This window comes from Triplophysa dalaica, chromosome 25, assembly GCF_015846415.1.
Source record: "Triplophysa dalaica isolate WHDGS20190420 chromosome 25, ASM1584641v1, whole genome shotgun sequence".
Taxonomy (NCBI): Eukaryota; Metazoa; Chordata; class Actinopteri; order Cypriniformes; family Nemacheilidae; genus Triplophysa; species Triplophysa dalaica.
Window position 1 is genome coordinate 5,910,121 of NC_079566.1, and position 60,118 is coordinate 5,970,238.

At 38.4% G+C, this 60,118-nt stretch overlaps 5 protein-coding genes across 10 annotated transcripts; 3 read left to right on the forward strand and 2 right to left on the reverse strand.

Moving 5' to 3' along the window:
- Window positions 1-7,386: 7,386 nt before the first annotated feature.
- Window positions 7,387-23,898, forward strand: LOC130416114 (zinc finger MYM-type protein 4-like). Of its 5 annotated transcripts, none has more exons than XM_056742225.1 (28): window positions 7,387-7,725; window positions 12,536-12,803; window positions 15,074-15,308; window positions 15,760-15,821; window positions 15,911-16,069; window positions 16,176-16,242; window positions 16,367-16,607; window positions 16,696-16,822; window positions 17,022-17,237; window positions 17,315-17,465; window positions 17,896-18,011; window positions 18,111-18,326; window positions 18,442-18,592; window positions 18,680-18,855; window positions 19,039-19,207; window positions 19,285-19,440; window positions 19,870-19,907; window positions 19,997-20,144; window positions 20,225-20,331; window positions 20,465-20,636; window positions 21,300-21,503; window positions 21,619-21,731; window positions 21,858-22,017; window positions 22,279-22,430; window positions 22,557-22,671; window positions 22,776-23,015; window positions 23,096-23,222; window positions 23,365-23,898. In XM_056742225.1, exons 2-28 carry the CDS (start codon window positions 12,597-12,599, stop codon window positions 23,570-23,572), a joined length of 4,233 nt encoding a protein of 1,410 aa, XP_056598203.1. In that variant the 5' UTR covers window positions 7,387-7,725; window positions 12,536-12,596; the 3' UTR covers window positions 23,573-23,898. The 5 variants fall into 5 exon arrangements, with proteins under 5 accessions (XP_056598203.1, XP_056598200.1, XP_056598202.1 ...); XM_056742224.1 differs by lacking the exon at window positions 7,387-7,725 and adding an exon at window positions 7,929-8,094; XM_056742223.1 differs by lacking the exon at window positions 7,387-7,725 and adding an exon at window positions 8,113-11,830.
- Window positions 23,899-24,529: 631 nt separating this feature from the next.
- Window positions 24,530-41,544, forward strand: LOC130416113 (zinc finger MYM-type protein 4-like). Of its 2 annotated transcripts, none has more exons than XM_056742220.1 (28): window positions 24,530-24,928; window positions 29,226-29,346; window positions 29,478-29,888; window positions 29,967-30,010; window positions 31,963-32,106; window positions 32,192-32,258; window positions 32,431-32,662; window positions 32,753-32,882; window positions 32,960-33,175; window positions 33,250-33,400; window positions 34,119-34,234; window positions 34,323-34,538; window positions 35,052-35,202; window positions 35,305-35,480; window positions 35,628-35,796; window positions 35,954-36,082; window positions 36,399-36,457; window positions 36,591-36,726; window positions 36,851-36,960; window positions 37,090-37,261; window positions 37,343-38,185; window positions 38,296-38,408; window positions 38,481-38,622; window positions 38,782-38,933; window positions 39,051-39,165; window positions 39,246-39,485; window positions 39,569-39,692; window positions 39,809-41,544. In XM_056742220.1, exons 1-28 carry the CDS (start codon window positions 24,626-24,628, stop codon window positions 40,014-40,016), a joined length of 5,190 nt encoding a protein of 1,729 aa, XP_056598198.1. In that variant the 5' UTR covers window positions 24,530-24,625; the 3' UTR covers window positions 40,017-41,544. The 2 variants fall into 2 exon arrangements, with proteins under 2 accessions (XP_056598198.1, XP_056598199.1); XM_056742221.1 differs by lacking the exon at window positions 24,530-24,928 and adding an exon at window positions 27,785-28,376.
- Window positions 41,545-42,650: 1,106 nt separating this feature from the next.
- rbm48 (RNA binding motif protein 48) lies at window positions 42,651-44,764 on the forward strand. Its single transcript, XM_056741399.1, has 6 exons — window positions 42,651-42,784; window positions 43,019-43,245; window positions 43,403-43,593; window positions 43,680-43,825; window positions 43,984-44,522; window positions 44,627-44,764. Exons 2-6 carry the CDS (start codon window positions 43,120-43,122, stop codon window positions 44,696-44,698), a joined length of 1,074 nt encoding a protein of 357 aa, XP_056597377.1. The 5' UTR covers window positions 42,651-42,784; window positions 43,019-43,119; the 3' UTR covers window positions 44,699-44,764.
- On the reverse strand, window positions 44,688-47,005 carry clxn (calaxin). The gene is made up of 6 exons (XM_056741400.1): window positions 46,893-47,005; window positions 46,178-46,333; window positions 45,316-45,420; window positions 45,090-45,241; window positions 44,903-45,007; window positions 44,688-44,814 (listed from the first exon to the last, which is right to left on the reverse strand). The coding sequence occupies exons 1-6, from the start codon at window positions 46,957-46,959 to the stop codon at window positions 44,761-44,763; spliced, it is 639 nt and encodes a 212-aa protein (XP_056597378.1). The 5' UTR covers window positions 46,960-47,005; the 3' UTR covers window positions 44,688-44,760.
- Window positions 47,006-47,242: 237 nt separating this feature from the next.
- grna.1 (granulin a, tandem duplicate 1) lies at window positions 47,243-48,950 on the reverse strand. Its single transcript, XM_056741582.1, has 5 exons — window positions 48,795-48,950; window positions 48,508-48,696; window positions 48,291-48,428; window positions 47,500-47,629; window positions 47,243-47,375 (listed from the first exon to the last, which is right to left on the reverse strand). Exons 1-5 carry the CDS (start codon window positions 48,879-48,881, stop codon window positions 47,362-47,364), a joined length of 558 nt encoding a protein of 185 aa, XP_056597560.1. The 5' UTR covers window positions 48,882-48,950; the 3' UTR covers window positions 47,243-47,361.
- Window positions 48,951-60,118: the final 11,168 nt, after the last annotated feature.

Here is a 60,118-nt window from a genome sequence, read left to right on the forward strand (position 1 = left end):
GACATATTGTGTGCTATCTAGTGTCTCCAACAGCTGTAAGCTGACAACCTAATGTGGGAAAGGGACACGGAGGGAGAATTTGGTGGTGTGCGACCGATGAGCTTGCCTCATGTATGTTTAATGCACATGCATTATTCATCACTGTATGTGGACAAATGCACCCCTGAAGTCTGCATTCAGTCAGTCTGGGCTGTCGAGACAGGCATGAGTCCCGCATTAGACATGAAACCTGTAGAGTATCAATGTAGAGAGCAAACTCTACAAACTCTGGGTCATACATACACCCTGTCCAGGTCCATGCTCCCACTTTCTTCCTCCAGTGGCTTTCGGCATAGGGAAGATTTCGGGCTCCCGTCACTACCCACATCAACACATGGTCGGAACACCACGGTGCCTCTCAGGTAAGCTGATACCTGGGGCTCAGCATGGGCACTGGATCTCTTTGTTGGGCATTGTTTATCTGTGACTAAGGAACGGAGTGGTATTCATTTTGGAAAAGTGCTAAAAGGAATAGTTCACCCAATTACAAATATTTTTATACCCTCAGGCTGTCCCAGATGTAACTATTTCTAATTCCTCACAAAGTGAATAGGCACATTTTAGGCCTGACTGATGTTATTAAACATGAGAAGGTGGCAGTTACTTTTATGCAACCATTTGTTTTCAGATCTGCTTCTTTACATTTTCTCGTGTTATCACGATTACTTTAATGATGAACGTCAGTGCTTCTTGAATCTTTGCAATTATGAATATCATATAAAAAGATAACACAATGGCTTTTTAATATACAATGGTTCGTGTTCAACTGAGGAAGAATATCATGGGATGGCATTGCTTCATTTTTGGGTGTACAAGCCTATTTCTTCAATGTTAAGTCTGTTCAGCTAATCATTTCATTCTGGGATATTTAAAGTAAGAGTTAACTTGTTAATGTAAGTAATTTGGGGGGTTGTTCAAAGTGACTGCAAACATCTCAACATACTAATACATGAACCAAACATTGGAGACGTCTCTAGAAAACAAAAAACAAAAACTGCAGCAGCCATATATAACGAACATTTAAATAACAGATTTATTTCCTAAACATTTGCATTTTCAATAATAATCTTTTCGGTAATATTTCTGTTACACACTCAATTATTTAAAGGGATACCCCTCCCAATAATGGAAATTTTGTCATGATTTATTCACCCTCAAGTTGTTCTAATACTGTATAAATGTATTTGTTCTGCTGAACACAAAGAAAGATATTAGCATGTTAACAACAGGTTTCAATAGTTGTCACTTAAAAAATTGAACAAATTTTTATTTTGCATTTATTTATTAACGTTAAGAGAAAACAAAGTTGAAAAAAAACAAGATTAAAATATATATATTATATTTATTTATTTAGACACATGTCGGCCGGCAGCTCAACCAATAGGATTAAACTGGCGTAAATTAGGACCTATTAGGATACACGCCTCTACTTGTTTGAATTTAAAATAAATGTTTTTTTCTGTTATATTTTGAAATGATGAAGTCAACCTCTTGGTTTTCGCAGTATCAGTGAGCCTTCCTTGTTTAGACCGAGACACTGGGCATGTCTTGGAGGTTTGTCCAGCAACTACGCTCCTCCGTTACTAGGTCGTGGTGCATCTCATCCATCTTGCAAGACCGCGGAAAACGCAAAGATGCCACAGCAGAGCTTCCATCAAGTCTACATGCATTTCTCTCAACCTATGAGACTGATATCAAAGGTTGGCAAGAAGACCGTTACTCGCGGTGGACAGAAACAGACAACAGAGCGCAGAAGCCAACAGCCATCAGCGAGGCATAGTAGGCAGCCTCCCAACCACGAAACTTTATCAGTCAAAGGAAAAACTTGTCCCCCTTCCCAACCGTTGTCCTCTGGAGCATCCCGTAAGGAATTGCATATCTTCTTGCCTGCAGAGGGCGCTGAAGAGGAAGAAACTGGGGAGAGTGAGTCAGTTGATGAAGGTTTTATAGATGAGATGGATTACAAAGTCAGCACCCTCGCGCTTCAACATGATCCAAAGATCCCTAAAAAGTCTTACGTAGAAGAACCACTACTAGGTGATGTGGTCCAAGTAACATTCTAGTGTCATGCAATTGTATTCTTGAATAAATTGGCTTGAAAAAAAATGATGTATGATTTGGTAATTCATACTATTGAACTTTTGTGACAATTTGTGATTATAAATGAATAATTCGTCAATGTGTGTATATGCCATATATGACAACAATATTGTGATAAATATGTGGATACTATGAGTCATATAGAAAATGAAGTGTCTGCATAAATTGCAATTCTCTCTGTGGTGATTAGTAGGCTACAAAGTGACGTTTCATGCAGTCTGTTATGTTGCGGTGTTTGAAAGTAAGCTGTCTGCCAAGTTGTAAGTCCGAAGGTGAATAAATAACGAAGTTATTTGCTTGTAAAAATGGGAGTCGACTCTGAATCACACAAACGAGTCGTGGAATAATATCTACGTCACTATACATAAACGTGTTGCTGAGACTGCCGGTGAAACTTACGTCTCCTCCCACAAACACTGTCGCATGTTCGTGATGCATGTTTATCATATCTATAGAGTCTGTGTTCTACGGTGTGACACTAAGTCCGTCTTATTTCAGCTACCTAAGCAAGAACGTCTGAGGGAAAAATGGTTACAATTCATTTTTCAAAGAATACCGAATAAGTATAACCCCAGAGTTGTACTGTGTGCGCATCATTTCACCGATGATTGCTTTGATAATCTTGGCGCGTTCACTGCAGGATATGTGAAACGACTATCCTTGAAGAGGGGGAATACAAACTTTATTTGGACCTTTTAGCTCCACCGAGTCCCAACCTGTAAGTGTGACTTTTGATATTTGTCTGAACTTCAAGAAATATTTTCGTACCTTATGTCTGTGTTTAGCTAATGCATATAACGCTAACATTATCATGTACTGTTACTTCTGGTGTGTTACAGTTTGTTTATCTTGCTATTTACTCGGCTGATTTAATTGTTCAATCCATGAATTCTCAAAGTATTTGTTTCAAGTATTAAGTGGAGTACTATCTGTATTGTAATAACATCTGAAGATATGAACATGGTACACTGTATGCTGTGTCAACTAGTCCATGTATAATACTGTTACAAGAGAATTGTAAATGTCCTTTTTCTTACTGGGATCTGCAGAAGGATGAATTAATTATCTAAATACTTTAAACGTTTATGAACTTAATAGAATGTTTTATGAAATAATTTTGGATTGGAATTAAATGATTTATATAATTCTTCTTTTAGAGTACATATCAGCAGACCATTGGGTCACAACAAATTTCAAGTCTTGGCTAACGTATTTTAAGAGAATAATAATTTACTTCATTGATAAGCAAAACACAACATGCATGTTGTCACACTGGGAGTTTTTATCACAAGAGTTGTCACTTGTCACTGACAAACATCCTGCTGCAGTCGTGGTGGAGTTTGTTGTGCATTAGCGTCTTCTTCAACGTCAGACTCGCCATCTCTATCTACACATATATATATAAAGAGATCCAACCACATGTAAACCGTAATCCTGTAATGATGGTAGGCGTTACATTTGCGACAAATGATGAACGCGTTTGACCAATCACAACAGACTACACCATCTGACCAATCACATTGACACAAGGTTAACGGGTAGGAGGGGCCTAGACGGGTGAATCGCGGAACGAATCATTTGAGAGTCAGTCAAGAAGTAAGGTACGAATAACTGCATATAGTTACGAGATTAAAGTGTTTTTACACATTGTATGTAGATAAACTTGTTGTTGGACACTCCATAAACCAAAGTAGGGCCTAAAAACACATGTTACCTACTCTTTAACATAATTATACAATATAAACAAAGAAATATATCAAATAAGCGAAACATAAATAGCAATATACCAATTAAATAATAATACAAAATATATAAAAATTAAATATACAAAAAAGGGCATTCAATTACTAATATTGGAAAAGATTGTTCAAGTTTCTTCTTCTGTGTTTTTGTATTCAAAATTGTTTAAAATAAAAATCAAGATCAGTATGGCAGAAAGTAATATGGAATGTTTATAATGTTATTTCGGTTTTATGGATTTAAAACTTGGCAAAAATTATAAAAAAAAGGTTAAGAACATAACATTGTTTATCAGACAAATAAGTGTTCTGTATGCCAAGTAAGGTATCACATGGCTCCAAGCTTAAAGGGATAGTTCACCCAAAAACTCCAATTTGCCCACCCCCGGGTTATACGAGATTTAGGTGACATTTTTTCTTGAGTAGAACCATAAAAAAGATTGTTTGGTTCATCCGCTGCCCACTATGCTTCACATAATATACCCTAATCAGAAGCCATGGATGAACAAGGAAGTGCGCCTTCTGTTGAAAGCACGCAACACCGCCTTCAGATCAGGTGATGCACAGGCCTATAGTACTTCCAGGGCAAATCTGAAGAGGGGCATCAAAAAGGCCAAGCACTGCTACAAGTTGAAGCTAGAGGAGCATTTTACCAATTCTGACCCTCGACGCATGTGGCAGGGCATCCAGGCCATTAGTGACTATAAACCCAACCACTCCATCCCCATAACCACAGATGCTGCCTTTCTGAACGAGCTTAATGACTTTTATGCACGCTTTGAGAGAGACAATAAGGAACCCGCCACCAGGCTCACACCTTCCACCGACCACCCAATCATCACAGTAAATTCCACAGATGTTTTCACTGAACTAAGCCGGATAAATGCGCGCAAGGCTGCTGGCCCTGACGGCATCCCTGGTCGCGTACTCCGGGCATGTGCGGAGCAGCTCGCTGGGGTCTTCACGGACATCTTCAACCTGTCCCTCGCCCAAGCAGTGGTTCCAGCATGTTTCAAATCCACCTCCATTGTGCCCATTCCAAAACATTCCAGCCCGACATGCCTGAACGACTACCGCCCTGTAGCACTCACACCCATTGTTATGAAGTGCTTTGAGCGGCTGGTCCTGTCACACCTAAAAGACTCTTTACCATCCACACTGGACCCATACCAATTTGCCTACCGTAGCAATAGGAGCACAGATGATGCAGTGTCCATGGCGCTGCACTCCGTGCTCACACACCTGGACAATAAGGACACTTATGCACGCATGCTGTTTGTAGACTTCAGCTCTGCATTCAATACCGTAATCCCTTCCAAGCTAATCATCAAACTTGGAAACCTAGGCATTAACAATACAACCTGCAACTGGATTATGGATTTCCTGACGAACAGGCCTCAGCTTGTTAGGCTAGGCAACATCTGCTCCACCACAACCACCCTCAACACTGGTGTACCACAGGGCTGCGTACTGAGCCCCTTTCTCTACTCCCTTTTCACACTCGACTGCAGGCCTGTGAATGGATCTAACTCCCTCATCAAGTTTGCAGACGATACAACAGTGATTGGTCTCATCAGCAACAACGATGAGACTGCTTACAGGGAGGAGGTACGGCACCTGGCCACATGGTGCTCAAACAACAACCTGCTCCTTAACACTTCAAAGACAAAGGAGATCATCGTGGACTTCAGGAAGGCGAAAGGAGGCACACACGACCCCATCCACATTAACGGGACGGCTGTTGAACGTGTTTCCAGTTTTAAGTTCCTGGGGACCCACATTTCGGAGGACCTGTCCTGGACCACCAACACCTCATGCCTGGTCAAGAAGGCTCACCAGCGTCTCTTCTTTCTGAGGACACTGAAGAAGAACCAACTGTCTTCAACTATCCTGGTGAACTTCTATCGCTGCACGATAGAGAGCATCCTGACCAACTGTGTCACAGTCTGGTACGGGAACTGTTCTGTTGCTGAGCGCAAGGCACTGCAGCGGGTGGTGAAAACAGCCCAGCGCATCACAGGAACTACACTCCCTTCCATTGAGGACATCCAGAAGAAACGCTGTCTGCGTCGAGCTCGCAGAATTCTCAAGGACTCCTCTCACCCCGCTCATAGACTGTTTACTCTCCTGCCTTCCGGTAGGCGCTTCAGGTGCCTCCGGGCAAGAACCAGCAGACTAGGAAACAGCTTTTTTCCCAGAGCTGTTTCATTATTGAACTCTGCTCCCCACTGATTTCACTACCTCTCATAACTTTAACTTAATGCTGCTATTATAATGTTTACATTGCACTACAGGGCTGCCATGCATGACGGAACTGTACACACCAGTACTTCATGTATCTGCTCTACCGGACTGTTTACACGCATCATTTGCACTCTATACTGCTCACTTCCACACCAGGAACATTACACTGAATGCTCATTTGCACTAATGGACTACTCTCATAACTGCATTAACTCATCTACTGCACTGTAACTTTCATAACTGCATTAACTCATCTACTTCACTGTAACCTTAATAACTGCATTAACTCATCTACTGCACTGTAACTTTAATAACTGCACTAACTCACCTACTGCACTGTAACTCATCTATTGCATTATTGCATCTATCGCATAACAAACTGCATCTACTCATCTATTGCACTATAACTTCAATAACTGCATTAACTCATCTACTGCACTGTGACTGTATATCTGCATCTACTCATGTATTGCACCGTACCTTTAATAACCACATTAACTCATCTACTGCACTGTAACTTTAATAACTGCATTAACTCATCTACTGCACTGTAACTGTATATCTGCATCTACTCATGTATTGCACCGTACCTTTAATAACCACATTAACTCATCTACTGCACTGTAACTTTAATAGCTAATGTCTGTAACTAATGCACACTCAAGTCACTTGCACTATTGTATAGTCTATATTGTTATCTGTTCATAACCTCCTGTACATTAATGTTCACAGTATATAGCCTTCTGTATATATTGTTCATAGTACATACCGATTGTCATATTTTCATAGTACATGCCCAACGTAAATTATTTTCCTAATATTGTATTCTGTATTTATTCACACTGTATATCTGCACTTGCTAATTGCACTTCTGGTTAGACCTAAACTACATTTCGTTACACTGTACCTGTATATGTGTAATGACAATAAAGTTGAATCTAATCATCTAATCTAAAAATAATGGGAGTCTATGGGGTCCACCTCTCTAAGAGTTCCTATAGCACATTATTCCAAAAAACGGCTCTTAGCGACATGATGACGTTTCGTGAAGCAAATAGTTTGATATTTTCATAAAACTGAACGTCATTTTTAATAATATTAGCCATACCGTTGAGACTCAGTACACATCCCGATCGCGATCTTCTTCTAGCATTTGGTGGCGGATGGCATACCAGCGTCTGGTGTGTTTAGCGCCACCTGCAGAAACGGAGTGTCGAGAAATCACGAATGCGCGGTATCACATGGAAATAAACACTCATAATGTTTACAACGTGGCGTGAGGACGCGCTTTGTGCAGAAAATGGTGCGTACTTGTTATTATCCCGGATGCATCAACATATGTAAAAAGACAACATTGCGCAAAGGATCTCAAACAAAGGGAAAACTGACTTTCCACAGATTCCCCACGCATGATGGGGATCGACTGAAGTTATGGCTGATTGCTCTTAATCTGAATATTAACACTCAGAAGAGAGTAATAAAACGATGGAGGATCTGCAGTAATCATTTTTTTGTCCCTGATGATTTCCACATCACCCAGAATGGTAGAGAACTTCTGAAAACATCTGCTGTGCCTCATATGGTTGCAGTACAACGACGTGAGGTATGTTGGATTTATCGTTATGTATATTGTTGGCATTACACAGATTATATTTGTCAAGGTGGGTTTTTAACGTGAACACTATTTAAACTACAAAATGGAGTAGTGCGCGATTTGGGACGCACACATTGAGAATATCGCGCATGCGTAGTGGCACACTCATGGTGTTCGTCTCCCACAATGCATTGCTGTAGGCGGAGAGGGGAAGTGCTTTCGCGGGAGTTCTAGCTTAGCGAGCCCCTCTCGGTTTTCCACGTATTCATGCTTTTTAATTGTTTTTACACTTTACTTCTATATTGCACATGCGATATCAGTTGTATTTAGGCTATCCTCTGCAAGGGATCGTTGAAAGAAGACGATAAGCTCCCTGAAGTGAGTATTTAAACTGTCATAAAGAGTGGCCCGCGTGTTGTTTATCATTTGTGCGGCGGGTCGATGTGAAGCTAACGTTATGCGTCAATTGCAGTATTTTACAGTTATGTTATGTGGGTGCTTTTCAATATACGTTTCTCTATAACTTCAAAGCACATGATGTTGTATTTTAATGGTCCAGAATTGGCGCGAGACAATAGAGCATCAAGCAACAGGCAAACGGCTTGTTTTGAGGGTATTTGTATATGTATATCAAAAAGATATAGAGCTATATAATATGTATGTTCGTTCTAACACATTACTGTTTAGAAATGTAGGTTTATTATGTCTACGTTGCATTCCCAGGTGCAAGTGCATTTGCAGCAGATGTACATTTAAGACTGGTGTTAAAGGCATAGTTCGGAGGAAAACGAATTACCCCACGTTTTGTTCACCCTCAAGGCATCCTAGGTGTATATGACTTTATTACATCATACGCTAGCTGTGCAATACATCGATCATAAACCGCACGTGATATGGCTACTGTCTGCGATTTATTGTGCACAGCTTGTTAGTGAAGTACGATTAAATGATCCAGTGTTGCAAATATTTTCAATGGAAAGTAGCTAAAGCCTGCCGGAAAAGTCGCCATATGACGTCACTAATTTGCATGTAAGTGGCGTCATCACGTAGGATCAGCTACACGCTTTAGGTCTGCTTCAACTCTCTACATTCAGAAATGTATTTTACCATATTATATTAAAGGGGTCATAGGGCACGGATAAGTGTTTTCCTGTTTCTTTGGTGTGTTTTAAATTGCCCATGCATGTATTAGACACGTAAAATAAAAAAAAAATAAAGTGTCGGAACAAAAGACACATTTTATCTAAAAAGGAATGCTCAACCGGACCTGCCTGAAACGCCTTGTGTAACCACATCCCAGCGAATCTACGTCGCTTCGTATCATGATTTGACTTAGACGACCCAAATCTAAACGCAAGGAAGATGGGCGTACTTGTAAATCTCCTTGTATCGTCACCGCCGCAGACATGTCGCGGAGACGCTGTGTGTTTCGTTACAAAAAGAAAGACTCTTTGTTTGCTATGTCAAAAGACAACTAAAAAGGAATGGTGTGATCTGCAAATGCAGACATGCGCGCAACGTGAAAAAAGACAAAATAATCAGTAATAATGTTCCAACAAGAGGCAACAAATGTTTGGTTTATAATGGGGTTTATTGTCTTTTTTGAGTTGCGACGAGACGTGGTGTAACACTGGTTGATCAAGAAGGTCCAAGATGCGAGCTTGTTTCTGTCTCACACAAACTCTGTGTGATGTATATGGTTATTTGTTTATAGTCTTTATACGTCGTATATAAAGGTAAAGCAGTTAGCTATAGTTTTTAACTATTTAACATAATTTTTTGTAAAACCTTACCAATCCTTTACACCGTGCTCAAGTCGCGCTTGCAAAGTTGATGTATCGGCTTGATCATCTTCATTTCCCTTATCAGATTCGGGCTTGAATTGATATAAGTACCATGACATTTTATCAGCTGTCAGTAAAATTGCTTTGGAACCTGATGTTCCGAATATAGTAAGAGGCATTACATTTCCGTCATACGCTTGCAGTATTCAACCAATCACTACGCACTAGTTAACTGGCCAATCATAGCACACCTCGCTTTTCAGAGCGATGAGCTTTTTTAAAAATCAGTGCGTTTCAGAGAGGCGGCGCAAAGAGGAGAAACATGCACGATGTGTGGAAAATACAGCATTTTTGAACCTTAAATTGTGTATACACATTACATTAAATCTAAAACTTACAACGATAATATCCGTTTTATAGATGTCATATGACCCCTTTAAAACAAAACACCCAAATGCACGATAAATGGTTCTGAATTTAGGGTTAGTCTTTAACTCGCACCAGAGAGAGTTTAGAATGTAGGCTTTGAGTTTTAAGCACACGAAAGAGCTTGTGTTGCGCACGGCTCCGGCTTTTCCTTGCACCAGAGATAGTTTATAATGTGTGGGGTTTGAGTTTTCAGCGCACGAGAGAGCTAGTGATGCACCAGACAGAGTTTTATCTTGGGCTTTGCCTCAAGCCAGAGAGTTTATAATGTTGAGTTTTCATTGTAAGAAAGAGCTTTTGATACTCACGGCTTGAGATTAGCATTGTATGCATTAGCTAAACACAGATATAAGATTTCTTGAAGTTAAGACAAAAATAAATGGTCACACCTCTGATTCGGTGGAGCTAACAGGTCCAAATAAAGTTGGTATTCAAGGATAGTCGTTTATATATCCTGCAGTGAACGCGCCAAGATTATTGAAGAAATCTTCGTTGAAATGACGCGCACACCGTAAAACCCTTGGGTTTTACTCCTCTGGTGTCGTTTAAAAATGAATTGTAACCATTGTTTCCTCAGAAGCTCTTCCTTTGGTAGTTTGAGTAAGACCGACTTAGTTTCACAATGTAGAACACAGGTTCTCTGTTGGGAAAGCATTGAACCAGAATGTTTCGCCAAGGCTTTTTCAGAATGTAGCTAGATTTTTTGCTCGTCGCTTATTTAAAAAAAAGTCGCTTAAATCGTTAAATCTATTTAACTTCAGAAGTAGAAATACGAGGACACACGACTGCTGAAGAACGCATATTGAGAAACGGGCTACGTGTGTCCTCGTATTCTAGATCTTCACCATCAAAAAACCGTCAAAGTCGGGCTCCAATTCTCAAGAACAGAGAACACATGAATGTACTTGGATGTATTTTCAATATAATGGATGCATCGAATGCAGTTAAGTCCCGCTTGAAGTCCCAGATGTCACTGTGGCGCATCCGTTCTTTCGAGGCTGCCTCGCAAGACCGGCCTCCACGAGAACATAAGTCAGTTCTTGGAATTGAGAAACGGCCGTAGTTCCAAGGAAAGTGCCCTATGAGCATAATTCCTTCACGTGTCAGGTGTTTTCACGATAATAAAGTATATTTATAATGCTAATCTTTGACGGGTGGTACTTTTTAATTTGCAAGTTATAAGCGGCTCAAATTCGCAGTTCTTTTCAATTAAGCAGCATTTCCTACCAATCAAAGAGCTGTGCTTCACAAACAAACTGCATTAAACAATCGCATTTTGCATAATCGCAGCGATTTAATAATCGCACTAACCAGCTCGATTTATGCATGCTGATTTATCGTGCACATCTCTAATTTTATGACATTTATCCGGGCTTTACCAAACTTTGTAAGGGGAGTGAATGGGGCAGGAGATTTTGAAGCTCCAAAAGTACATCCCTCTATCAAAATACAGCTCCACGCAGCTCCATGGGGTTAATAAAGGCCTTCTGAAGTGAATCGATGTGTTTGTTTATGAGAAATATCCATATTTATATACGGTTATAACATTATCTGTTGGCTGCACGTGCACAAGAGGGAAACGCTCAGTCAAATGACGCAGGTGTGTTGTAAGTTATGTTGATGAACACGGCTGCACAGAGGAGAAAGTAAATCAAAATCTTAATAAAATTAAAGATCATTAAATCTATAAGATTACGTCCGCCGTCGTCACGGGAAGATGCGCCATTAGCATTTCACACATTCCCTTTAAGTGATCCTTAGCGATTGAAGCTATGACTGATCGCTATTCGTTGGGATGTAAATACGCTCTTGGAAAAACTCAACATATCTTGCTGTGGAGTGAACATTTCGTCTCCGATGATTGTGAGCCAGCTGTGCCTGTTCCTGCGCATCTGCTAAACCAGGTATATGTTCACCTATAATGTAAAATGATAATGTGAGTTTTAGGGGTGAAGCCCCAAGGGGATATCCGTTTCCTTATTATTATGCCATTGCGTCTATGGCAACCCGATTATGGTAAAAAGTTTTTAGCAAAATTTAGAGTATACAGTTTGTCCGATTTGCACCAAATTTGTTATGTAGCATCTAGAGGCAGTGTTGACAAAGTTATTAGTTTTTTGTATTGGCCCACCCGTTCTCGGCTAGTACGCCAACGAATTTGACTATTAGCACGCCAAAATGGTTTTAAGGCATTTATTGATACGAAACTTTGTATTTTGCAGAATGCAGTATTTTAAGAACGCAATGCCGTACTACTTCAAAATTTGGGATGGTCATGACCATATTCTTAAAGAACCTGTAAAGTTTTAAGTCAGCACCCCTAGTGGTAAAAGACATAATTAAATTAGTTTGTTGTATCAATTTCATCAGTTCTCATGAACCTAGTTAATAATTATGTTCAGTAAAAACTATTCGGCCATTACACATATTTTCTCTCTCTCACTCTCTCTCTCACTCACTCTTTCTCACGCTTATCTCATATCATGAAACAAAAAAAAAAATGCTGTCATTAAAGTGATAAGACGTGAGCATGTGTATTTCCCTTTGTGCCCTTGTCTATAATTGATGCTAGCAGTCTATATGCAACTTATTATCTAACTTTGTTGTAGGACTCAACGTGCGATCCTGTTCCAGCTCCACCAAGTCTGTATTGCCCAGCAACAGGCGAAGATGAGGAAACAGATGTCGGATGCATCAACATTTTTTGAGAGCGTTTCACAATCAACTCCAGTCAAACAACGCCACATTGAACAAAATGAGAGAACTGACACAGGACTCCGTTTGACGCTAGCTAGTCCAGAAGCAGATTCCAGACAGACAAGTTCATCTACAACTGGAACATGCATTGCCTTCCCCCCAATACGTTCAAACCAATCAGTACGTACTCTAAATTGTATATTGTCATTAGAGCGGTGATGATTAATCGTACGATTCTCAGTTTCTCAATGAATTACAATGAACTGCCACCACATCTGAAAGCCAGAGGCCGTAAACTCAAAATAAGCGCTGCAGGTCCACTAAAGAAGTGAGATTCACACACGTAGCTCCAGGTTATGCCAAATGGCATATTTTATCACTGTACTTCACAACTTTTAGGTATTTTTATGATAATAAAGTATATTTATAATGATGATGTTTGACGAGTGTTGCTTTTACAAATGCATGTTGTAAACGACTCGATCTTCTAATTATTTTCGATTGAGCAGTACTCAGTACTTATCAAAGAATTGTAAACCACGTAAGAGCTGTGGATAAAACTAGCCTTTGCGATTTCTGAATTGTCTTAGACGAGTAATATTAATGTCAATCGTGATGCATCGTCCCCAGCCCAAATTTTTATTCATTGAAAAAGTATGAACAATTTAATACATCAGTGCTTTAAACTCCTTTTTTATTATTAAAACGCCTTGCGGCGATTGTCATCCAGCGCTTTGTATGTCGTGATGGATGTTTTGTTTTGCTGTGCGCAACCAGAATTTATGACACGTCTGCGTCATTTGCCAGAAGTCCACCCTTTCGTTCACACGCGGTCGATGGATAATGAAAGTAAGACATTACAGTTTATAAATAAGTAAATATGGATATTTCTCTCAATAAATTCCCTAACACACAGGCTTTCTGCCAATCTCGTATTAATCTTGAGTACCTATAGAGTAGTATTGCATATAATCGCTGGGGGAGTGTATTGAGCACAGAAGTACTATGTAATACGCCCAACTTGTTTTTTGACAAGTTTACCATGTTAAGCATGAGAAGACGGCACGTTAAACATTGTGAAGAGTTAAGAATGCATGACATATCATTGCAGAACCCCTTGAAATGCATAGATTCACTTAAGAAGGCCCATGGAGCCCACTATAAAGCTTGTAATAGCCAGGATAGATGCTCTCATAACTCTTGACTGTATTCACCCAGAAGGAAGAAAGTCATATACATCTAGGATGCCTTGAGGGTGAGTAAAATTACCTTCAAGGTAATTTTGTTTTTCCCCTGAACTATCCCTTTAAGGCTAAGGATTTGATGCATGTTATGAATAGTACAACCTATGGCAACCCCTATGTTAAATGCTGGCCTATGACTTTTATTCCTAATAAAATCTTACAACATCTTATTCTTTATTCTTGAATTATTTGATGCTTGGGTAAGCTTTATGCTGAAATACCCTTGTTTGTACAGAGAAGGTCAATGCCGGGAATTGTTTCCCGGAAATGCATTATAAATGTTAGAAATGTATTTAACAGGGTTAGACCTTAAAACAGTTTTTCTCACCATTTTTGTGTTCAGGATTTATTGGGCGGTCCTGAAATTATGTCTCAATGACACACTGGAGCCGCTGAGCATGGCCTCTCCCCAAACACTATATTGACGATAGCGCAGTAGCATCAGTGGTTAGTAGAGCTGACAGTTTGCTATCTAGCTATGCATTTGTCACGCAAATGCCTGTTTGGCTGGGATCATTTACGAAACAGTTTATTTAAATTCCTAAAAACGATGATATGAAAAAGCGTTGGGTTCATTTTGTGAAGAGCCACCTTAAGGTAGAGCTGAGGATGACCACCAATGCCTATGCAGTGAACATTTTACTCCGGATAGTTTTATAAACTTTCATCGAAGACCACTGGCATTTACTGATAATCCGCTGTTACTGGGGAATGTGGCTGTACCGACTATCTATCGCCCGGCCTTCAGCCTCCCGTCACACCAAGATCTGGTGCCATCGTCGGCAGTACGAGCTAACCAATGAGTGTAAGTTGCCTTGTGTGCAGCTTTCTCATGAGTTATTGTGGTTGCAGTGCTTCCAGCGTTTGAGAGCAGTGAATACTGCTTATTTTATCATTTAATTTTAACTTATTTTATTTTATTTACTTGCCGTTTTTAGTCATTTCAGTTTTTATCTGTACACAGACAGCTATCCAAAACATTTTTCTCTGTCCAGTGACTTTCGCCAAATATAACCGAGGCCATTTACTTAAAAAGGAGATGCGGCACCATAAATGAGCGTTTTTAGACAGTGGATCGAAATGAGAATAAAATAAATGTTGCAATATGTGATAGTTTTGCTTTTGTAGTTTTACTTACATTAGTATAGAAATGAGTGTGTAAATTAAATCGTAGAGATGTAAGCTTTTAATTGTCTTTATTTGCAGAACATCGCTGAGGTAAGCGTGAACGACTGTCAAGGGAGCCTAATGGAAGAAGGTCCCAAGAAAGTTCAGGAGGAGGAGGAGGAGGAGGCGGAGGAAATGAACACGGAAGATACAGCACAGTCTTCAGAAGAGCTTGTGATTGCTAAAGTTGAGGACCTAAAAGATGAATTGTCAATGGATGTGGACCAGACTAAAGATCACAATGGGAAGGAGGTGGATAAACCAGAAGACGCAGGTAGGTTCATTGTTAGATGTCATTTATTTACCTTCGAGTTGTTCCAAATCCGTATAGTTTCTTTCTGATGAACACGGAATCAAACACAACGCAACAGTTTTTGGACCCCATTGACTACCGTAGTAGGAAAAAGTATTTGATCATTTTTGTTCTGTTGAACATTTAAGAAGACATTTTGAAGAATGTTCAACAGCAAACAGTTCTGGCACACTTTTGACTACCATTGCCGTTTTTCCTAATATGGCAGTCAATGGGGTCCCTTTTGTTACAAGCATTTGTACAAATATCTTTCTCTGTGTTCAACCAAACAAAGACATTTATACAGATTTGGAACAATTAGAGAGAGAGAGTAATTCATAACAGAATCATCATTTTTGAAACTATCCCTTTAACAAACATATTGACGTGGCATGGTTACAGCTAGTGAAAAATTATGGTCTGTTCGTTACAGTGACAGAAAAAATGCCAGCCAAAGAAATAAAATACGAAGTGCCGGAGATGTCCGCTGCTACGGTGAGCGCAATAAAAAAAATTCATCAACCTATGTATTGAAAAGTTTGTGTTAGTTTATGGATTAACTAACTCGAATAACTGATATTCAGGACACACAACCAGTGTTAAAAAGTAACACAAAAGCATCCCTGTCCTCTGATGTGGTACCTGTGAAAATCAAGGATGAACCAATGGATGAAGAGTATGAGACAGCATCAACACAACATCGACCAATAGGAAACATTAAGGATGAGCCTGAAACCTCAGCCGTAAGTTTCCATAGTGAATTTTGCCTTTAAATAATTTGGGTAATAGAAATAGATTACAAACGGAGAAACCTGTCATTTATTTGTTTGTCATTTTTCACACTTTCAGGACTTTAAGCAGACACCGGAAGAATTTAAAATCAGTGCGGTGTTCTCTGTGGGAGAAAAGAGTGTTGGTATGATCTTATTTTTGAACACAATTTACTACTCTGGTAGATAGACCTGCTAGTGAATAGTTTATTAAGGCTCTCAAGTCAGTGTAAATGTATAAGTGTTTACAATGTCCTCTTTATGCTACAGGAGCTCCAATAGCCACCACAGCAAATACAGCAGCCGTCCCTTTGCTTACACCTCCTCCACTGGCCCCTATTATCCCAGTTGGTGTAGTCTGCACAGGCTGTAAGAAAGTTCTGCTAAAGGGTCAGACGGCTTTCCAGCGCAAAGGTTGTTCCAAACTCTACTGCTCGCCTCAGTGTCTCTGTAACACTTCTAATCTGGTGGTCAAGTTACCCGATAAGAAAACCTGTCACTGGTGCAACAAGTAAGGCAGACTTTATGTTTTGACTCATAGTGTTTCTTCCCCCTTTCCTCCACTGAAATCTGTTTCTGTTAAACCTTCTTCACTACAGAGATATTGTTGACCTAAAGGAAATGGTCAATGCCCCAGACACATCAGGGGCTATGAAGGACCTCTGCAGCCAAAAATGCCTCCATGCTTCTACATTCAGGTGCAGCAGGTGTCAAAAGAAAGCTGTGGTAGGTGACCACCATCAGTGCTGTCAGAAGAGATCAGAATGGAAAGGAATAGTTCACCACAAAGGCTTTGTTTTGCGTTGATGGCCTGAAGATGAGATTTTTTGGTGAACTATCCATTTAAGTGCGAATAACAAATAAAGTGCTTTAATATATTAATACAGGACTGTTAATATTTCTGAAATGCTGTCATTTCTCATAGTGTTACACTCACCAAGTGAACCTCATGAACTCAGTCCATAAGCTGTGCAGCGAAGTCTGTTTCAACCTGTTCCGCACCTCCAATAATATGACCATCAACTCCTGTATGAACTGTGGTGCGTTCTGCAACAGCGCCGACAGTTCGTGTCCCACTTTACAGATAGATGGCAACTCTGACAAGTTCTGCAAACAAATCTGCCTCGCAGCCTACCTAAAGGTAACATCCTTGCAAAATAAATTCAATAAGAATAGAAATTCAAAGTAACTAATAAATGAATTGGTCTTTGCTTCTAGAAAACTAAAAAACCTGTTGCTTGTAAAATATGCCGTGCCATCCGCCCGACTGCCGAAATGGTGGACAGTCCAAACTCAGAGGGCATCACAGAGCTCTTCTGCTCCACTTCCTGTGTCACAGCAAATAAAGTCCAGACTGTCAGTTCTTCAGGTAACATACAACAAGACACAACATAAAAACAGTTTTAGTCTAATCTACTGTACATTTGAAGGGAAAGATCAGCCCAAAATAAAAAATCTGGCATGATTTACTCATTATAACCAAACAGTTCTGGGACCCCATTGACTCCCATAGAAGAAAAATAACTAATACATTTTTTTGTTCTTTTGAAGAACCTAGGACAGCAAACAGTTCTTGGGCACTTTACTACCATTTTTTTTTTACATTTTTTTTCTACTATGGTCGCAAGTGGGGTCCAAGAACTGTTTCGTTGAAAGCATTCTTCCAAATATATTTCTCAGTCTTAAACCAAACAAAGACATATATACAGGGCTGGAACATCAGAGAGTGAGTAATTCATGACAGAAGTTTCATTTTTGGGTGAAAAAGTTTCATAGTCTTTTCTTTGCATGTAAACAAGGTGCTGCCGTGGAATGCACGAGCTGCAACAAGAAAGTACCACCTCAGTATCATCTAGCCATGTCTGATGGAACCATTCAGAACTTCTGCTCATTTTCCTGTGTGGTGTCATTTCAGGTAGAGTTCATCTACGGATCCTTCGGTTTAAAAATACATTGATTGAGCTTTTTGGAAATAATTTGTTCTCATGGATTTTTGCGTTTCACTTTGTTTTAGGAGTCTTTAAGTAAGAAACCATCTCAAAACCAAGTTAATACAATTACCTCTACAAGCAACATCATACATACACCGGCTGCTGCTGCATCCAAACCTGCCCCAGCGGAGTCCAGCTCATCAACAAAGACCAATGTACCGTTGCAAACAGTCACCAAAATCCCTTGCGCTCAATGTCTGCTATCATTCTTCCACAAGCCGGATCTGCTGGAGTTCAGGGTACTGTTTGCTCAGTAATAATAAATGAAACATTTCTGCCCTGTCATAATGCAAATATTTTTAGTGCATTGAAAGTTTAATTCCTGAAGGTGACATGTTTTATTTGCTTTTCCAGAGAAAAATGTATGCTTTCTGCGGTACCGTTTGCATCGAAGAGTTTAAAAGAATCAACAACGTCATGGCTCGCTGTGAATACTGCAAAATCGATAAGGTTGTGAAGGAGGTCAAAAGAATTAACAAGATCGACCGGTCTTTCTGCAGCGAGGGTTAGTAATAATAGCTTAAATATCATATAACAATATTTGTTTTGTTTAATACAGAACAGAACTCAAACCTCACATTTTTTTGTACAGGATGCAGGTTACTCTATAAGCATGATCTGGTGAAGCGCTGGGGCAAGAAACACTGTCGCAACTGCATGTACTGTAACGGTTCATCTCAGACTTCAGTGACCAAGGTTATTAATAAGAAGGAGGAAGAGTTTTGTGGAAACGTATGCTTGACGCAATACAACATGATTCTCAAGCAGGTAATATTTTTTCTTCGTTTTTCTGTAGCATTGTTAAATGTCTAAATGTCTTATTTGTAATAGCAAGTCAATAGTGTCACAGTTTCAAAGGGTTCGTAATCAGATATGCTTAAAATATTATATATTACAACAAATGTGGCCTCTGATGTGACGCTTTGCATTTCTGCTGCTGGATTCTAACAGGAGGTTAAGTGCACAATGTGCAAGCAGGCCAAGAAGATGAATGAAACTGTGAAATGGCTGGGTGAGATTAAGCATTTCTGCAGCCTGCAATGTCTGATGTTCTTCTGCAGTCTTCAGGGCACCACAGGGACGGCCATTAAAGCTGCAAGCAAAATTCTGCCTGCACAGGGTACGTCCTCTTATACATCTTTGTGTTTTGTTTATTTCTCATTGCATTGTCTTATGCTTTTATTATTCTTTTTTCAGGGACAACAAGCCCAGTAATATCTGTATTGCCTAAGAACACTGTTAATCGCACACCAGCGGCAACTAAAGAAGCCACACCGGTCATTGCCAATGTTATATCGCTCTCAAGTTCACCTAATGCACAGCCAGGTGTCTTGGGCAACACTATTTTGCAAGGTGATGATTCTTTTTTCTTTAGTTACATTCAGTCGACATCATCTGCCTAATAGAGGATTCCCACCGAACGTGACTTGCGCGAAAGAAATTTGCACGTAGCTGGATGCTTGAACATTTTGCGCTTCATTCGCACGTAAATTCGCTTCATTTGCGTAAGAAATTCAGTTCACTACAGATGCGAATTCGTGTCATGGGAGGGGCTTCTGCTAGGCGGCTCCAGTCTCGTACATATATATATATATATGACCCATCGCATCTTTGCATTGACTTAACCTGTAAATCACTGGCGCTTAACAGTTCATTCGCGTTCAGTGGGAACACAACATCAGGCTGCAATTTTTATTTCCTTTGATAGGAAATGTTGTTTATTTACATTAAAATCATCTAAACAGAAGACGAGTAACATCTGAGCTGTTTTGTTTTATTCAGGCGCTGTTCCAGCTTCTACTGTCAAAGTGTCAGGACAAGTGAGTTTATTAGCGAAACATGTATTTACACCCTACTTGTCAATAAATGTAATGAGAGAGGTCTGAAATGCGCTGTTGCTTTCATCTAGCTTTGTGCTGGTACGCAGACAGACGTTGTGAAAACTCCTACTCAGCCACCCAAAATCCTTAAGAACAAGGCTTTACTGTGTAAACCCTTAAGCCAAAACAAAGGCACATCCTGTAAACCCAATGTATGCAATGCAGACACGCAAACAGGTACTTGACAGCACTGCCAGACATGGGTATTAGTGTCTTTATGTATGCTTGACATTTTGCATGCTTTTCTTGTCTTCCAGATGCACCTAATTTCATGGTGTTGCCTGTTCCAGTGCCAGTGTATGTGCCAGTTCCCATGAATCTCTACACCCAATACACACCACGGCCTGTGGGCTTTCCGCTTCCGGTGCGTATCAGTTAAGATGGAGTTGAGAATTAATATATGGAGTTCAGATCTCTCGTCTCTCACGTGTAGGTTTGCTTTTTGAATTGAATGGAAAGTATTGGAAACATGGAAATGTGTCTGTGTCTCTGTGTAGATTCCAGTGCCCATGTTCTTCCCTACAACTCTGGACAGTGCTGAACGCATTGTGAAGACCATCCAAGAAATCAAAGAGAAGATCCCTGATGATCCTCTGGAGGCTGATCTCATCATGATGGCGGAGATGGTGGCTGAGGACGCAGAGAGGGAGAAAAATAACACTACTAATGGTAAATGTTAGAAAATGTAAAGGGTTAAAGTTCAGCTGTGCCTAAAGATGGGTGTTTAAGCGGCCGTGCAACAGTGTCTCAGAAGTCATAGAGAATGCTCTTGTAAATATTGTAAAGGTCCAATGTGTTTTTTTCTGGAGGATCAATTGAGAGAACTTCAATATTATATACATAGCTGTCTTCATAGGTGTATAAAGACCTTACATAATGATTTATCTTTTTATTATCTTAGAATGAGTTATTTTTATCTACACACACCACGGGTCCTTTCGCATGGAATTTATCATGTTGTTTCTACAGTAGCCCTAAACGGACAAACTGCTCTACAGAGCGTGTCTCGTAAATATTATCTCCTTCAGCAAAGAAGCGAAAACGTGTTGACATATTTGTCCTGTGTCAGGCACCGTGCTGTTTAGAAAAGGAGTGGAGTGAGCTGTCGGTCGCAATTCGCAACCTCAGCAGTAGTTGCCGCTGAATTTCATACAGTGGACCTTTAAAGCATTATCGAATTCATGGAAGTTCATTGGTCAAAAAGTGTGGAGACCTGCAGTTTTTATAAAAACAATGTGCAAACCTAAGCCATATGCACATTCTTTTTTGCACACTTTGTATGGAAATAGTGTTCGCATGACTGTATTTAAAGGCTAGCGTTTTGCTTTTCAGACCAGACTGCTAACCTAATGGACGACCTCGATTTGGAAGCCTTATCCAGCAATCTAAGTTGGGAGGAGGATTCTGTCTCTTCTGCCCAGATGTGGGATCCAACGCCAGAGCTAGAAAAAGCAACGTCTAAATCGGATTCTCTAACCATCACCTCTGCCCCAACAGAAGAGCCACAGATGGATCTGGAGGCTGATTTTCCAGTCGGTAAGAACTCCCTTGTGTCCCATTTATGCTTCAGAGGTTAAAACAATACACATCAAATGATTGTTTAGCCAATGTCCTATTCATGTTCTTGCATGCATGTTTCTATCGATTGCAGAGAGCATTGAACTTTTGAGAGGACAAACACAAGAGGAGCCACAGGTGGTATCAAATTCGGTCAAACGGAGACCTCGCAGAAAAGGTCGAGATGGCCTCCCTCAAAAAAAACGGGTATAAAGATCTGAAGCATATCTTACTGATATGTCCAGGCACTTAAACTTGGGGTGGGGGATACCAGTTTAAGTAATTGTTTAAGCATATTTAGTTATTTCTTACATGTGTATTGTTGCCATGTAGGGCCGTAAGAGTGCGACACCGGTAGTGGCAGCACCAGCTCCAACCCAAAACACTCAGACTAACCTCTCCCAACTGCAACAACAATACGGCGTCAGTGCTTGGAAGAACTGGGTGCGCTGGAGGAACTCCCAACCTCATTTGGAGACTCCCAAATTTGGCTGTGAGTCCAAACTTGATTTTCTAGCATTTCATCTTAAAGAAAGCTCTACAATGTTTACCATGTTTTATACATCAATGACATTTCCTAAGATTTGTGTCCATGGTTTTGCCATTTTTAGCTTCATTCTCTACCAAATAAGCCCTCAGAAAATACAAGATCTGAGCAAAAATAAATGAAAGACGATTTTAATACCAGAGTTTATTTGTAGAGGGTGGTGAGTTCAACAGCATGTTATACAACATTTTTCTTCTTCATTCTCAGCGCGAAGCATGACCCTCAAGGAAGACTTGTTGAAGTGTAGCACTGCTGAGTTGAGCTACGGCCTCTCCAAGTTCATCTCTGAAGTGTGTCGACCCAGTGGAGAGAATTACAGCCCTGATAGCATCTTTTATCTCTGCTTAGGCATCCAACAGGTAAAGAACAGCTGCTAATTTGTGGTTCTTATATATGCACCTTATCTTTCTCCTCTGGTCATGCTTCATGTTTGTATGTTGAATGTAGCTTATTAAATTTAGACATTTTGTTGTTCATGTGTGCAGCATCTGTTTGACAATGAACGGATGGAGAACATATTTGCAGACGTCTGCTACAGCAGATTCTGCCAGGATATGACAAACATGCTCAAGGGATGGACACCCACTATTTTGCCAAGTGGTAAGATATACATTTTGTGAATTGAAGACAGATTAAGGGTTGTCCTGCTTGCAGTGCTTTTCAACCCGTATGTGACCGGTTTTAATTGGTCACTGTGTTTGCAGGTTATGTTCATTCTCGAGTAGAGGAAGAATACCTGTGGGACTGTAAGCAGTTGGGGGCGTTCTCACCTGGCGTGCTGCTGAACACGCTGCTTTATTTCTTCACCAAGTTCTTTAACTACAAAACAGTGGAGCAGCATCGACGTCTCTCTTTCGGCCATGTCATACGCTGCTCTCGGAGCAAGGGCAGCGGCAAAGAGGCATGTTTGCGTTTCTACCCGCCCAAAGAGGAGGCAAACACAGGTCAGTGGTTAGTCTTTTTTTCACAGCACGAATACATCTGTGAGCTTGTTGCGTTACTGGCTATGTTTTGTTCAATTAAGATGGAGTGCCGGCAAAGAGGAGAAAGGAGGATGAAGAAGAAAAGGAAACTGCGCTAGAGATAAAAGAGAATTCTCAGAATGCCCTTCGCTGTCCTGTCAGGCTGTATGAGTTCTATCTCTCTAAATGGTACGTGGACAGTCTCATTCTACACCAAAATAGCAGAAACATACATTAAGACATTATAACATTTCAAAGATGCATGTCTGTCTAATATTGAAAAAAAAATGCATGACAAAGGTTTCATTCTCTCTCTCTTTCTCTCTCCTAGTTCTCCCACCGTGAGACAGAGCACGGCCCAGTTTTACTTGAACCCTGAACGCTCCTGTGTCCCAAGCAGTCCCATGTGGTTCTCCACATCCTCGTTGAGCGATGAGGCTCTGGAAAACATGCTCGCACGCATCCTAACAGTCAGAGAGCTGCACCTGCTGGAGGACAAATCGCCCCATGAAACAGATTCTGACAGCGACTCGGATTGAGAAACAGACCACAAACGCACATAAATGACTAAAGCAATGTGTCTAGAAATATTTCTCCATGATTAAACGCAGGATTTACAAGGCCGAACAGGTTTTTTTCTCCGAGATCGAACATGAACGTATATTTGAGAAATTCTCATGTGAAGATGACCGTGAAAACTGAAATTGTATGGCTTGTGGATAAAGTTTATGCAGTGTGACATTACACAGCTTTCTGAGTCACTTTTTATGTTATGCTGAAACACTAAAGCATTCTTGATGAGTCAATGGCTGAAGATTTTGCTCTTTGTTCATTTAGAATAAAGTATTGAGCATTTTCATAGTTATTTGGCAATCATACAACAGTTTTTTCTGCATGGATTTTTTTTATCAGATAAAACTATGAAACTCCAAATTTGAGCCTTTTTTGTTCTTAGTATAAGCCATAGGCTAAATCAAGTGGAGTTAAAATTGTCATATTAGCCATATCTGCCTTAAATAAAGTTCCACACAGATAGATATTACTAATTTATTCGTACTAATGAAACTTATGTGGAATTTTCCCATGTAAGAAAAAAATGGGACATGAACGCCCTCTACTGTCGCGTTTCTCAATGGAAGTTGGAAAATATTTTGATTCCCGAGATGGCCGGGCCTTAAACTTTAAACATGGCGGATGTGAGCAGGTTCTGCGGTGACTGATGTTTTATCAGCTTCATTGACTTAAATTGGTACATAATTGCACACTTGAATAATCAAATGCATCATTGTGTGTTTTATACACAGCGAAGTGCGTATAAATGTCACCGACAGAACAGTAAGCAAGCTGACTATCTTCTAAAGTTGGGTTTTTGTAAATAAACCTCTAAATTTATAAACATTGATTTCTATCTTGCGGGCATCAGCAGTGCGAGTTCACGTTCACGAGAGAGACTGACCTCTGAACTGACGTATGACGTACGTTGCAGGGCGCCTCTTGCGAACACGTTACCGCGGATTGTTTACACGAGAAGAGGACGCCGAAAAGAGTTCTCGAGGCTTTAATGTAGATTTTTATTAGTATCCATTTTTAAAATGGTGCGTACTTGTGCTTATCCGAGATGCTGGAATTTAGAAAAAACCGTAAGATTACGCGCGTCAAAAACAACGGAAGATGAAAGATTAATATTTCATAAATTCCCTTTGAATGATTTTGTGCGATTGGAGCAATGGCTGCTCGCTATTGGGTGGGATTTAAATACCCCATTTGAGAAGATCAAAGGGTCCAGGCTGTGCAGTGAACATTTCAAACCCGACGATTATAAACCAGATGAGGGAAGGATAAGACGGATCCTGAAGAAGTCAGCGGTGCCTGTGCCAATTTCACAGCTAAAAGCGGTAAGTATTGAACCGCTGTCAAAAGAAAACAATCCCCCAAAAACCAATTTTAGTACATAATTTACTCACTCTCAAGCTATTCTGGGTGTATGTGACACTTCATTTATACATTTAATAAATATCCAACTGTGATTGATTGTTGTACGAAGTGACTACGTTGTGCCATCTCAGCCAAGTGTAGATTTACCAGCTGCAAACAAAGATGAGAAAATAAGATCATGGGTCCACCAGCATTTTTAAATGGTAATCCACAGTTAAAGATATAAATTACTCCACCCTAAAATGAAAAATCTGTCATCACTTATTCACCCTCAAGTTGATTAAATAAAGACAATTATTTGGAAGAATTAGCGAGTGACATTTCTGGGACATCAATAGTAGGAAAAATACTGCATCAATTTTTGAAAGACACATTTGACACCATTTAAATTGTTCCTACTATGTGTCCCAGAAATGTCAGTTGTTAACATTGTTTTGTGAACAAAGCAGGTGCATTTTGCACTTTTTTTAGCCTATTTATTGATGATGCAGAACAACCACCTAGCAGACCATTGCAATAGTCTAATCTAGACGTCATAAATGCATGCATTAACTTCTATACGTCAGAGACTGGTATGTTTGGCAGCGTGGCAATGTTTTTAAGCGAGATGTGGTTCAAAAGAACGATTGTTGTCTTTTACTGTATTGTCTGGGGTGATATTACATCCTTCTGTTTGCAGGTTATACTCCATAGTATTCTGCTTACAACTCTTCGGTCCTATGAGTATCTCTGTCTTATCTAAGTTTAAAACTGGTCATCCAGTGATTACGTCTTGTACACATTCTGCAAATTTGGATGAATTTAGATTATTACATTTTTATGTGGTCTTGATGAAATATTTATCTGAAATTGATCACTCAATTTACTTATTATAAAATAACTCTGATTGTGATCCGCTAAAAGAAGATACACATGGGACATGTTGAGAGGGTGAATAAAATATAGGCAAAATTTATTTTTGGGTGAGCTGCTTCTTTTAAAAAACAGCTCTTCGTTTAGTCAACCTCAAGTTTTCAAATGTATTTAAAAGAAGGCTAGCAATTGAGATTTATGGGGTAGTCAAGGTGTTTATTTTCCAAAAATCTTCAAAATATCTTCTTTGTGTAACAGATACAATTTTATGTTTTTGAGTAGTCAATGGTGCCCCTGCCCTGGAAATCTCGGTTGCTAACATTCATCCAAATATCTTTCTTTATGTTGAACAGGACACAGAAATGTATACAGGTTTGAAACAACTTGACAGAATATTCATTTTGGGTTGGACTATCCCTTTAGTCACTGTATATGGGGAGTGTATTCTAGGTCGATGATGTAATGTGGATGCTCTTGAGACGTTGAGAGTTGCCGTCGAGCAAAAGCAACAGAACAACTGTTGTTGTTTTAGCACCCGGTACACTGTATTTAAAACGGTGGTCAATGCCAAACTGTGTTACTTGCGTTCGGTGGTCATTTTCAGTCAAAAGGGAACAAGAGATGCCTTGAAAGGCTTCAAAAATGTCCTAAAGATAAAAAGCCATCAAATGAGTGGAGAAAAGCTTGTGGAAGAAAACGTCTTCCCAAAGACCTGTGGTAGGGATGAACCGATATGTAAATTTTACGATAACCGATAAATCTAAATATTATTATTATAACATTTTCTTGGACTGAAACTAAAGGCAAAAAGTGGGCAAAGGATTTTATTTGAAAACATTGACTGCAGAAAAAACGTAACCATTAGTTTTCTTTTTTTTTTTCCTAAAAATCATCTACCAAGCCTACATTACACTAGTTGAAGATTCTTTAAACATTTCTGGTATGACTTTTATTTAATGAACAAATACTAGATTTTCTTCCAGAGCAACCAAGAAATGTGCAACCCTAACCTGAGGTTGTGTTCTCGACACTTCCCTCCTGATGCAGTTGAATAATTTAGTCTAGTAAAAGAGCTCACATGTGTTGCTAGTTATAAGCGAAGACTGAAAAAACAACACGACTTTCACTTTTAAGGATACTCTTCAGATACATTATGAGAACCTCTAAGAAACAGGCTCACAGCCTACGATTCAATTAGATTAATTGCTTAGACTGAGAATGAACCAGCTGTCTCGATTCTGCGCGAGGATGAACCTGACCATTCACCAGTTACTCAGTCCGTAAGTGTAGGCACCACTGAGTTCACTTTATGCGGTGCAGCGTTGATCAATCGCCGTATGACATAAGTGCATGCTTTACCAATCAGTATTTGCATATCTAAACTACATGCTCTAATGCCATTTGTACTTTTATACAAAATGCATTATTATTTGTAACTTGTATACACATTTATTAAAGTCCGACCGGCTTAAAGGTATAGTCAACCAAAAATGAAAATACTGTCATCATTTACTCACCCTCAGATTGTTCCAAACCTGTATACATTTCTTCGTTCTGCTAAACAAAAAATAAGATATTTAAAAGAATGTCTGTAACCAAACAGATCTCATCTTACATAATATTTATTTTCCCTACTATGAAATCTGTCTGGTTACTGACATTCTTCTAAATATCTTAGTCTGTGTTTAGCAAAACAAAGACATTTATAGATGGAACAACCTGATGGTAAGTTGTAGAACAAGTTAATGATTACCCATCCCGACATTGTACTATTAAAAGTAATTTTACCGCAACATGGCTTCAAGACATCGTGGTAAGAGGTTGTGGGTTCGATCCCAGCGGATTGCTCATACTTCGAAACAAATGTATGGGTTAATGCAACGTAAGAGGCTAGCGATGACGCTCCAGTCCACTAGGGGGAGGAATAGCGTCATATGTTGGTTTGTCAATAAACACAACACACAAGAGCTGTTCATTTTCTACAACAGCAGTGGTTGTGTCATGGGTTGTCAAGCCACATAAAGTCCCACTAAAGTGACTATTGTGACTCGTGTTGTGTATTCAAAGATTGCTAGAGCAGCACGGCAGCTTTATGAGAGGAAATGTGAACATCTGGCTTTACGTCGCAGCTTTCGTCTCTGCTTCTGCACGTTCAGACTCGCACATCTGTTCAACATAAGGATAACGTTAAACCTGCAAACGTTGGCGCAAAACCTGCAAACGCGTTGGATCGAGTCTGGGATAAAAACTGGTTTCATCATAATGGTACGAGTGTGCGCTTTTCCTGGATGCTTCAACCGAGAGAAAGCGTTACGTCTGCGGCCGCAGGGATCGGCGCAAGATGAAAGTTTGACGTTTCACACGTTACCGATGCAAGATCCAGAGAGACTGAAACTGTGGCTTCTCGCTCTACACCGGGATATAAACTCACCCGTTGAATCCATCCGTGCATTGAGGGTGTGCAGCGAGCATTTTTCGCCCGAAGATTTCCCCGGTCCAAATCGACGATATCTGAAATCAACAGCAGTGCCTGTCCAGTTAGTTGTACCGACTGAGGTATGAGAAGGAAATTGATTGACAGTGTGTGCAAGAGTAATAGATGACCATAACAAACCAAGAACCATCTATAAAGTCCATCTAATTTAGATTCTCCATCAATGCTGGCCGACACCAAAATATAGCAAATGAAATCCTTAAAGGGATAGTTCACCCTAAAATTTAAATTCGGTCATCATTTACTCACCCTCGTGTTATTTCATACCTGCATAAACGGCTTTTTTGTGATGAACACAGACATGGATATTTCGAAGAATGTTAGTCTTTTTTAGTTCAGGGACATCATTGGGTCATACCTCAAACTGTGGTTGAAAACATACAACCGCAGAAAAAAGTAAGAGACTACTGAATTTTCATGTAGTCAGCATTTCAAGATATATCGTGGCCATTCCAGTCCAGTGTCTGTTGAATTTCACCAAAGTCAAACCTCAGGAGTGACAAAGTCAACCAACAGCAATGTGAAAGACAGACAACATGAGAAGACACATGGAAACTGTGATAAAAAGTTATCGTGTGAAAAAATAATTTCTGAACTTTTCCTAAATACGTGTAAAAAAATAACTGTTGAATTGCTTAAAAGTGAATATGAACTTGTTTTCTTTGGCAGTATTTGAGTTCTGAAAAATACAGAATATCTTTTCAGTTATTCTCACCTGTTTCTCCAGTTTTCATTAGCTGCGGTTAAAAACAATAATTGTATTTGAAATTTGGGTGAAATATTGTAAGTAGTTCACAGAATGAAACAAAAAGGATCAGTGTGGAATAATTTCTACGTAATTTAGACATTTAACTTTTTCTTAATGTCTGTTATGCCTTACTTTGCTAATTCTGACTTTTTTCGGCACATAGGCTAGACATGCGGGAGCTGAGCTGCAGATGGAAGGACGGTATGATGTCAACATGGATTCTGACTTTCAGAATGATTTTAATTTTGTTACTGGGAGTCCAGGTGCTGCTCTGAAACTAGAAGGTATTGTGAATGCATCTTGTCTGTGAAATACAGAGGTTGAAAACCACTTAAGTATTTAGTAGCTATCCTTAGTTTTGTTTTTCGGACGATACCATGGATATGGATTGAATTTGAATGTTTTCTTTATTCAGGAGGGATGTCGGCTTCCTCACAATCTACAGAGGCCTTTTCACCACTGAGCTGTACATCCGCTGCAGGTTTTCCTCTGGACAGTGAGGACTCCACTGAGGCAGGAACGAAGTCTGACCCTCAAGACCGCGTGATGGAGGGTCATCGTGGGAAGCTTCAGAAGGCCATGAAGCAGGAAGATGTAGATTTGCGTCTACATGATAAACGCATGGAGGAGACAAGTGAACCAAGAAACGATAAGCAAACGGATGAAGAAGACGAAGACCGGGAGATGAACACAGAGGATACAGCGCAGTGTTCAGAAGAGCTAGTGATCACTAAAGTCGAGGACTTCACAAGTGAAATGCCAATTGATGTAGACTACATCGGGGATCACAGTGGAAGGATGGAGGTTGATAAACCAGAATATGCAGGTAGGTGTGAATTTATTTTGATTTTAGCAAACCAATACTTCAGAACAGTGTTTGAACATGTTTTGTACACTTTACCAGAAACAGCAAAACACGACAAAAACAGGATGGAGTCATTTGGAATGGTGAGCACATTCTCATCTTTAAAATGAAAATTTATGTCATTATTTACAAGCCCTCTTGTCATTGAAACCTGTATGACTTTCATTCCTCTGCAGAATACAAAAGAAGATATAAAATGTTTGTAACACAAAACTGTTGGTCCCCTTTTCCCCTATGTTTCGTGTCCATACAATAAAAGTAGGGGTGCTCCGATCAGGGTTTTTTTAGCCGATCACCGATCCTCGATCACTGAAAGCTGTATTGGCCGATACCGATCACCGATTATAGGAACTATTTGAAGCTTTCTGAGTACCATGTGTCATGAATTAACTAATGAATATTAGTAAGCAACATATTTGGTAACACTTTCCTTGAAGCATTTATGTATAATGCATTATAAAGAGTTATTAAAGGGTAAAATGCATTATTAATATTCATAATGTGTGTTGTAATGCATTATATGTAGTTGTAAATAATTATAACCAATTTAAAATGTGTCGTGTTACAATGAATTGCTTAGTGTTATAATGTATTAACTGTAATAACAATTATCTATTAGACATTACAATGCATTAAAATGTGCATTACACTGCTTGAAAACTACTTTTACAATAAATTAAACATACATGCTTCAAGGAAAGTGTTACCACATATTTTCATAAAACATAGCAGCATGTGACATGAGTCCCAGAAACCCTTTGTCTTCCACAATATAAAGTGTCCATGATCAAAGCAAATTTATTACATTATTTTATCTGATAATATGATATTTCTTTATGCTTCTTACTGTCCTTGCCTTAGGGTTGATGCTTTTAAAAATGTCTCTGTTCCTGACAGCTGAGGAGAGGTTGCGCTAGACTTAGACTTTTCATTTATTTTCAATGTTTCTGTTGTCGGACATAAAATAATAATCTGATTACAAGCAAATGTTTATGTTCTTATGTCCATACAATAACAATGACAGGTGCCTGTAAAAGGTGTTTTGTACTCACAAGAAAGCTGTGGTTTGGTCATATGTGACCCTGGATCACGAAACCAGTCTTAAGGAGCACGGGAATATTTTTAGTTATAGTCGAAAATACATTGTATGGGTCAAAATGATCGAATTTTCTCATGTTCCATTAAGATATTTTGTAAATTCAATATATTAAATATATCAAAACTTTATTTATGTGAGTGGATGGCCATTAACAGGGCCTTTTATTAACAACTTCAAAGGCAATTTTCTCAATATTTTGAATATTTTTCACCATCAGATTCCAGAGTTGTAAACGGGTATATCTCCGCCAGATATGATCATATCATGACAACTTATACATCAATAGAAAGCTTAATTATTCAGCTTTCAAATTATGTAAATGAATGAATTTTCGGTTGACGCTATGTCTGCAGCCGAGTGGCGCTCGAGCTGCTGAACTGCCCGCTCACTTTGCGCGAGGCCAACTTTGAAAACTACTCGCACTCCTTTACGTGACTAACCCTCAAACGTCTAAAGAGGTTGTTGGTGTAAAAATGTTTTGGGTGCTTCTCGCATCGTGGAATTCACATAGTACACACGTATCAGATTGATAAAGCATTGTCTATTTCACACACCTTGTAGATTTGCCTAACCGGTGAAGCCGTTTTCATATCGCGTAAAATAAATTTCTCGTCAATTTTGCGTCATCTGATCGGCTTTTCTGGATCGGCCTTTTAGAGACCGCCGATCATACTTCCCAAAGTGATTATCGGCCGATTATGATCGGCGACCGATCAATCGGAGCACCTCTAAATAAAAGTCAACATGGAGCAACAGTTTTTGGTTACCAACAATTTTCAGAATATCTTCTTTTGTGTTTTACAAATGAAAAAGATTCACACAGGGTAACAGGGCGAGTAAATGATGACGGAATTTTCATTCTTTTACCTTTTGTTTGCTTTCAACGCTCCTTTGTTTATCCAATAAATCTCTTAACCAATCTTCATTTATATCCAGCAAACAGAGCCTGTGGTGAGACTCAGGAAGCTTCATTTGCTCCAGCCCTCTGTCGATCTGTCTGTGAAGATCAAGGAGGAACCAATAGACGAGGAGTGTAGAAAATCTCCTCAGGCTCCAATGAGAAACATGAGGGAACGTGAGGTGATCTGCTGTTTTAACTTTGATTATTTTCACCTCGACCTGCTTTGAATCCTTTACCCTGATCCTTCTGCGTTCATGTTTTCAGGATTTTACCCAGACACCTGATGAGATCATGATCCGTCCGGCTTTCCCCGTGGGAGGGAATGCCATTGGTATGATATTACATGAAAGTTCTCATTATTACTCTTCATCTTGACAACCTTCTTTAGTTATTAGGCTCAAGTCACCCTTAAGTAGATATTCTTGTTGTTTTTTAAGTTCCATGAATGTTTCTTTAAGGAGCTAATGTAAGTCTTTAAAGGTCTTGTCATCTTCACACCACAGGAGCTCCAGTGACAAGGGCCGCAAAAGCACCATCAGTCCCTGCAGTGTCCATTCCCAAACAACCCTCTTTCAGTTCCATTGTTACGGTGTGTGCCGGCTGTAAAAGGATCATACTGAAGGGTAAAACAGCCTTTCAGCGCAGTGGCTCTCCTAAATTCTACTGCTCACCTCAGTGTCTCTGCATCACCTCTGCCATTGAGGTCAAAAAGAAAACATGTCACCACTGCCTCAAGTAAGCTTAAAACATCCATTCTTCAACCAGAATAAACTGAAAAGAACACTTGTATGTGAGCTATTACACAGTGTATCATACTTCCTACAGAGAGGTCTCTCACCCAAAGGATGTGCTTTTAGCCTCAGTGGACACGTCAGGAACTACAAAGGAGTTCTGCAGTCAGAAATGCATTAGTGCTTTTAACTTCAGGTGCAGCGTGTGTCAGAGGACAAGTGTGGTGAGTCATCATCTCCATCTGAAGATGAAATATTCAGCTTCGATATGAGTTAAAACATCTCTTTTCATTTCTGATAGACTCATGGTCACGAGGTGAAGTCCATGGGCACCGTTCATAAGCTGTGCAGCGACGTTTGTTTCAACCAGTTCCTCTCTTCCAATAAGTTGACCATGAACTGTTGTATGAACTGTGGTGGGTCCTGTAAAAGCACAAACGGTCCGTGTCCCGCTCTACAGATAGAGGGCAACACTGTCAAGTTCTGCACCCAAAAGTGCCTCAAAGTCTACAAAAAGGTAAATTCAAAGACGTCAACTGATTTTAGTTCTAAAAACAAATTAGCTGAAATAAACTTGGTCTTCACTTGTAGAGGAGTCTCAAAACTGCCACCTGCAAAATGTGTCACACCAAGCGCCCTTCTGCAGAAATGGTGGTCAGTCAGAATTCAGAGGGTGGAGAAGAGCTTTTCTGCACTGACTCTTGTGCCACGACTTATACAGCCCAGACTCTCAGTTCCTCAGGTAAAACATACACAAGGACACACAGAAACGCAGCTGGCTTAAATTGATAGTTCAACCAAATATGGAAATTCTGTAATCCTTTTTCCCTCTATCGTTTTTCTTCCGCAGAACACAAACAAATATATTTTGAAAAATGTTGATAACCGATACAAAACCAATGCAAGTGAATGGAGACCACCGTTGTTTGGTTACCAACATTCCTCAAAATATCTTCTTTTATGTAACTGTGTTTTGTTCATTTTGGATATAGTCTGTGTCATAAATGACAGAAAATAGTTAATTGTTATATCAAATATGGGGCACTGTGGCTTCTCATAAAAGGGATGCCTTCCCCAAAAATTATGACATCATTAACTCACCTTTGAGTTTTTCCAAATCTGTATAAATATCTTTGTTCTGATGAACACATAGAAACAGATCATTGACTCCAACAGTTCTGCGTTACTTTTGACTACCATCCTATTTTTTCCTACTACGGTAGTCTATGGGGGGGAAAAATCTGTCTGCTTATAAGCATTCTTCCAAATATCTTTCTCTGTGTTCTTATCTTTTGATAAGAAATGTATACAGATTTGGAACAACTCAAAGGTGAGTAAATGATGACAGAATTTTCATTTTGTGTGAAGTATCCCTTTAAAGCAGCATAAAAAATACATTATTATCAAGCTGTTTTAAAAGTGCAAGATCAAACATGGAACTTTTTTTGTGGGAACTACAGGTACTGCTGTGGAATGCAAAAACTGCAAGAAGAAACAAGTACCACAGTATCATCTAACAATGTCTGAAGGAACCGTTCAAAACTTCTGCTCCTTTACCTGTGTAGTGTCTTATGAGGTAGACTAAAGTCATGTCTGCTACTGATCTTTCATGTAAGAATATTACCGTGATATATTAGTTATGGCTCTGTTTTGCTTTGGTTTAGGCGGTAATAAACAAAAAGAAAGCTCCAAAGAAAATAACCACTACAAGCAACATTGTTTCTGCCCTAAAACCTGCTGCCCCAAGACCTGCTCCTGCAGAGACCAGTTCATCAGTAAAGAATGCCTCCTCCAGTAGACCGGAAAAAACGGTCACCAGACTCCCTTGTGCTCAATGTCTGCAGTCATTCTCGCACAAGCCAAAGCTACTGGAGTTTAAGGTACTGTAGGGTTCCTTATGTCAATGAATAAATATGGTGTGAAAAGTTTGTTGGCGGAAAAACAACACTAAGGTTTAACAGCCTGGAGTCCAGCATAGATAGAAATTCCTTTAATACTGTTTAAAAGCATCTCAGGTTGAGACCTCAAGAAGGAGGTGTAAAATGCCAGGAGAATGATTTGGCATGTTCTGGTCAATGAGTGGCTACTTTGAGGGGGCTAAAATTAAAGTTTATTTTTAAACCATTTTTAGCACAACATAATTCCCACAGTTACAACTGTATTCTTCCATGGTTTTGATGAGATTACGATTATTCTAAAACGTGAAAAAATATAAAGAATGACTTTTTGATCCCAGACTTTTGACCGGTAGTGTATGTCAAACGAATCAGACTTCATTATAATAAAAAGTTGCTAGAACTCTGTAATACAGTATTTTTTACCGCGTTAAACTGTGCCAGTATTTATTGTAATACCATTTATAATCATAACTTCTTATTGATCCAATCTTCCAGAAAAAAATGTATGTTTTCTGTGATGACTCTTGTGTTGGGGACTTTGGAAAAACAAAAAAAGTCACAGCTCTCTGCGAACACTGCAAGATCGATCAAGTTGTGAAAAGTGTGAAAATGATAAACAAGGTTGACCGGACTTTCTGTGGGCAGAGTAAGTGCTTCCAGCGTAATTAAGATTATTTTATTATTTCTCTCTTTTTTCATCCAGTCAGACACTTGTTGGATTAATACAGATTTGTTTTTGTCTGTACAGAATGTAAGTTACTCTTTGAGGATAACCTGGCCAACGAGTGGGGCGAGAAGTACTGTCGTGACTGCTTTTACTGTGATGCTGGATCTAAGACTCGAGTGACTGGGTTTTTCAATGACAAGCAGGAGGAGTTTTGTGAAACTCGGTGCTTGTCAAAATATACTTCACTGATCCATCAGGTAATATTTTTTCAAAAATATTAATTTTGTGTCTTCGTTTTTTGATTTGTTTAAAACATCTTTAGTTCTGTCGGGCTGCAGCATCAAACATAATGCACTGGTCATGGCTTCAAGTGACATGTTGTTTCTGCTGCTCGATTCTAACAGGGGATCAAATGCACAATGTGCAAGCAGAGCAGGAAGATGAATGAAACTGTGAAATGGTTGGATGAGATGAAGCATTTCTGCAACCTGCGGTGCCTGATGTTCTTCTGCAGTCTGCAGGCCGTCACAGGGGCGGTCACTAAAGCTGCAAACAAATCTCTATCAAAACGGGGTATGTTGACAACATTTTTATTTTCCTTTATCCTGTTCCTTTAAAAAGGCAATGGTGTCACTAAACACACATGTGTAGGCATAGGGTCTGTGATCCTTCAAACTGGTGAAGAAAGTTTTTGGCTCTTAAGAAGCTGGTGATGTCATTGTCTCCACAGGTGCAACGTCAGTATCCTCTACAGTCCATCAAAGCCCACAAGAGACCAAACCCATCATCGCCAATGTTAGATCGTTCTCAAGTGAAGCCAATGGACAGTCTGATGTTCTGGAAAGCACAGATCTGGATGGTGACTAGTTCACATAGAAAAACAAATTCTGTTGTCATTTATTCAACAGCATATTGTTCAAAAATTGTTTATGACTCTCTCTTCTGTAGAATACAAAATATATTTTGAGGAATGTCTCAGTGGTTTTGTGTCCATACAATGGAAGTCAACATGTGCCAAGGATGTTTGGTAACCACCATTCTTCAAAATATCTCCTTTTTGTTCTGCTGAAGAAATAACTCATACATGTTTTTAATGACATGATGTTGAGTAAATGATGAAAAAAGTTTTTTTGTAAACCATCCCTTTAACAGAATAAAATTATTTGATTCCTCAGGCTCTGTTCCATCCATTACTGTAGAAGTTCGAGAGGAGGAAAGTTTTCCAGAACAAACGGTAAATATACCTGCTGTCCTAATACATTGTCACAGGAGCTGGTATTAGAAATCTATTTATCATTTTAGACAGCTTTAACACTGTATAAAAATGAGATCCTCTGAGATTTGTTGTGGATGGATTTTTTTCTTAGGTCAGGACACAGAAATGCACTGTGAGGACTTGCGCCCCGCCACATCGAAACCAAAAGAGAAAGGCCTTACCAAATAATACCAAGCACAAAACCATAGCCTGCAAACCTAACACCCGTAATGCTGAGACGCAAAGTGGTACTGACCAGCTTTAATAGTCAAGTTTCTAGCAATCTTTCTTTAGAGATTTATAAGAAATCCTTACTCATCAGAGAAATGAACAATATTTTATCTTCTTTTTTTCTTACTGTTGTGGTCTCAGATGAAATTCCTAAAGTTATAGTGTTGCCTGTGCCTGTGCCTGTGTTCGTGCCAGTTCCTATGAATCTCTACACACAGTATGTTCCTCATACTGTTGGGTTACCATTACCGGTACATCACTCTTCTGTCTTCCTTACTCCAACAGAATATTGATGTGTATATATATATATAAATATATACTGTTTTTGTAGATGTCATACGGTTCAGGGTGGTTTTGGATGTAAATGTGTCTCTGTGTAGATTCCAGTGCCCATGTTCCTCCCTACAACTCTGGACAGTGCTGAACGCATTGTGAAGACCATCCAAGAAATCAAAGAGAAGATCCCTGATGATCCTCTGGAGGCTGATCTCATCATGATGGCGGAGATGGTGGCTGAGGACGCAGAGAGGGAGAAACTCATGGAAGCTTGTGGTAAATAATGGAAATAGATATAGACTATATAGTGAATCTGCAAATGTACTTGATTTTGGTATCGTGAATCTCGGTTTTCAGGTCAGAAAGGTAACTTAATGGAGGTTGATTCGGAAGATGTGTCCAGCAATCTAAGTTGGGAGGAGGATTCTGTCTATTCTGCTCAGACATTGGATCAGACTCCAGAGCTGGAGAAACAGTCGAAATCTGTTCCAGAACTAGAGAAAGCCCTGTCTAAATCTTTTTCAGAGCTGGAGAGAGAACCATGTAAATCTGTTCCAGAGCTGGAGAGAGAACCATGTAAATCTGTTCCAGAGCTGGAGAGAGAACCATGTAAATCTGTTCCAGAGCTGGAGACAGAACCATGTAAATCTGTTCCAGAGCTGGAGAGAGAACCATGTAAATCTGTTACAGAGCTGGAGAGAGAACCATGTAAATCTGTTCCAGAGCTGGAAAGAGAACCACGTAAATCTGTTCCAGAGCTGGAGAGAGAACCATGTAAATCTGTTCCAGAGCTGGAGAGAGAACCATGTAAATCTGTTCCAGAGCTGAAGAGAGAACCACGTAAATCTGTTCCAGAGCTGGAAAGAGAACCACGTAAATCTGTTCCAGAGCTGGAGAGAGAACCATGTAAATCTGTTCCAGAGCTGGAGAGAGAACCATGTAAATATGTTCCAGAGCTGGAGAGAGAACCACGTAAATCTGTTCCAGAGCTGGAAAGAGAACCACGTAAATCTGTTCCAGAGCTGGAGAGAGAACCATGTAAATATGTTCCAGAGCTGGAAAGAGAACCCTGTAAATCTGTTCCAGAGCTGGAGAAAGCACAGTCTAAATCTGTTCCATCCATCAATCCATCTACATTGACCCCCACCCCTATCCCAACAGAAGAGCCACAGATTGACCGGCAAGCTGATTTTCCAGTCGGTAATAGCTCTCGGAGCTCCTTTGTCTCATTCATGCTTAAAAGGTGAAAGGAATACAAAAACGGATATAACCCATCATATGTCATACATGTTTATTTGTTCTGATTACAGAGAGCACTGAACTTGTAAAAGAGCAAAAACAAGACAAAAAGGAGCTGAAGGTATCAAATGTCAAACCCAAGCCTCGCAGAAAAGACAGTGATAGTGTTCTTCAAAAGAAACGGGTATGAACAACTAAAGGAGAATATTTTGAGCTTATATGATTCTGACGTGATTTGTGTGTTCTTGATGTGTAGGGCAGTAAGAGTGCAGCGTCAGCCACATCAGATGGCCCAGGTGACCTCTCCAAAATGCAACATGAGTCTGGCGTCAGTGCTTGGAAGAATTGGGTGCGCTGGAGGAACTCCCAACCTCATGTGGAGACTCCCAAATTTGCCGGTTAGACTCCAATTTTTGGCTTCCTTCTATAGCAGATGAGCCAGAGTATAGGATCAGTAAATAAATTACAAACGCTTTAAATTAATTTAATATCATGATTTATTTATGGAGGACATCCATTTTTAACACCATGTTAAACAGCATATTTCTTCATATCAGCGCGAAGCATGACGCTCAAGGAGGACTTGTTGAAGTGTAGCACTGCTGAGTTGAGCTACGGCCTCTCCAAGTTCATCTCTGAAGTGTGTCGACCCAGTGGAGAGAATTACAGCCCTGATAGCATCTTTTATCTCTGCTTAGGCATCCAACAGGTAAAGATCACACATACAGTTGCTAATTTAAATATGCACCTTATTTTTCTCCACTGGTCATGCTTCATGTTTATATGTTGAATGTGGCTTATTTAATTTGGTCTTCCATGTGTGCAGCATCTGTTTAAGAATAATCGGATGGAGAATATATTCACAGACGTCTGCTACAGCAGATTCTGCCAGGATATGACCAACATGCTCAAAGGATGGACACCCACTATTTTGTCCAGTGGCGAGTAACTTCACACTTTTTTTACTACAGAATGGAATGTGCAGAAGTGCGTGAATTGGGTTCCATCTTTGTTTCTACAGGTTATGTTCATTCTCAAGTAGAGGAGAAATACATGTGGGACTGTAAGCAGTTGGGGGCGTTCTCACCTGGCGTGCTGCTGAACACGCTGCTTTATTTCTTCACAAAGTTCTTCGATTATAAAACAGTGGAGCAGCATCGACGCCTCTACTTCGGCCACTTCAAGCGCTACTGTAGGGGCCAGGGTAACAGCAAAGTGGTCTATTTGCACTTTTATCCCCATAAAGAGGACACAAGCACAGGTCCAGCGTAAATACATTTCACTCGTTTGAAAATGTCTTTTAAATTGTTAATTGTTAGTAATTAGTCGAGTTGTCCATTTTAGATGGTGTTCCAGCGAAAAAGAGGAAGAAAGAAGATGAAAGGGGAAAGCCGCTAAAGATAAAGGAGAATATAGCGAATCCCTTTCGCTGTCCTGTTCGACTTTTTGAGTTCTATCTCTCGAAATGGTATGTTGGTTGTAAAGATACCTGCTGCCATTTAAATTCACACAGCTCCGTTCTAAGTTAATGGGGGGAACTTATACCTCAGACTGTTTGGCTAAAGTTTCTTTCTCTCATTCTAGTTCTCCCAGCGTGAAACATAGTACGTCCCAGTTTTATTTGAATCCGGAACGCTCCTGTGTGCCGAGCAGCCCCACATGGTTCTCAACGTCCTCGTTGAGCGATGAGGCTCTGGAAAACATGCTCGTACGCATCCTAACTGTAAGAGAGCTGTATATGCATGAAGACAAATCGCCTCATGAAGCAGAATCTGAAAGTGACTCGGATTGAGAAACGGACCTTAAAAACACAAACATGACTGTTAAGCAATGGATTTTTCCTGGATGTTTCAGTTTTAACACAAGTTGTTAGAGCTTGTTTGTTTGTTTTATGTATTGTTCGCTGTTGTGTTTAATGTTCTCGTATTTGACTGTACATACTTTAATTGTTTTTATATGTATGTATGTATTTATACATTTGAAAAATGTTTAAAGAGTACATAACTAGGGATTTTTAAGGTCCTATTTTTGTTTATGGAGTGTCCAACAACAAGTTTATGTACAGAGAAGGTGTAAAAACACTATTGTTTCGTAATAATAGGCAGTTCTTACCTTACTTTTTGACTAACTCATCTGTCAAATCCCCTCCTTTCTGCTAGTCTAGTCTGATGTGATTGGTCAGATGGTCTAGTCTGCTGTGATTGGTCTACCGCGAATGAGGCTTATGAGCTACAGTGTTGGGGGGAGAAGAGTGAAGTTTTTGCGGGCAGTCCTAGCAAAACGTAGGCAGGGACTATATGTAGTGACGTAAATCCGCGGAGGTTCACGACTCAGACTAGAGACCACTTGTTTGTGTGATTCAGAGTCGTCTCCCTTTTTTCAAAGCCAATAACTTTTATTCATTCACCTTCGGATTTACAACTTGTCAGACTGCTTATTTTCAAACACGGCAACATTACACACTGCATGAAATGTAAATTTCATGATCTCATGTTATGTACTCTTTAAGAAAAAGTTTTCAAAAGGTGCATACGAGAGATATGAGCACAATGTTAGATTGTGCAGTACCTCATTTTGCTGTATTTGTATTACATCGAAACACTACCTTGAAAGACATTAGCAAGCTCAATGTATAAACACATTCACTGATAGTGAGGGGAGGGTCCATTTTGATATTTAAGTGTAATTTTTTGGAAGCAATGCTAGACCTGTTGCAATGTCTCTAATATTTCTAAAACGATCAACTGTGGTTAACGCTACATTTCTTTTTCAAATAAGACCAAACACAAAACTATGATTGTATTGATATTCTTTCTTTAAGTTATAATTGATTTTAAGTTAACCTTTTTATATGAGCTGAGCACAACAAATTAAATCTATTGTTGAGGTGATGTTGTTTGATTATAACACCCTGGTGGTGGTTTTAGAATACGAGTATTCTAAAATCGTTATTTATCTGTCCATGTTTTTCACTCTGTCTAATATAACAATATCATTTCTTAAATGGTGAGGGTATAATAAAATATGTTTCATAGTTACTGTTTAGAGAAGGTCAAGTTGACCAAATATCAAATGTGGAAATCTGAAACGAACACCAACATCCTGTCAGGAACTTTCCAAACAATCCGGAAGCTCACGTAAACACTTATTTTACTATATAAATACATAGAATAAAAAGCAAAAATTGTATAAATATATATATATAACATTTATATACATTGTGTATATATATATATTATCCCCAAGGAGAGGACATTCTTTTCTGAGCTTGTGAAGCCCTTGAAATTTGTGGGTGAATAAAATAAATATTAATGTCTTGATACATTTTATTAACCTTTATGCGTTCTTCGGGATCTTTTTGACCCGCAAATGACTTTTGCTAAAATAAAAAAAATTATCTTTGTCTAAATGGCATGTAAACTTTGTTCGGTACCACTTTCTAGATCTACAAATAAAAAATACAAAGGAATGATGTTCCATTGTTAGTGAGAACAAAAGTCACACTCATGGTCGCTTAGAAAATAGACAAAATTCATCCTCAAAATTAGAAACAACACCGAACACGCATAGACAGAAATGATGTGGCACACTTCCAACAATGTAAAAAACATCCACAATGTAAAATGATCATGCTCACACACAGAGAGAGAGATGAGAAGATGAGACAAAACAATTTATCATACACAGTTCTATTACAGTTAGTAACTAATATTTAGATATTATTAGGAAAACGGATGATAGAAATAAATGATAAACCCTAAAGACTCAGACTTTCCTCTTTGTAACATCTCCTTCAGGTTTGACACTTATGATGTAACATTATTAAAAAACATATTTTATTCAGTAAAAAACTGCTAAACTTTGACAAAAAGTTATTTTTATGGGTATAATTGTGATTTCATAATATGAATCTAATCTATAATATGAATCCAACTGAAAAAACGTTCTGTCTTTCACTTGGTCTAATAGCACATAGGAAGTAGTGGAGCTCATCCGCCATCTGCTAGTAAAAGTGAAAAAATAAGATTTAAAAATGGCATTTTGCAAAAGACGGGCAAAATCTTACATGTCAAGTTATCCACGTTATCCTCATGAATTAAAAAGTTAGAAATGTGGGTCTTTAATAAAGGGAATTTTACATAAAACTGTTTTCTACAAAACCTATTTAAACATTTATTTATTTATTTATTTATGTATATACATTTATAAAAATATTAAAAATCTTGGACATAATTAAAGTTAAAACATTAATAAAAAAAGAAAATTACATTTGTTAAAAAAAGATGAATGTGTAATAATACACATAGAGACATGGGTACTCAAAGTACATAAGTGTACACCCCAAACAGAGACCGAATAAGGGTTAAAGGGATAGTTCACCCAAAAATACAAATTCTGTCATAATTTACTCACCCTCGAGTTCTGATGATCACAGAGAGAAAGAATCCTTCTAACCAAACAGTTCTTAGCCGCCATTGACTACCATAGTAGGACTGTTTTTTCCTACTATAGTAGTCAAAGTAACCGTTCGGTTACAAGCGTTCGTCCAAACAAAGAAAGGTAAACAGGTTTGGATTAACTAGTAAATGATGACAGAACTTGTATTTTCGGGTGAACTTTCCCTTTAACAACATGCATTTTAAATCAATATATTTACCTTTTTAAAAATGATGAGATATGTTTTGTGTATGGTATGTATTTATTGGAATTGTCTCTTCATTCATTTACATTTTTATGTTTTACTTTTAACTGTATTATAATATGTTTTGTTCTTGTTTTTGTATGTATGTGCAGGGTCACGAACATCTCCGCAACCTCATTTTAAAACAGAGACTTTTATTTTGAAAACCTCAAAACCGTGTTTTCAGTCGGCAGTCGCTGACGTCACAGCTCAAATGGACATCTCCGTTGCTAAGCCCTCTGTTTGGGACACTCCAAAAATATTGAAACACCATGAACAACAAGATGTTGCTCAAACGCGTCCAAAGTACAGAGAAGGGAGACGCCTCAAAGCCGTTAAGGTGAGTTTCTTCTATTAAACAATTGTAGCTTTCGGTAAAGATTCACTTATCTTACCAAACAGTGCGCTTTCCCCCCACAACTGCAGTCAGTCGACTAGATTTAAGGCACACCGATCAAGTCTTATTAGTGTTTATTCATCTACATCTCTGATTTCAGGTATACACCATTAACTTAGAGTCTCGGTTCCTGTTGGTTCAAGGCGTGCCCGCTATCGGGGTGATGACAGAGCTCGTGCAACTCTTTGCTCTCTACGGTGTGATCGAGGAATACAGGGTGCTGGATGAATATCCGGCAGAACAGTTCACTGAAGTCTACTTATTTAAATTCCAAAAGTTTACGAGTGCCAGGTAAGGATGGACAAAATCTTTCTATAATCCATAGCAGAGATGTGTCAGCTCATGTGGTTTTCATCTGTGATGTGTTATATTTGCAGAGTAGCTAAGCGTCACACTGATGAAAAGAGCTTCTTTGGAGGACAACTGCATGTTTGTTATGCACCCGAGTATGAAACTGTGGAAGAAACGAGGCAGAAGTTGCAGGATAGGAGGAGATATATTAACAGAGTAAACCAGAAAGCAGGTACGGTTGTTGTGGGTTTATAGAATTGCTTTATTAGTCTATGTTATAAGATGTCAAGCTCATTGGTTTAGACTATTACATTTTGACAGATTCAGTCTTTTAAGCATCTTTTTTATTATAACCTAAGACAAAGAATGGCTATATTTATGTATTCACAGCAAATCATCATGTACAGCAACAGGATGAAAGCAGAGAGATTCCAAAAACAGAAACGCCTACAGCTGCAACTCCTGATGTTCAGAAAGACTTAAAAGATATCAGAGAGGAGAATGTAAATTTGGACTTTTCCTATTTACCTTCACCACCCAAGAACGATCTTCCTCATAGCCGTCACAGTTTTCAACAATCGTTACGGTTTCAGAGAACGGAAATGACATTACCTACAGAGGACAAGATGGGGTCACTGTACCATTACGTTCCTCCAGTGCCAGATACTTCTAAGCATTTTACATCCTGTACATCCTCAAGTAATAAAGACAAAGATTTGAAGCACCCGTCAACTTCTGCTAGATTTGTGCCACGGATTGCACATTTAGAAAGCAGGAAAAGAAAATCCGTGGAGGAATTACTCTTTTCAAAAGAAATGGACAAAAATGGACCCATGATTGGTCCGAAACTACCAGGAATGGCCAAATTGGACATGGAGGATGAGTCATTGAATATAACCGCCAATTTGATCCGACAAACAATTACAAAGGTTTGTTTCTTTTATGTTTATTGTAAATATTTAACTGCACAATAGTAAATTATTACTTTTTAGTGTAGTACATAAAAATAGTTTCTTTATCTTTTTTCTTTTAGGTTACATGTGTACCAGAGATCAAACCTGCACAAGGAAAGAGCACCACTTCAAAGCCTCGTAGAAGAATTTGAGACAATCCCATAATTTATTTCAATTTTGCCACAAAAAATTCAAAGTGCCATTTTTGGATAATTCAGTGAAGTTCTTGTGGTTCTTGGAATGCTTGTTGCTCAAATGACTGTATACGCTGCCAAAAAATACAGTAACAGTTTAGATTTTGTCCATTAAATTGGTGCAAAATTTTATCTCCACATAAATTTGCTTGTGATTTTTACCTTTAGATGTGGAAGGCAGTTGCCAAAAGCTTCTAGTAAAAGGTTTTCCTCTCTGACCGTCGACTTGAAATCAGCATAAGAAACTTTACCATCATGGTCATGGTCCTGAATAACAACAGTGGCATGTATATTTAATGGAGAAATGTTTTGTATTAAAAACTGTCAATAATATTGCAAACATGAATACCATTTTTTTCAATGCGATGTCCACAAGATCCTTAACCCCCTCATCTGGATCCTCCTCAGTGGGTTGTCTGATAAGACTGTCTTTCAGCATGTGAAACATTTCTTCACGTGAGATGTATCCATCACCGTTCAGGTCGTATACATCAAAACAGTCTGAGATTATACGTGAAACTGTATGTGATGTCATGTCCATACCCACAATTATTGCTTTACTTTTAAATACTTACATTTTATTTTTTCATCCAGTGTCCCACGTAGAAAGAGAGACAGACCTTCTACCCATTCTTTGACACTTATATAGCTATCATTGTCCTTGTCAAATGCACGGAAGACTGAAAGCACCAGTGGTTAACAACTTAATATCGTAGATTGATACGTTATCTTATATAAACAGTTGGGGTTTACATACCCCTTAAAAAAGCTTCTATGTTCCTATAATAAGTGATAGAAAAATAAATATTTCCATTTTGTTTTATATTTAGTACTGCCCTGAATAAGCTATTTCAGTAACTGAATTTATTCTCCCAATAGTAATAAAGTAACAAGAACAGATATTTTTATAAGAAGTCAATGTAATCATCTAAACAACAGCACCTAACAGGAATAACTGTAAACTTTTGAGTTGGTGTTCATTTTGTAAAATCAATATAAATGAGTAAAAAAAGTCAATAACATGTTCGTTCATATTGTCTTGTGAGCTAAGCTATTTGTAAACAACTGTGAAATAAGCTGCAATGGCTGATGAATGTTATATAAACGGTGGATATAACGCTGGATTTGGAGATCGTTTGAAACTGATATATGGTTCAGACATGAACCGCATGCGGTGAGTGAAACTGGTGTCTGTGTTTGTTGACAATGTGCTTTAGTTCAGCCTACCCCTCCCCCCCCTCGTATCTTCGAAGTATTGCATTCCTCGTATCTTCGAAGATACGAAGAATGCAATACTACTCTATAGGTACTCAAGATTAATATGAGATTGGCAGAAACCCTGTGTGTTAGGGCCGCTTTAACGCAGCAGTACTTCATGTTTTTAAGTTTTTAATGACTTGTTTTAGACTGTGATAGACTCATGACAGAAAAATGTACCTCTGTCCATCATCATATCGTCGGTCATGTCAAATGTGTTGTGCAGTATATGTCGGAAGTTGAGCCGGTCCAATCCATGTCCCGCTTTTCTCTCTGTCTGTTCTCCCAGCAGAGCATTAAACAGTCTTATCAGACACTCCACCTCCACTGTGTTGACTACAACATGATCAACATTAAACGACTGCAACAATAAAACTGCATCTGTGACCCTGGACAACAAAACCAGTCATATGGGCCAATTATGTGAAATTGAGATTTTTACTGTATCTGAAGCTGGATAAAGCTTTCTATTGATGTATGAGTTGTTAGAAAACAGGAATCTGAGAGTGCAAAAGAATGAAAATATTGAGAAAGTTGCTTTTTGAAGTTGTTCATCAGGAGCACTCAGGTAGGCCATCCACTCACAAAAATAAAGTTGTAATAAATTTAAGGTCGGACATTTACATAATATCTTCATCGAACATGATCTTTACTTAATATCCTATTGATTTTTACCCATACAATGTATTTTTGTCTTGTGTTCCCATGCTACTTAAGACTGGTTTGTGATCCAGGGTCACGTGTTCACTTTTAACCCTCAGAAACGCATCCCAATGGTATAAAGAGTTTCTACTTACGGACGCTGTGAACTAATAGCGGCGGTCAAACTTATTTACTAAAATATGAACTAGCAATAAACAAAAATAAAGAAAGGTTAGAGATTGTGCCTACTTACAGTGTTTGACTTGTTTGCACAAGGTTTCGGCAAGGTTTTGAATTAATTTTCTGTTCATCGCAGACATTTTCTTCCTTTTCAAAAACCTGTCCGTTTGATGTTGCTATAGAAACGGGTGATGGGGCGGAGCTATGTGTTATGAGGGGCGTATTTTGTAGAATAAACACGGATGGGAGAAAAACACGTTCACGGAGGTAAACAACATTTTATTAAATGCGTTATTTCATAGTAAATCGATAATTGGTTTGCATAAAATCACAGAGTTGCTATTTAGATGCACATAGGAATGGATACACAGATGAGTAATAAATAGATGCTAGTCAAAATAGTAAATACACAAGACAAAAGACAAAAGTTTATTTATTTATTGACAATTTGGTTTATAATTTTTGTGTTCATCACATTATATCACGTCTATTGGGGTAATCTGTGGTAACAGGTGAATATGGTCACGGGTTGTTTACTGTCCTTACAGGAATGGTCCTATAAAACAGAGAATGTAAAATGAACAAAATGGACAATTATAATTAAAATACATCTACTTGGATTGATATCTGTAAATTAATCTTTATCTGATTTGGTCTGAAATAGTTAAATAGTTGGTTACCTCTGCAGCACCCCCACTGGCCATCTCGGGTCTTGCAGCAGAACTTCTCAGCTGAGCAGTAGACATTTCCATCACACTGTACAATCTCAGCCTGATTCTGCCTTTCAAGATCCTTATCCAGGAGCACAAACTGAAAAAGAAAACGATTTTAGAAGTTTTGCTCTGAAGCCTTATATCCCTGATTTATTCATGAAGTATTGTTTATAGTATACTGGTTATAATAATATTAATATAATCTGTGTCGTCATTTGATTCAGATTATTTTTAATTTTGTACAATTTGGGAGATACATTGTTTTTTGTTTAAAAATTTAAATTAAAGTTTGAAGTTTTAAATTAAATTTAAACGTTAATTTGCTAATAAATGAATATAATAAATAGTTTCTTTAAACAGAGCTTTTATTTGTACTTGGCAGATATCCGTCTAGTTCCTTTTATTAATCATCGTCAAGTCAGATGACTATATTTATTTGTGTTGGTACAATGTTCACATCGGCCCGCCCTAACCTCTCACACTTTACATTGCTAAACTGTGTGATGATGACATGTGACAGTGTTTGAAGTGACTCTATGTTACACAAGTCATCCAACACTTTAAAAAAATTACAGATAGAAAAATGGATGGTAATAAATACAGGTAAAACATTTACCAAAAATGTCTTCATATTAAAAAAACTACATTTTTACAGTGTAAAGTGTGATGGATTTCTTTCAATAAAAAGAGCAGAAATCTTAAAAAATCTTAAAAAAGACTGCTAAGTGTTTACACATTTGAGTACTAATAGGGAGCACCTCAGTTTTCTGGTTCGCTTTGGAAGCCGCCTGGACGGAAGATGGCAGATCCATCCACCCTCTCAAACAACGGGTTGATGTAGAATCGCAATGATAGCCATGTTGACAGCAATGAATTCCATCTCTGCAGCACTGACCCTAGAGAAGAATCAAAAACTTAATTATAAACATAAACAAAGACCATAATAAACAGATTAATTGATTCTGATCTATTTACCATAGAGAATGGACAGCAGAACCACTGGCCGTAAGGACTACGACAGCATGTTGTTCCATCGGGACAGTATGTGTAAGTGTCACAGTGCACCACAGAGGGAGAGACAGACTCCGCTGGAGCTGAGATCTCAGTTAATGTCTCATCTGCAGCTACCAGCGCAGCCATGAAGAACATCAACACTGGAACCATCTGAAGGTTTAAACAGGTACTTAGTCAAATGTTAAACATGATTAATATTAAAAGAACATAATTCTACATTCATACTATACAACTGTGTAGTAGTTTACCTTGCTGTTTAGGTTAGTCTCTTCTTCTGTGGGTAAGGGTTTTCTGCTGTCTGCGCTGCTCCTAATTCTGCCTTGACTTTTGTTCATGTATGTGGCCCCTCCCTCTTAAAATACATCAAGTCTGGTTACATTTTAACCAATGCTTTACGCGTTTCTCAACTTGTGGAAGTGTGTTTAAGTTTAAATTCTGGGGCAAACAATGCAGTCACATGGTTTTGAAACAAGTTGGATTAGTGTAACCAACTGAAAACAACACAAACACACACAGTTCCATTATGTAGACTTTTTATGCACAGCAAGTTATTAATACTAGAACCAAAAACATACACACTTACTGTAAAGGGTGCCTGTTACTTCAGTAATGTCAGTAATGGTATATACAAGACACACTTGAGGGTGCTCAGTTTAATAATGAATAGTATTTATAGTAAACATTGTTTTCTACACAACTATAGGCAGCTAAAGCCTAAGTCATATTCCCAACGCTTACAGTAAAACATCAACATACAATTTATAAACATAAATAATCCTGTACTAGGATCTCTAGCATGATTATAACAATATTGTTTTTATTAACAAGATTGAAATTCCTTATTTTTTAAATTACTGAAGAGGACGTTTGCATTACAATGACTTCTAAATTAAGGTTCATCAAAAGCCATTTGCTTAATGTTACAAAAATCCCACTCAATTATGAAACAACTTGTGAAATACATTTTATGCAACAAATTTCAACACTAAACTAACAAGTGAAACTTTCACTTCACTTTTTAATGCAATTGTGGAATTTTATTAACCGACAAATAATATAAACTAAGATTTTTACTTAAGTTTTACAGGACAAGGAAAGAGGCAGAATAAACACTCATTGTAATTTGTTTTAAATACCTGTTGCTTTTTACCCCAAATTACATTTCATATTATGTGTAGAAGCATCTGAATTTAAAATTGAGTAGTCTTTCTTTCTTTCTTTCTTTTTCTTTCTTTGGATTTTTAGTGTTTGACATCACCCTTTATCATCAAGTTTAAAGCTAATATATAAACATAAATAATCCTGTACTAGGATCTCTAGCATGATTATAACAATATTGTTTTTATTAACAAGATTTAAATTTCCTATTTTTTACATTACTGAATAGGACGTTTGCATTACAATGACTTCTAAATTAAGGTTCATCAGAAGCCATTTGCTTAATGTTCCCACACCCTAATGCCACTCAATTATGAATTTTTGACATTTGTTAGCTTCATTACATGTTTTACCAAATTTAACGAATGAATCCGTTGTTCTGCATTTCAACTGCTAGCCGGTAAATGTATGACAGCTTTTTCATAGTCTGACATAATCTACAGAAAGTGATAAAACAGACATGGTAAGGCTACGGATTTGTATTCATTTTATAATGAAAAGTTTCTCATTTGAACTTTTTCATAATGTTTTCATTCGTTTTTCAGCGTTATTTTCTTACTTTACCACTTCTTAGTTATAATCACTTGCATGTTTATTTCTTTGTGATTTTTTGTTTAATTGTTCACATAGCCTTAAATTGTTATTTGACTTTGTATAAAAAGCTAATTCTTACGTTTTGACCTGTCCGTTGTTTTGAGTTGTTCAATTGCCTTATTTAGCCCTTAAAACAATGTGAAATGGAAACACTATCTGTTAAGACTTCTTTGCTATCAGATGTACAACATGAAATAATTGCGATGAAGAGGGGTGAAATGAAAAGAAACTACTATAGTCTCAGTCTGATCCAGTCATGAGTTAAGCTGTGAAAAGTGGATGTATGGGGTGTTTGAGTACCCCAAAAATTCTTCTACCTGTTACCCTAAACACATCCTACGACTCTATTAACAAAGGCTACATTTAAAACCCCACTGTTGTGACTCAGTCTTTACTCAACATGATGCCAAGAAGTTATTGGACTATTCTACATTTTTTTAAGATTACAGTAATAGATCTTGAATTTTGAAAGGAGCGCTAAACAATTGTATTTTATCCCATGGTAAAAACCATAGGGATAGCACCATCCTTCTTGAAGATCTTAAGATATCATCTGAAACTTAACATTTATTCAATAAAACAGTGTAGAACTATGCCAATTGAAGATGAAGATATTGACTAGTTTTTTTTGGTTATTCCTGGTTTTAAAAGTTTAACCCTAAACCAGATGTAATACATGTTTGATTATTTTATGCCAAAAATGTCAAGAGTCACAAACATGAAAGATTTTCAGTCACACCGGATCGTAGACACACAGACATATCCAGAAAATCAGTCAGGATGGAAGCCCAAACTTTTTTTTTGGTTCATTTGTCACAAACGCACCCCTTAGAGGCGTCACAATCCCCCATTCCTCCATGACCAGGAAGAACATCTCAGGGCATGTCATTGAATCAAAAATATATAGTTTATGACACAATGATAAAAAAGTGACCCAAAAACTTTAATCATTTATCAGATAAAAATATTAAACCTGAAACCATCTAACTCCTAGATGAAACAACACATAACCATTTTCTCTTTCAAATTAAAAAAACACAACCGTCAGGTTTCAAACTGTCATGTGAGAACATCAGAGTGTCATGCCAGAAGGATAACAAAACTCCTTGCAGGGAGAGGCCTATAACAACAAAATTTACACTGTCAAACAAGACTGACAGATCATAAAAAGCCCTGCTTACTTTGATTGACTGGTCAAATGACTTGCATGGGATAGTAGGGAGACAGTCACACTTTGAGAAGATTCCAAACCTCAAGTCTTAATTCACTTATTTGCATGATAAAACCCACAAAGCAAGGAAACAACACTCTTAGAAGAAAAATCCACATACAACATCTATATCAGCTCATCTAGGCCTATTATAAAACAGCTTTCACAAATAGCATATAGTAAAAGCAAACAAGATGAAAACACACCTTTTTCGATTGATGAGGGGGGTGTAGGTATTTAGACCCACTGAAGGAAGGGTTGGGGTCCGAGGAGACCCCAACAACGGTCATAAAATATAACCGTCATCAGGGTTGACAGGTCACAAAAGTCTCTGTTTGACAGAAACTTTGACAAGGGCCACAAAATCAATCAAACTTTTGACACACAGTATATGATAACTACTAATTTCACCATTTTAGAGCTTATATATGATTATAAAATTGTTTAAATTACTTAAGATTGCATTAGAAGTACAGGAAAATGGTAGGCTTCCCGCTGCAGCACCCCCACTGGCTATCAGGGGTCTAGCAGCCAAACTTCTCAGCTGATCAGTAGACATTTGCATCACACTGTACAATCTCTGCCTGATTCTGCCATTCAAGTGCTTGATCTACAAGCACAACCTGAAAACAGAAATACTTAAAGTGTTATTCTGATCTCAGTAAATATCAGTGTTTTATATAGAACAAAAGATAAGAACTTTGCTAATGTGGTACTCTCTGTGGTTTTCATATGAAAATGTATTTCTACAAAGGTATAATGATTTAATTTGTATTAAACATTGATCTCATAGATTTGAATACTCCACACACCGCAGGTTGGTATGGAGGGCAGCTGGGCAAAAGATGGCAGTTTCAACCAACCCCTTTCACAACGGCTTGATGTCGAATCCCAGTGATATCCATGACGACAGCAGTGCGGTCCATCCCTGCAGCACTGACCCTTAATGAGTGTGAAGAAAAATAACAGGAAATGGTTTTAAATAAGGTTCTATCTCTCAATATTAGTTAACTACATTTGTTAACAAATTGGAGCCTATCCTAGTGTTATAATCAAACTACAAGGTTTGAACCATTAAACAGACCGTTCAGTGTCTACACATTTTCCTGTCATCTACTTACCATAGGGACAGGACAGCAGCTCAACTGCTCAAAAGAATCCCGACAGCAGGTTGTGTTATCAGGACACACTATGGAAGCGTCGCAGTGCACAATGGGAAGATTTTCTCGGGCAGAGAGAGATCATTCATCGCCTCATCTGCAGCTACCAGCACTGCTATGAACAATACCAGCACTGGAACCCTCTGGATGTTAAAAGTGAGTAAAGACAAGGAAAGACATCACTACTGTATCTGCAATGCACAATTGAAATATTTAAATATGGAATGATATTCAAAAGTTATTCATTGATTCTTCATTTTTTATTTATTCTTAATTCACTAACCGGACAAAACATTCCCATACAATATTATAATTATTTTAGAAACTAGATTAGATTATGTGGCTCAGAGGTAAGCGCTCCAGACACATATGAGGTATTGGCTCATGGGGACCCGGGTTTAAAACAGACCCTGGTCAATGCGGTTACGTTGGAAGGGTTCAAATAGACAAACTCACCATGAAATTCCAGGGAAAAGGTCAAAAGTAAGAGTATGGAACAAGCAAAAACAGGCAAGTCACATAAGTATTCAAAAACCAGTAATTCCAGATACAGTTAAACATTTCTTAGAGGACAATTTTCAAAAACAGAAGTAACCCTATTGAAATTCCAACTTGTCTCAAAAACAGGTAATTCCAGACACAGGCAAGTATTCCTTATAAAGCAGGTATACAAAGTTAACAAAAATACGCAACAATAATCGACATATAAGACTTCACCAATTACAATGGGAAAAGTCAAACATATATATATAGGGTCCAGGTAATGTGTGTCCGGTGCAGGAGAAATAAAGGATGGGTGATGGGGTGCAGTCCATTGAGAAAATAAAGGTCCAATGAAAGGGAGTCCAAAGGGTTAAAACACACAGGGAAACCAGCTGAGAACACAAGGGAGCAGACAGAAGTGACTTACATTGCACTGCACTATACATTTCTGACTATGTGCAATCCCCCGGGATCAAACCCATGACCTTTGCATTGACAGCGCCAGCTCTAACCACTGAGCCGTCAATGAGGTGAGAAAGCAAGAAGTGTGAGCACAGAAGTGAGAAATGTACATTTCCTCAAATTGTTCATTATATAAGTTATAAAAATTATCATATAGAGGAACACCAGTCAGATCGTAGAAAAAAAATTCTTACCGTTCCTCTTTCAACCCGTGAAGAAGAATACAGTTTATTAACCTTGAACAGTCAGCATAGATCGGCGGATGTGAAAGAGCTGGCTCAAACATAAATCACATTTACACTTATATGTCCAAAGATATAGATTATAACTTGAATTTATAAAATCAACAGCTATTGAAAAAACTTTTGTGAAATCACACACAGCATTACACCATTTGTCTGAAGAGGTTCTACTGTCTTAATTCTTAATGTTAATTTAAACTCATCCAATAAACACCAACAACGTGTTTTGATTGTAAAAATCATGTTTGAGAAAACTTCAGCCATGTTTGCATAGTTGTGCCGGCTTCGACTTCTAACCATAACTTATCTTCAAGAAACTGTGAAAACACTTCCTAAAAGTGAACGTATGCCAGAATGCTGAAAGCATGTGCTGCACACCTGCAGGCAATTTTCCCTTCATAAATCACAGATCACCTGCAAGTGTGCTTCCCTGAATCAGCCTCATATCCCGCCCCGTGCACGCCCATTTTTACCCATAAATAGTCAATGCAAAGCATCTCGTGCATGTTTTTTCGTACAACAATCAGCCTGTCATTCAATCCGCCCCTTAAGCATGAGGTCAAGCACCCTTATGGATACCGTTTCCAGGTCAAACCGCTATCCGATGCCGTAGAAAAATAACAAAAAATATGTAAACCCCCGATCCCATCCTTCATCTCTTTAACAAAATCACATGTGGCTAGCTATATTAAAGCCACAGAAGGTCTCTACAACATTTATGTTTGCATTTAGACTAATAATTACATTTTGAGAAACGATTGCGTTGTATTTCCAGACATTTGATGATTATGCACAGTATTTAAAGCGTCCCTGCAATGTTGTGTCATGCATTCTGACTTCTTTACAACGTTAAACGTGCTGTCTTCTCGTGCTTAACACGATCAATTTGTCAAAAAACAAGTTGGGCATATTACGTAGTATTTCTGTGCTCGATATATTCCCCCAGCGATCGTACAGGTTTCGGAAAGTATTTTTCGAACATATAAAACTGTTTCGTAACAACTTTTCTTAGTCCCTTATTGGACAATTGTCCCGGAAAAGCACGCGGCACGTCCACAGGAGAAGGAGCATGCGCAGACGTCACTTTCACTTGTACGCAGGAGCGAGAAAGAGCATACGTTTGCGAAGTTCAGGTGTTTGTTTGTTCACTGCATTTGGGTGATGATTGCTTTATAAATGGTGGATATAACGCTGGATTTGGAGATCGTTTGATCGTTTGACAGCATGCGTTGAGCAAAACTGATGTCTGTGTTTTGTTGACAATGGGTGCACACGTGTTTAGGTTCATCATTTTTATAAATCCCATCTTTTGTGTGGGAAGTGGCGCACACATCTTTCAGGGCATGTTGTGTGTGTACGCAACGTTTTTAAATGAGGCCCCTGGTCTCAGTATGTGTGTACCACCATCGTCCTCTAGATGGCCACATTGGATCACTGCACATGTCTGTTGCATGCAGTGTTTTATAGAAACTGTTAGGCAATCTACTGTACAGTAACAAAGAGGCACATGTTAAGATGTGTCAGCGTTTGTATCTAAATGATATGCGTGTGTGTCTGTTTACAATGGCTTGCACACTTTGACACATGCTTGGATGGTTTAGTTGAGTCCGGAGCCTCTGTGCTGACACTGTGCAGGATGGAAAGATACAGCCTGAGCCAATACAGTCTGGAAGGAGGCCACAGTGACACTGTACAGCCAGTCTCTCAGTCTGAACCCTCCTCACTGAACATGTGGTATTGCTGACTGTGCCACCACACAAATGGATGCAATCTGTCTGTTTATATTTATATTTACATATTTATGCGTTTTTGAGTTGTACAATTGTGCCATTTAGATAAATTACCATGGAGTGATATGAATAGTATGCTGCCATGTGCAAATGTCAATTATAAACAGTCTGTACACAAAAATGAATTATTTACCCTCATGTCATTCCAAACCTGTACATGATTTGTGGAACACAAAAGATATTTTAAGAAATGTCTCAAGGGTATTCAGTTCATATAGTGGAAATCAACGGGGGTCAATTGTGTTTGGTTACCAACGTTCTTCAAAATATCTTCCTTGTGTTGTGCAAAAAAGTTATGAAAAAGAAAGTCAGGTTTGGAATAACATTTTTGGGTAAACGGCGCCTTTAAACAAAGCTTTGGAACCAAAATACCAGAGTTATTAGTTAATATTTTTAATTAGCTTTTATTTTTAGATTTTTCGTTTTAATTAATTTTTTAAGCAATTTTGTTATTCTCTTTGTCATTTTAGGCTATTATTTTTTGTCATGTATGATTAATGTATTTCAATTTTTGTTTAATTTTTTTTTGTTTATGTTTATAATTTTATTGGCTTAAATTTATTTCAGTTAAATGCTGACGGAACATTAACATTTTTCGTTTCATCTTAGATTTACCAACAAAATTAGGCCAAAATTTATATGATTTCAATAAACAGAAACCTTTATAAAGTTTTAATTTTAGTAAACAAAAATAACTTTGCAACAAAGCGTTGCAGAAAAGTTTGTTTGTGGTAAATTTTATATATGATATCTGTCTTGATTTTGTAAATTTTGTACGTTTTTTTAAGATTTTCAATTGGAACAATAAAAAGACCTTATTTGGGTAAAAAAAACTTCCCACTTTTACAGATGTGTATTCTGTTTGGTCAAGTAATTTTATTTAAGTAATTATCCCATGTGTTTTTTCACACCATTGCTGCTTGTTGTCACCATTTAGATGCAGAATAAACTATTGCACAGGTGAGATACACAGGATGATTCAAATTCCCAATTGGTGCCATCTTTGGCACAATAATCTTGATTTTGAACAATATTGTTATTTTATATCTTCAGCACAATTATCTAGATCATTTCTAATATTGAATATATCGCTAATCCTTTCAACATTAAATATTTTTTTAAACCACCTTTAACACACAAAACGTCTGTTACATTAGACGAAATCACACACACATGGGTCAGGCAGGTCGATGCACTACATTTCTGACATGTTCATGTTCTTTCTCACTCGCCAGTCAATCTCAGAGATGAGGCAGCACAGGGAGAATATTTAATTGCCCTACAAATGAGGTCCTGGTATTCCAAAAGAAAGTCAGACGCCCTTCATTCTGAGGACAAAACTTTCAGACTCTGAGCAGTAACTCACAATGAGAGCCAACATGAAGACTTAAGCCCTCACAGTGCCTCACACTTGTGGCTAGAAAAGGCTCAGCACCGCTCCATTATCATTGCAGTCAGGCGATCTGCTTGGCACTTTTTAGTGACCTGGTTCCCTCCCCACAACGGCAGGATTCTCAGTCGCACCATGTGGACAGAAAGATAATCTTCCGGCAATTCTTAGTGACGTGACCGTGTATGCAGCAGTCATGTACTGTATATTATGCTGATTTGTGCTGATTTGTTGCTGTAAAGAATTTGTATATTCTGATGTAATCTTCAACAAAGCTGTGTAAAATGAATGTATTTAGTCACGCTTGCGTGTTTTGCATTTTCAAATTGTTGCACTCTCTGAGAAATGGCTGAAAACTATTGAAATGCTAAAGACTTGATTTTTTCCCCTGGAAAATGCATATTTACTGGACCTGCCAAAAATGCTTTATAAAGACTTTTTAGAGAATTTAACATGATTTGAGGTAAGGGCGAGTTATCTGTTGTCATATATGACTGGTGATTTGAAATGTTATTAAACTGCTTTCCTTAAAAACTTGATTATTTTTACAAACTTGACACATTTCAGTCTTTTTTCGTGCAAATGCATAGAAAATAGCTGCCGGGAGGTCACAGACTACCAGGATTGCCACTGACTATACTGACTTAAAAGCAAGAACAATTATAGATGAGATGTCTTAAACATCTGTAATTGAATCTAATGTATTTAATTGATAATTATTTCACCTCGACATCAATGAGATTAAATAAAGAGCAAATGGAAACTTCTGTTTAAATCTCATTTATCTAAGATGTTTCTCCTCGCAAAATAAATAAAATAAATATAAATAAACACCCAGAAATCTCAAAAATGGCTCCATAAGCGGTCAAAAGAGCTCAACAATGTCACAAACTGAAATCTCATTTGCCAAGTCTGCAATGAGAAGTCAGTATTAGTGATGATTCCAACATGATTGAACACATTTCTCATCATATATATCCTAATTCAAATCATTTTACAAATAAAATCTACATTCATTTTACAGCTTTAATGTATTTTAACAACTGTTTATTTGCTTCTTTTGTTATTTTTTAAGTAATTTTGCGAGAAAGATCTGAGACCAAGGTGAAACTCAATTGAAACACAACTGAGAACTCGATCAAACCTCCTGATATAAAAAGAGCCATCTCTGAGCAACATTAATATTTTCCTCTGGGGACTTTCCTAAGGGATTATTTTTAACACACTTTCAGTAGTGGTTTTCAAATGTGTTTTACCGAACAAATCTCGATTTCTAAATAAAGCAGACAAAAACATACAGTATGTGGAATTGAGAGAGAGGAAGAACATGAAAGAGAGGAAGAGAACACCAAGACCAGATGAGATTGGGGGCGGAGCAACTGCACACTTCCTTCAGGTTTTCAATCATCTCACTAATACATAAAAATACTTAAAAATTTATGAATGACTTCACATTATCGTGCACAAATATCAAACCAAGTATTGATTTAAAATGAACAGCAAAAGCACACTTTTCAACAAAAGTGTATCGACATCAATACATAATCTATATATTACAATGAATATTTTTTTGGAAACATACTTTGGTTGTCAAACAAGAGCAGGGATCATTTATTCAGTTTACAGTATAAATATCATTGTCTAAGGAAAGTCCAACAAAAGGTGCGTATGTGCGTGTGTGACACACATGAACGGTGGTACATGTAAAACACACATATGTTCACGTCCTCATGCATGATTTCTTTTCCTTAGAAGTGTTGATCTCACATTTCTCTCATTCTCTAAGTACTTGGCCTCGGCCTGCCCAGCCCTAATGACTTGTTGCACCGCTCTGCCTGTAAACGTCTTCACATTCTTGACTTCGCAGTGGCTTAGAGAGTCAGAACAGTACTTTTTATGTGTGTTTGAAAGAGAGAGAGTCGTCTGCACTTCTGCCTCGCCTCTTTAACGCATTCCACTTTCACTCACTATCTCGCCCACACACTCTGCATGTGACTGCCAGTGACAGGAAATCAAGGATGTCAAATCCTGCACTCAGCGCCACGTTCTCTCCAACAAGCCCGTCTGAGAAACTTGCCTGCCTGTAACAATCATCTCAAACTTCTGGAACTGCAGATTCAGACGAATAAAAGCTCTCCGACACTCTGAATAAAAGCTCATGAATGTACCACAGATTTTTCCTAACTTTCGGTTGCACTGGCTTACTTGCATGCATATCCGTAACCTTTGAAGCCAGTCGTATACTTTTACAGTTCCCTAAAGTGTTTTTGCACCAAAATGTCTGGACTGCAGCTCTGCCGAACTGAGCTTTCGGGAGAGTTAGTGAAGTACCACATTATGATCGAGAATGATGTCATTGTTGTTTGGTCTGGTTCACTTTCCCTTCAGGAATATACAGAGGAGAATGTGTGTGACGACTGGTCCGCTTTTCTTCTTGATGGCTGATCACAGATTTCAGTCACTTTAATATTATTACTGTTCAAGGTCCAAGGTGTCATTTTTTGGAGTATCTATTGAAAGAAATGCAATATGATATAAATAACTATGTCTTCAGAGGTGAATAAAGATCATACGAAATGAAGCGTTAAGTATGTCAGACACGCACAAAACACATATTTTGTTCAACTTATAGATCACAGATTTCAGTTAATTCAATATAACTACTGTTAAATGTCCAAGGTGTAATTTTTTTGAGTATCTACAGAATATAATATAAATAACCATGTCTTCAGAGGTGTTTAAAGATCTTACAAAATGAAGCGTTATGTTTTATTACCCTAAATAAGCTACACTATTTCTATCTATACACCGCGGGTCCCCTTGCATGGAATTCACCATCTTGTTTCTACAGGAGCCCTAAAAGGACAAACTGCTCCACAGAATGTGTTTCCTTAATATGTTATCTCATTCGGGAAAGAAGTGAAAATTTGATGACATCTTGTTGTCAGTTCGTGACCTCACCGCTAGATGCGGCTAAAATTCATACACTGGACCTTTAATATCATTTCCGTAAAAAGAAACTCATTTACAATTTGGTGTCGATGTCCTTGAGCTTTATTTACATAAGAAATAATACGTTTGAG

Bases quoted from the DNA above. Each gene is read 5' to 3' on its own strand.
- LOC130416114 (XM_056742222.1), top strand. From the start codon at position 7,423: ATGGTGCGTACTTGTTATTATCCCGGATGCATCAACATATGTAAAAAG. The intron at 15,822-15,910 runs GTGAGCGCAATA...ACTGATATTCAG, and splicing joins CGGAGATGTCCGCTGCTACG to GACACACAACCAGTGTTAAA. The intron at 16,823-17,021 runs GTAGGTGACCAC...CATTTCTCATAG, and splicing joins GGTGTCAAAAGAAAGCTGTG to TGTTACACTCACCAAGTGAA.
- LOC130416113 (XM_056742220.1), top strand. From the start codon at position 24,626: ATGGTGCGTACTTGTGCTTATCCGAGATGCTGGAATTTAGAAAAAACC. The intron at 29,347-29,477 runs GTATTGTGAATG...TTCTTTATTCAG, and splicing joins TGCTGCTCTGAAACTAGAAG to GAGGGATGTCGGCTTCCTCA. The intron at 33,176-33,249 runs GTAAATTCAAAG...CTTCACTTGTAG, and splicing joins GCCTCAAAGTCTACAAAAAG to AGGAGTCTCAAAACTGCCAC.
- rbm48 (XM_056741399.1), top strand. From the start codon at position 43,120: ATGGACATCTCCGTTGCTAAGCCCTCTGTTTGGGACACTCCAAAAATA. The intron at 43,246-43,402 runs GTGAGTTTCTTC...CTCTGATTTCAG, and splicing joins GACGCCTCAAAGCCGTTAAG to GTATACACCATTAACTTAGA. The intron at 44,523-44,626 runs GTTTGTTTCTTT...TTTTTCTTTTAG, and splicing joins TCCGACAAACAATTACAAAG to GTTACATGTGTACCAGAGAT.
- clxn (XM_056741400.1), bottom strand. From the start codon at position 46,959: ATGTCTGCGATGAACAGAAAATTAATTCAAAACCTTGCCGAAACCTTG. The intron at 45,421-46,177 runs GTACATTTTTCT...TGGTGCTTTCAG, and splicing joins CGATATGATGATGGACAGAG to TCTTCCGTGCATTTGACAAG. The intron at 45,242-45,315 runs GTAAGTATTTAA...GTATAATCTCAG, and splicing joins ACTGGATGAAAAAATAAAAT to ACTGTTTTGATGTATACGAC.
- grna.1 (XM_056741582.1), bottom strand. From the start codon at position 48,881: ATGAACAAAAGTCAAGGCAGAATTAGGAGCAGCGCAGACAGCAGAAAA. The intron at 48,697-48,794 runs GTAAACTACTAC...TTAAACCTTCAG, and splicing joins AGACTAACCTAAACAGCAAG to ATGGTTCCAGTGTTGATGTT. The intron at 48,429-48,507 runs GTAAATAGATCA...ATTCTTCTCTAG, and splicing joins TCTGCTGTCCATTCTCTATG to GGTCAGTGCTGCAGAGATGG.